Here is a 72089-nt window from a genome sequence, read left to right as displayed (position 1 = left end):
CCAAGAGTTCAGTGTTATTCCTGAAAAGAATGACTCAGAGCCACACACTTGTTTGTTTCTGTTTTAAAGACTCTGGCACTTGTTCAGCTTCTGACAGAGATGTGTAGATCTCGCTAAAATCAAAGAACAAAATTGTATTCCTTGAAGATAACTCATCACATTTTTAGACACCACAGGGGTATTTTCTTTGTAACTGGTAAGATATTGAACATCACCCAAAAACAAGCTTGCTTGGTTATAGACACTGACTGGAGGCGAAGCCTGGATGTTTTTGTTTTCCACATGGCATTTTCCCATTTACAGTGTATAGGCGTGCGTGTGTGTGTGCGCACACGCAATTGTGCACGTGTGTGTATGTTCCTGGCAAACACCTTTGGGCAAGTTTTGCTCTTATCAAAATAACATAATTATCAGACTTTAGTCATCTAATCAGGCTGATTTCCCCAGGAGATAGAGTAAATTGCTCCCAGACCCGGAAAATAGAAGGGGAGGGAATCTTCTAACTAACTGAAGACTTTGCCTCACTGCGTGTGTTTCTTCTTGTCTTTGAATGAACTTTTCTCTGAGTTGTAGATCAGAAAGTCAAACCCATTACATACTAAATGAGGAAGGCGCTGTTATATAGAGAGTGGGCTCCTAAGTCTGTAAGGGCTGAATTCAGCTTGATTGACCCACTAACTTCCAGGCTGAGTGGCCATTATTACTTTATTATTTTTTTAATCAATCATACATTTCTCCGGAAAACAGTTACTGCCTTTTATGTTTCTAGACCTTGTTTTCATTCCAGGTCCACAATATAGAACAAAGACAGATAAGTTTTTGAGCCTTACTTGCTTCATCTGTAAATTGGGAATGTATAGGATTGGCAGTGAGAATTAAATGAAAATGGGTATATAAAGTATCTAATACAGTGCCTGGCACTCAAAAGGGGATTAACAAATCATAATGATCATAAAACCAAGGATGATAATAATTCTTACTGGTCTGAAGATTTCATACAATCATGGATATTCCTTGCATAGGAGGAAAAAAAGCAGTTGCTTAAATGTGTTTTTTTTCCCCCTGGTAAATAGCTATAATTTCCAAAGTCTTTACTCCTTGAAGTCTAAATAATACAGGTTGTTTTACAGAAAAAATGCTATCTTAGAGGGGTATCATTTTAAGCCACATTTACTACGAATGCTCTAACTCATACTGATTTATCAGATTAGTTTACAAATTACCTGGCAAGACCTAAAAGAGTAGGAAGTTGAAAGGTACATTTTATTAAGAGAGATATAAAAGATCTTAGGCAAAGGAACTATCATGAGAGCTACAATAGTAGAAGATTCTAAAAAAACAGGGGAATAGAAGCTCTAAGAGAGGAAAGGGAGAAGACAGCTACTAAAACTCTGCAGTGGGTTCCCATCAGATTGAAAAGAGTTTCTATTAAATTTCTAGAATCTGCATAAGCAAGAAACCCCTGTCTGGCTCTCTTGCCTTATACCGTTCTCTCTTTATTCATTACATTCTAGTCACACAAATCTTCTTCCTGTCCATCAAAGTCCAAGTACGCCCCCAGTCTCAGTTTTATGGCTTTGGGATTTTTGCATTTGCCAGAATCCTTCTGTTTGTAATGGTGTACCCCAACATTGTCCCATGGTTGGCTCAAAGGTGTCAGCTCATTAGAGGGGTCTTTCATGACCACCTGACTTAAGGTAACCCTGGATACTCTCTAACATACCACTCTATTTTATTATTTATATATAATATAATCATCATTGTATTTACTATAATCTATTTTTTTCTTTTTTGTTAACTTATTCAGTTTTTTAATTATCTGACTCCACCCTTATTTCTATAGTGCAAGCTCTATATACACAGGGTGGCTGACTGTCTTTTTCACTGCTGTACCTCTAGCACTGAGGATTGTGCCTGCCATCTAGTAGGCTCTCAATAAAAAATTATTGAATGAATAAATGATTGAATACCAGCATTGAAGAAAAATCCTTCAAAGGGATGTTGAGAAATGGCAAAGAATAACTTTACCAAATTGACAATTTTGCCTAGGGCCAAAGCTGAACATAACATTAATAATGTTCACTGATATTTTCTGGACTAATTTTGACATCTCTAATGAAAGAATTGCTCCTTCATGCATGCAATTCTGGGAAACCAGTTATTATTCTAATCAATGTCTTACTAATTTGAGCAGTGGTTATTTTAAATCACCATAAAGGTGTGTTTGACCATGTGTCACGAACAGAATTTTTACATTTCTGTGTATTATAAGGGAGAGGTGATTTTTAAATTTATGTATGGAGGATTATAATTATGTAGATACATGTTGTATATTACATACTATCAGGAAGAACAACAACAGCTTTTATTTAAATGGATGCTGGGCAAAATATCATTACCTTTATTCTATCCCTCAAAAATATATAACCAATTACTTAACTTGTTTCATTTTCTTAGTGACAAATTTCAATAGTTTAAGACATTTTTTAAATCCCACAATTTCCCTATTTGCTATCACATTACTTCTAAGAATGTTAAACTCCTGCTAATCCACAAATAAGATATTCGATGCCAGTATGTCAAATACAAGTTCTTATCCAGAGCTCAAAAACATCTTGTGCTACAAACAGAATGGCAATTACTGATGCAAAAAACGTATTGCTCCCTCAAGGCTTTTCAGAAATCTTGATTATTTAATCAGTGTTCTTGATTTGTAAGGCTAGGTAGTTGATGGCTCCCAAAATGTGTCACATTGGACATTATCCAGATGGAGTGCCAGTTTTCATTTGAGATTAAAGAGGTAAAACCCAACAAAAAAGGTTTTCCACCATCTCGGACTATAGCTCAACTTATATCAGATGACAAATAAAACCTGGCAGTCTGCTTTGCCCATGATTTTAAAACAGAAACTTCATTGAACTGCCAGTTACCAAATGAGGTGATTAACTATGATGTTGATTAAAGTTTTATACCATGTTTTTATTACTGACAAGTTTCTTTCTTCTCTCTTTTTGGGGGTCTAGTTCTTTCAGTGTAATTCTCACATCGTGTCTAAGATTTCATTATGTCATTTACGTTTTGATATATATACTTACTGGTGCTATTTTCAAGGACTTTCTATTGTATGCTTGCAAAATTAATGTATAATACGCACTGCATAGGAGGAATCTAAATCATGCATATTCCTTTCAAAGTTATACATAGGAGTACCATAGTGATGTTCAACTTAACTCTTCCCAGATATGCTTCCCTCTCTTATTTAGTCCTTTCATTTAATGTGTACAAAGTTCCAATTTTTAAAAACTTGGCTCTTGCTTTACACCAGTGTCATCCCTGAGGCTGACAGCTCTACTAAAGAATAAGCAATAGCTACAAGGAAAGTTAGACAGGGATGGGGGAATAGCAAGTAGACAGACAAAATAATAATATAATAATAATAATAATAATAATAATAATAAATATATATATAAATAATGTTCATTAGTACTGATACTAAGAAACTCACAAGAGGTTAAAGGCCCAGGAGACTGAAGTCCAAGAGTTGAGGAAGCAATCACTTCAGATGTTTAGGCTGGAGAGGAGTCAGTATCCCAGACTGTGAGGTGCGTTAAATGAAAGCACCGATGGTCAGGTCGAGAAGCTAGCCTGATAAAAAGATGGGATTAGATGGTGTTGGATGTATCCTTTTATATAACATTTCCCCTTTCTTTAGCTTCAATACTATGAAAGTGCTTTCAATCTCCTTAACAGATCTTGCTCACTCTCATTGTGGTCATTGATAATAATTTGCCTTCTTCCTAGAACATTCTTTCCTTTTTCTCTCCCCTTTCCCTTCAACTTCCTTGGCTATAATGTTGCCTCTCTCTCAGTTTTCATTTCCATATCACTTCTAGCAGAAAGATTTTGCTGACTGTGCACATGCATATTGTGTATCCCTAGGGCCCTGTATTTCTTCCATCAGAGCACTGGGGCTGTAACAGGACTGCTGGCTACCGGTCTGGGTCAGTCACCAGGTACTAAATACCTTGAAGATAAGTGCCATATTGATTTTTATGCATCCCTGTATCTCTAGTATCCAGCACAGCATCTTCCAACTCTTCGATAAATATTTGTTAAAGGAACAAACATTGCTTATGGGTGTGGGTGGCTATCGACACTTGGGTATAAGCAGGAAATTGATTGCTCCTTGTTGAACAGTGAGCATTAATAGTGGTAGAAAAACTGATATTTGCAGGGGCAGGGCTAAAGGAACTGAGATTCTTGACAATGATATAGGATGAGGGTATAACTCTGTGGTACTCCATTCAGCAGTCCCTGGTATGCTGGTTTAGATATTAAGAAAGCAGCTAATAGTAATAATGCTTTCCAATCTCACTGCACTTCATACCCAAAGGATTTATTGAGTTTTATAAACACTGATTAATCATCCTTGCCCTAGTGAGGTGGGTAAGAGTTATTATGCTCATATTATGAAGAGGAAAACCAAGGCAGAGAGAGATTAAGTGGTTAACCCAAGGTCAGGCAGTGAGTCGTGGAGAGCTGGCACTTAGACATGGAGTTTTAAACTTGCAGCTCTCTGCTTAGTCTATTAAGCACAGAACGAGAAGTTGGATGCCTTCCTGAACCCCCTCAAAGGATGAGTAGCTCCCTTTTCCATGCTTTCCCATTGCCATTGGCATCACCAATGCCATTGTCTTAATGTATACCAGGCATCATGCCTAGCACTTTCTATATATGAAGCCACTGAATCCTGCAACAATAAAAAAAAACCTTGAAATAACTTTCATTTTTTACCACTTTAAAGATGAGAAAACTGAGTTTCGGAAATATAAATTAACTATTATGTAGGAGACTTGGAATTCAGACCCCCTAACTATCAGAAGTGAAAGTTTATGCTACTTTCCAACATCCTTAACTTAAATGCTTGTGTACATGTTATTAGTATATGATGGGGTCAGATGTATAGTATGGGTAAGCGATATAATTCACAAAGGATAGCAGAGTACTAGAATATAATTGATTCCCAATAAATGTTTGTGGAATAAATAACAGAGTGAAGCTAAAATTCCTCCCAAGATCACAGGAAACTGAAACTAGGGTCCAGCATTTGAATGGTTCAGAGTCACAGAGGATGAGCTGATATCAAGTTCATTGCTCTGACTCCTGGATGCAGACACTATTAGGGATGTCTAGGTGTCCGCTCATAAAAGGAAGTGGAAGCATAATCAAGAGCCACCTCAACCATACCTTCACATCTTTTCCATTCCAGCAAGACATAATAATCTACCTTTATCTTTTCCCATTTAAGCATTTATAAAAAGTATAGGCAAAGATAAATATATCAAGAAATTCATTACAATTCTGTTTAAATCAAGGAAAAAATCTAGATACTACTTAAATATCCAACAAATGAGTATTAATTTAATTTACCAATATCTTATAACACCTTACAAGTTATACCATTAAACACAAAGCTTAGTTAGAAGTGATCTTTTAATATGTCAGAGTACCAGTGCATGGTTATATAAAAAGAGCAGGTTCCAGAGTAATAAACAGTTATGGTCTTGTTTTTTGAAAGAAAATATATGTATAAATACATAAGACTCTGGAAGGACACACCCAGATAGTTAGCAGCAGTTATCTCCAGAAAGCAGGATTATGGGCATCTTTCTTTCGTTTATCTATACTTTCTGAATCTTCTGAAACGATTATGTACTGTTCTTGTAATGAGAACAACAAAAGTTGTTTTTAAATAACTTTAATTTTGAAAAAAAATTAAAACAGATGTCTCAGGGAAGAATGGGTTTTGAACCACTGGAATCATAAACCAGGCACCAGCTGCCACCTGAAAATCTCGGCTTTAAAATAAGCCAGACTCCTGAACACACCCAAGCATGTGTTCTCCCTCCCATGCCACACATACTGTTGTTCTCTGATAGAAGAAATCAAATGATTCCTTCTGTTCCCTTCCACCTTACCCTGACATAGCAAAGATGGAATGTGCACTATTTCCAAATCAAAACAGGCACAGTGCAGCAAGAGGCACTTCCAAATGATGAAATTAGATTAGAAGTTAAGGCAAAATATGTTTAACTGGCTTTTAAAGAAATTTGGTGGAACACATTACTATAAACAGTACATTTGGGTAGCCAAACAAACTTTGCCCAGAGAAAATCAATTTTGCTCCCCAAACAATGAGAAAAATTACTTTAGATTCAACATTAAATATTGTTGTAAGTATTTTTTAAGAAGCATTTCTATAACTCTGTGTAGAAATAGGAGTCAAAGGATGCCTTGGTTACTATGGTAACAGTCTCCCTCGGAAGAGCCAAGGATGAAGTAGCATACATTCGCCCTGCATATATTTGGCCAATCAATAAACAAAAGACTTAATCTGCATGCATCACATTAGGAAAGTGGTCAAGGTGTACATGATTAGTAAAAGGGTAGGGGGTATTCAGGTATTCTGGGTTCAATCATCCAGCCTAATTTTTTAGCTGAGCTTTGTTAACACTTTCTTCATTTAGAAACCCATTATGAAAATAAATTATTGCTAAAATGCCTGTAGATACTTGAAAAATGGAAATCTTCATTACACAATTTTAACATAACAGTATAACATGCAAGGTGGTAAACTATGATTAGGAGTATAGAAAAAATGTGTGCACACACCCAGGAGCCCCAGTAGTAATGGTAACAATAATACAGCTAATGTTTCCTGAACATTTACTATGGGCCACACATGAGCTACGTGTTTTCCATGAATTTTTTACTGACTCTTTTAAACAACCTTAACAGTTACGACTATGAGTTTTCATTACCATTTTTCAAATTATGTGAGAACTATTTTTATTCCTGTTTTACTGATGAGGGAACTCACAGTATGAGATTCAAATAAGTAGCCCAACAGCTTCCATCTTGGGAGTGCGGGAGCCCAGGGTTCACACCAGAGCAGTGTGCTGTGGCGGTGTACTCTATCCACCACGCCTAACTTCCAGCTTTGCCAGTGACCAACGGCATGGCTTGATGAAAGCAACTTCACTTTCCTGAGTCTCAGACTCAGGCTTTTGTGAGGTTACAATGACATAAAGTATGTTAAGAGAAAGCACATAATAGGCCCTCACTACATGTTCCTCCCTTCCTCTCGAAAACCTTCAGGTCCAGGGCACCTGGGTGGCTCAGTGGTTAAGCATCTGCCTTCGGCTCAGGTCATGATCCCAGGGTTCTGGGATAGAGTCCCACATCAGGCTCCTTGCTCAGCGGGGAGCCTGCTTCTCCCTCTGCCTGCCGCTCCCCCTGCTTGTGCTCTCTCTCTCGCTCTCTCTCACTCTCTCTCTGTCAAATAAATAAACAAAATCTTAAAAAAAAAAAGAAAACCTTCAGTTCCTCAGAACCAACATAGGTTATTGTACATATTAACCAATCTTGACTTATGTAGCATTAAAGAGAGTTGAGAATTATTAAAATACTAAAATTTCATTTTACCTCCTGGGTATAGCCTCCTCCTCCTTGAACATATGAACAGAATCAGCAACAAAAGCATACACATACACACACCCATGGGTTTCAGCTCACATTTTTTTACTTCTATCATATGATATGGTCCCAAGAAATATGGCAGCAGGGATGGTGGCAGAAGGAAATACAGTAAAGAGAACAGTCATCAGAAAACTAGCTCTGTGACTTTGAGAGCTTCTGTAACATCACCTTTCTAAGCCTCAATATCCTCTGCTATAGCAGGAAAAAGCTGAAAGTTTATTTCTTCTAAAGAAATTTCAGGAGTAACTATCCATAATATGATTGTTGCTGTGAACTGAATGGCCCTTGCTCTTTGAACCCTCTCTATTCCTCTTACACCTTTTTCTTGGAATTTCATACCTGGCTACAGGAAATGGGTCATCTTCAATCCTCATGCACATTGCCTACCTGCCAGGTAGTTCTCCCTGTCCCCTCCCAGGCTCATCTTCATAACGGAGATTCCACAGTTTGGCCTTCTGTTGAAACTTTGATGCTCTTTGTATTCATCAAAAAGTTTATTCTCAATTCTGTCATGATATAAGTTATTACTCTGGGATAAAGACCCTAAATTGAGAATGGGACAGCAAATACTTGCTTAAGTGATCCAAATGTCCTTCAATATTAAAAAAAAAAAGAAAAAAATGACCGAGGTATCAATAAAAAGAAAAAGAGGGAGGCACTTTAGAGGATCAATTGTTTTGGAACAGAATTATGGAATCATTTCTTTTCCAGACTTTAACATTAAGTGAAATGTTTGTGTCACCTTTAGAGAGGTTCATTTTTAGTTGTTTCATGAAGCATTTTCATTAGTAGCATCTACATAGAAAAGAGTATTTAGCATCTGTTTTTCACTTGATACATTTCCTTAGGTAAGATCATAAATATAGTCCCTGAATTTCATACCTACCTGAGCATAACATGAAGCTCATATTTAAGCCACCTATAGGAAATGTTTTCTTGCAAACTCGACATGTGAGTACATGGAGGCTCTCTGTCTTTGGTCACGTGGAGATAGGAGCTTTATGCCTTAAAAGACACAACCAAAAGTGTCAATTGTCTGGCTCCTTAAGAGGCAGGCTCATTGTTGTCTCAAATACCAGCTGCAGTTTGAATTCACCTGGAATGGTGTTTCAGAGAAATCCTTTTTAGTGGCAGGAGAGGAGGCCTGTAGTCTAAGAAATAATTCCGTGTTGGAACTGAGAATCAAGACATTCCTCTCCCTATCCTTTTAAAGCAGAATTTGCAAACTGCTGGCCCACGGGTTATCCCCAGAAGGGATTATATAGGCTGCAGTGGGGGCTGAATAGTGTTTTACATTTGAATTAATTGTCAATGTTTAAAAATCATTAGATTTCACTGCTTCTCTTGAAAAAGCTGGCAACTCTGGCCCTGCATTCCCACATGGCGACCATCTGCTGAATCTGAGTAGGGGCTGCTCAGATTTACAGTGGCATGTGCTATCCAGTGCCCCACTGTCCCCACCACTCCTGAGTGTTTACTCTTCAGTGAGGCTCAATGTCATCCTCCCCATAACATCTTACACCTGGACCACTTCACCGTTTACTTTATCTAGACAGATAAATATTGAACAGCAGGTATAGCTCCGGCCCCAACCAACTGGAATTACTGCAGGCCCCGAAGCAGTGTCTGGGGCTCCCTGCAATGCTGTGAGTTAACCCTTTTGTTGCGGGACTGCGTGCACAGTGGTGAGAGGTGGCCTAGGAAAGAACCCAGGGCACTTGGGTGGGGCAGCTTGTGGGGTCTCGCAGAGTTTTCAGTGGAGCTGCTTTCCACCTGCTGTGGATGTGACAGTACCCGGTGGGCTTGGTGCTGAATATCAGCCTCGCTTTAAGCATTTAAATGTGTGGCCCTAGCTTTAAGTGAAATTCACTTTTGTGAGCAGATAGGTAGAAATGGACCACACAAGGCATCACTCCCAAGTGGAATACTATGCCAATGTCTGTGCTCCATTTTCCCTGGTATTACAACTTCAACCTGGATTTTTTTAAAGCAGCTTCCCAAGGAAAATGCTAAATGCCATGTTAACGACTTCAAATAGAATCGGTCTTATAAGCAGGGAAAAACATGCTTACTGATAGAGAATATGAGGTTAACGCAAACTTTATATTCCTAACTTCCATTTGAGTGTCACTGAGTGCTTCATCCATGAACTGTCCCCCACTTGGTTATGTTTTAAGTTAAAAAATTAAACAATTTTCTTTAAGTTATGACAGCACTTCTCAAGCACACCTAAGAAGCTTCATACATGGTATATGTCAGAATTTCTGAACCCCAGCAGTGCTGACATGTTGAACTAGATCATTTTTTGGTGGTGGTGGGGGAGGGACTGTCCTGTGCATTGTAACATTTTGGCAGCATCCTTGGTCTCTATCTACTAGATGCCAGCAACAATCCCTAGTCATGACAACCAAAACCTACAAGGCAAATGATTCTTGTTTGAGAGCCAAATGTTTCCTACAAGGCAAATGATTCTTGTTTGAGAGCCACTGGTCTATGGTCCCACAACCCAAAAGGGTCATGTGGCTGATAACTGCCTTTAACCCCAAGTGTAATATCATAACATATTGTTAGGAACATAATGATGACCTATTTCTATATTACTACAAACAGAGATTTGCCAGTTTGTGATGTTGCTTAACATGACCTTTTAATTGCCCTTTCTTTTGGGAAGATATGAAAAAGGATAGTTTTAGATAGTCCTTTGGTATCTCCAAACTTTTTAGTTGGAGTGAGGAAAAGCACAGATATCTTTGTTTTATGTTCCCTAACTCATTAAAATTCTAACTAACTTTTAGATTTTCTGGAACATTTGGGATGATTTCAAGGTCTTTCCTCTACAATACTTACTGTGACTGATTTTTTTTTTTTTTTTCCAGTAGGCTCCACACCCAGCATGGAGCCCAACAGGGGGCTTGAACTCACAACACTGAACTCAAGATCTGAGCTGAAATCAAGAGTCGGACACTTAACCTACTGCACCATCCAGGCGCCCTGCTGTGCCTGATTTTTAAAGTGCATATGTGCTTAATTACTATTTTTTCCTATAAATACTGGACTGTAAAGAAGGGTCAGACTTAGGGAGGTTAAGTGACTTCTCCATAGCCAAAAACTGCTTAGACATCTGACGCTTGCACTCGTGCTTGATCTCTTCAGAGTAAAGAATTCTGTGGGTCATTTGCCAAGATGGTATATTAAATAGTTCTTCTTATTCGCTGTTGAGGTATTTTCCACAACATTATAATAAACTACTGCTCAAATAATTGACAGGGAATATTACCTAATACTGAAAGTGCTTTTGAAACTAGCAAAATGATTAAATTAAGTTCAGGGTAGTCTTAATATTTAATAATACCAGCATTCACCTGATTAGAGGTTTTAGAGCTGTACTTGATATCCTGATATCTCCCTTTCATTGCCTACCTTTAACAAGCCCTATGAAAACTGCCTTAGAAATGGTTTTGAAATCTTTTCTTCTCTCACATCTACCACTCTGAGTTTGCTTGGACCCTCACTGTCTTCACCCTCAACTAGTACAATGGCCTACAATTAAGAGTCGTGCTTTCTCAAATCACCCACCATTTTGATGCCATAATTACTGTTTGTAAAATTCAAATCTGATTTTATGTCTTTATTTAAAAGCTTCCCATTGCTTAGAAATCAAAGGCCAAATTCTTTATGAGACACACATACACACATATATATCTTTCTACCCTCCGATATGCTGCTACTTCCTACTACGTGATAATTATTAAGCTCACAGGCTATTAAAAAAACAAAAGTCTACTGTGTGCTCTCCCATTTCTGTGTCCCCTTGGTTTGTGACATTCATACCTGGAAAAGTTCCACTTCTTTTAAACTCACCTAGAATGCTACCTTCCCCATATTTTTTACTATCCCCTGAAAGACTTAACCTTCCTTGCTGTTCCAAACCTTCTAGAGAAGCATTTTATAATGTGGTCTTGGAATCATTTGTACGTCTGCTTCATGCACTAAAAAGTAAGCTCCTATAAGGTGGAAAACTGTTTGACTCTATTTTAACATGTATATTTTTCACTTGGTAAAGAGTGCGGCATATAGAAAGATGGCTTTTTAGTTTTCAAATATCTATTTTATTCACTTTAAAATGGGTCTCTCACATGGAAAACACTCAGTAGATATTCCCAAATAACCGCCTTATTTAGAAACTTATAATATATTTAAACAATTTCAACAGATACTTACTGAATGCTTTGTGTTCTAGTTCCTGTTCTAAGTAATTTAAATCAATAATATGCATTCAATCACATTCACATAGAAAATAAAGGGATTTATAAAGTTTCTTAGTGTTCATAAAGAGGAGAGGTTACTTAGATGCAGAATCAGAGAGGTTACTTGGTGCTTAGTTTTTTAATCCATACAGATCCAAGTCAGATTTTATTCTATAAAATCCATAATCCTGTTAGCATAGTACCTAGCACTTAGTAAACACTAAATATACTTTGGTTAATGTTATTATTATTACTACTGTCATTATTACTCTCTATTAGAGGAAATACCTCAAAATGAAAAAAATCCAAATAATGTGAGATGACAAAGAAGTTGTAAAAATAAAATCTACAATCTCTTAACAAAATATTTTTACACTTCAATTTATTTTTTAACACAATAAGTATTTATTGAATCCAGTGAAAAAATGGGATCAGCTAAAGTAGAAAATGCTATGAAAAGATGGATATGTCACTAACCTTAAAATTCAATGACTTCCATTTAAAATATTAATGAAGTTAAGAAATAAAGGACTCATTTTAAATGGTAAATTTCTATAGAGAATAGTTAGTATCCTTCTATTGATTAGAATATCTGACCCATTAGATTGTCTATATCACGAACCATGTAGTTGAGGGTCTTGTAAGTGAAGAGTACAAACTTTGTATCATTTACAGTGGGGAAGGTTTTGTTTCCACACTTGCTTGGGTCTTCTCATTTTATGACACACTGTGGCACATGGATTTGTTTAATACTGTTTGTTCCCCTTATAAGAAATTATATTCACTCAGAGAAATTCTATTGCCCACGGACAATCCAAGTTTTGTTATTTATTTTTTGGATAATTATCTTGGGTATACTTGTATTTGTTCTTGTATTTGTTAACATTTGAATTATACTCTCCAATATGGCAGCTGCTAACCATATGTAGGTTTTGAATGAGTCCGAATTTAAGTGTGCTCTAAAATCTCAAAAAATTAGTACAGACAATAATATAAAATAGATCATATATATATATATATATATAATAGGTCATATAACTTATGTGTGTATATATCTGTGCAAATAAATACATATGTTGAAATAGTATTTTATGTACTAGGTTAAATAAAATATGAAAATTCCATTTTTTCCCCCTTTTTAACATGTGGATATTAGAGAATTTGAAATTGCATCTACAGATCACCTCATATTGTTTTTGCACAGTGCTGGTTTTGACACTTTGTTCTTAGAATGAATCATATCTTTGTTTTCCTTTATCCTGTGTTAAATATCACTGAAAGAGAATTATAGGACCAATTCCTCCAGTAATCAAGTTTTACAGATAAGGAAATGGAGGTTCAAAAACACTCGCCTGATCTACATTCATAAGGCTAACTAGAGACATAAAAGAAGTAAAACATGTATCTCCAGACTTCCAAGACTAAGCTAAGTTACAGCAAAGTAGCAGATAACAGTGAATAGCTGTTGGAAGAACAAATGGATAGATACTGTTTCCATGCTGTGTTGCATTCATCTATAAGATTCTGACATGAATCTTCCTTGTGTGCAATGGGGAAAAAGGCAAAGCAATTGTGTTCAATAATAATAATGATAAAGTTAGCTTTGTAAAGGAAAAAAAAAAACTAATAAATTCCAAAATGGGATCTTTAAATAGTAAGAGATATAACTGAGGAAATGAACCTGTTAAAATATCTCTGACCACCTCCATGCTTTGTTGACTTTGTTTACGAAGTAGTAAGAATGAGATTGTGTCAATGAATGAAAAATAAAACCCACATTTCTTGGGAAGGAGGCATCCGTCTTTTTCTATTTGTAAATGCTGACGAGCAGAGTTTAAGGAGGGCTAATGTCACCCATTCATCTTAATTAAAGAGTTAATTGCTCGTGTATCCTGATTTAGTTAACCGAACCTGGTAGCGTGGGAAGCCCTTCCCTCTATGTATTTTATTGACCAGTGTAATGACATCATCAGTAAGTCTCAGGATTTATTCATGCTTCAGCCTATCCTCATAATGTTAATAGCCTTGTACATGATAAAACTTTCAAGAGGAATGGAGTCCTTGCGCCTGGCACAGAATACAAAAAGGACAGTGGCTGCTAATGTCTCGCTTCAGCTGTCATTGAAGGATTCCTTCAAAGTCTAGGGTCATGAAAATAGTAAAAAGTAATTTTAAATGCTAGTTTTCAGAAAATGTTTACATGTAGAATCATGCAGTTTTTACAACTGCACATTAAATATCTGAAAGTTAACAATATTCATTCAATATTACCAAACCACAGGCAAGTAAGCGTGCATTACTGGGAGAGAAGATTCTGTTGGCAAAGAATATCTTTGTAAAACATACATGCTCACATACATTCAGAAAAAAAACCGAGACCAAATAATTACCCATGAATGGGATGAGGGGATTCCTAAAAACAAGGTTTTTCAACCTTTAAAATACAATTTTCCTCAAAATTCTCTACCATTTCCCCAGAAATGATGTGTTTAGATGAACTAAAAAGCTACAGCGGAACATGACTAATTTTAGACTCACACCCTTTGCTAATACATTTTAAAAAAATGGAAAAAGAGGCAAAAATCAAAGAACAGCAGGGAAAAAGTACTATCTTGAGGGCATACAGAGGCAAAAACATGGAAATGATGTTCAGAGTTAATGGGCCTTTTTGTGTCTCTTCTCACATGCAGCTATGAGCAGTCTTAGTTAAAGTTAATTAAAGTTAGCGCCTTGCTTCTACAAACAAAACTGGTTCAAGAATCATTCCCCGTTTTTGAGCTACTGATTACATATTAAATGCCATGTTATGGCCGAAGTAAGTACACTGTGGTTATATTAAGAAAAAAATATATATAAAAGCAGAAGGTTAGACGTAGAAGTATTATATATGTTCATATATAAATTTATTTATAAATTATATATATATACATATATATGTACACATTGTACACACACACACACATATATACATACATACACACAGTATAATGCTCTTTTATAGGCTGAGGCATCATAATAGTCTTAGGTTGATCATTTAACTCACCTGTTTCAGTATGCGCATCTGTAAAACGGTGACCATTACAGTACTTCTCCCATGGAGTTAATGTGAGTGTGAATGAATTAATGTTTATCACACTTAGAACACTGCCTAGTATGTGGTAATAAGCCCCACACAGGTGTGAACCATAATTATTACTCTTATGACTAAATCTGCCCTTTTAAGATAATGATTCATAGAGTCTCCTTCATATAAAGTTTCACTTTTAGTCTTAGAAATGCCATTTTTCTATTTTTCTCTTAAACTTTTTTTACATATGTCAGAAAAAACAATGTGTTGTGATTACATATAGCAGCATATATGTCCATAGTGGCAGCATCACGTTGTAGTTAAGATCCAAGCCTTGTGAAGTGAAGCAAATGTTGGCTCATACCCACTTTCTACCTCTTTGTAGCTTTGTGACCTTGGGAGAGTGGCCTAACAATTCTGTTTGGGGTTTCTTTTCTAACAAATGAGGATAAAAATAAGATACTCCTATAGTAGTTGTGAAGATTGTGGAATCAGTGGTTCTAAAAGGTTAAAATAGTATTCTGACACATAATAAAGTAAGGATAGAATTTCTACTTTTCTCCTTTTAATTATGAGAAGCATGATGAGGTATAAAAAGGAGAAAAAAGCAAGAAAAGTCTATTATTAAGTATTAATAGTTGTCATCTGAGGGGGTGAGATAATGAGTCTTTTTTTTTTTTCTTTTCTTTCTTGATTTTCTGCATTGTTCATGTTTCACAGTGAGCATGGTGGATACAAGGGGTGAAAGTGTGCTAGAAACCTAGGGTCATAGTTCAGAGGAAGGAAACCCTATTTCCAGCAGTGGATGATTAAGTGAAAGTTATTAGACAGGTAGGAATTCTCTAGGTGGACATGGAGGGAGATTATTACACATAAAGGAGACTAGGCCAAGTTTTCAAAGCAGAAGCACAGTCTGTAATAGGGGAAACTGAGCAAGCCTGATGGGATGCTCTTAAGGGTCTGTGGAAGAATAAAAGCAGAAGTTGAAGAATTAAGTAAGAGATTTAAAAACTTGAAATTTATTCTGTAGTAAGTAAATAGCCACCTAAGTAGGTAAGAAATGGGACTGTGGAATACCAAATTAACATTCCTTGTATTTTAAAGGAGGATGTAAGGCAAAAATCTGATAGGGAAAATTAGCCCTGAAAATCCTTTAAATCTCTCAGTACCTATAGCATGAGGGAGATGCATCTCATGTGACAGTCGTGTATAAACCATAAAGAATAAATTCCTTACCAGACAAAATTTTTAGAATTATAGTTAGACTGAGGGAGGAACAAAAGAAAGTTTATGTGTAGGGGTCTGTGGCTTCCAAAATATTTCACCTTTAGGAGTAATATTTAGTGAGTCCCTAGTAGTAAATGGAAGGGGGGAAATGTTATGTTTCGGTACACGTGCTGGCCTTATGCCATTCTATGCTAATATTAAGCAGCATTTTAATAATATTTATAATTTAGAATACAACAAAATATTAATGGCATTTTTATACATGCTAATAGATTTGTTTGTGATTCTGATCATTAGACCAGATACTTTATCTGGAAGCATTTACCAGACTCTTTTTTTTTTAAGCATGAAAACAAGTAGAGTATCAAATGCCTGTGACAGACTGTCAGTTACAGGTCTAAAGTAGAAATCAAGGGAATTAAAATACAAGGTCAGAGAGACTGAACGATAGAATTAAGGATGATTTAAAGGACTCACTGAAATTATGTGACCATTGGCACACATTAGCAAATGTAGGACTGCTCTGGTAGGTGGGTGGCCAGAAAGCACAGAGATGTTTTGACTTGTGGAAGTTGAGGGGAGAGGATACATTAAATTTCAGTCAACCAGTAGAACAGCAACTCTCAAGAAGGAGGTCAGGCTAGATGAGAAAGGTTTTGGATATAGATGGACTTGACCCAGAAGGCAAACACTTTCACAGTCAGAATTTAATTCTCTACACAAAACCTTGACTTAAGAGAATGGGACTCTTACTTGTGTATACTCTTAACTAGCTAATTTTAACTGAAGTTCTTGAGGATGCCATCTGCATCTAGTTCTTCCTAGAAGAACTAAGGAAATGTGTCTTATCTTCATCATTAAAAACTCCATGGGGGCGCCTGGGTGGCTCAGTCGTTAAGCGTCTGCCTTTGGCTCGGGTCATGATCCCGGGGTCCTGGGATTGAGCCCCACGTCGGGCTCCCTGCTCTGGGGAAGCCTGCTTCTCCCTCTCCTGCTCCCCCTGCTTGTGTTCCCTCTCTTGCTGTGTGTCTCTCTCTCTCTGTCAAATAAATAAATAAAATCTTAAAAAAAAAAAAAAAACTCCATGAGGTTACATAACCTCCTGCTTCATTAGATTTCTTCTATCAGTTCTTAAGGCACCTTAATTCTAAAGGATTTACTCAGACTTCCCTCAATTATAATTTTCCTACTTTGTGATGATATAATCCAGAAATATTTAACCATTTTTAAGGTGTTTTTTTTTTCTTCCTATGCAAAATCTACTTCATACTTACAGCTATCAAATCTTCTCTAGGTTGCCATGTATATTTTTTCCTATCAGGACAAGTATGTATTCAAATTATAATTATAAAATAATGAATACTTAATAGTAAGAAGGCAAATGTTCTCAAACTAAAGAGATGAAAGAAAGGTCATGGCTACTTTCGGAAATAATCTCACATTTTAAAAAAAGATCAGAAATGTTGATATTTTATATAAAATAATAATGTCTACAAGTTCAAGCACTTACAATATTTTAGCCCCTGAATTAAAACATTTAAAAATGGTATCATGGTGACTCTTCTAACTATCCATAGAGCAGATACAATTACCCCAATATTAAGAAAAGAGAAACTTGAGGCTGAGAAAATTCAGCTTGCTGAAGGCCACACACTGGAAGGAGGTGAAACAAGGATTCAAACTCAAATCTGTTTAACTCCAAAGCTCAACTCTGTCCACTAGGCCCAAGTGCTGCCCCAACTTTATCAACTCTGTTCAACACACTTAAATATAAACTATAAGATCTTTCTTATATGCAGGTATTGTACTTTTTATTTTCAAAAATATTAATCAAAACTTAAAATAACTAAATATGAATAATTCAGAAAAATATTTGTTGTGGATTGCCAAGACTACTTGAATAACAGTAAGTTTTTACAAAACTGAATCTTATTTTGAGATACACTTTCTTTTAAGATTGAAGTACTTTTTTTTAATAAATATAACTCTGGACAAGCCTAGTATAAGAATGGAAGCTCTTCCAATACTATCTACTCACTAATAAACATGTGCAGAGAGCGGAACAGAGCAGAGGACTTATAATTCTTTGACCGTACCTAGTAGCAGAGATTTCTGATATCATCATGTGAAAAATTGAAGAATAAAACCTCCCAAGAAGCTGATGTAAGAAAACAGACCAAACTAAAAGATAGGTGGAAAACAGGCCATGAAGAACTTTAACAACACAGAACCAAAGAGACAGGAAGGAAAATAAAAATGACTCAGAGAAAATGTTCAAGAGACTTCGGAGCCAAAAAATAAAGATGTTAATCTCATGATAAACATAACATGTTGAGGGAGAAAAAGCAAGCAAAATCTCATTCTGCTGAACTGAAGTGATTCAGTTGGGAGAAATAAATTTTTAAAAGAGTCAAAAGGAAAGAGACCAGTGAAATAAAGTGAAAGACAATCCAATACAAAAATAAATGACAAAGCAGGCAGAGAAATATTGTATTGATGAAAGAGATTGATTCTCTACATCAGAATGACAGAACCTGAGGAAGGAAAAGAGGACTCCTTATTTCCAAACAAGAGTGGTTGGGGAAGGGGGAAGCAATTAATAATTGAAAAAAAAAAAAAGTGAAAGGTGAAAATGATCAGAATCCAGAGCAATTCTGTGATAGAGGAAAATACTATCACAATTAGGACTGAAGTTAAGCAGAAATGCATAAAGAGGTACCATTAGAATATCAAAATGAAATCCAATTTCATAATCAATAAATATAGGACTTTAGTACATTCACATATATTTATGACTGAAGGCAATCAATAGCTTGTAAAAACTTTTGCAAAAGGATAGAGATATTTTTATTAGGATCATCATTAGTCTTGCTAGTTCTGAGTGATGTTGAGAAAGTTCAGACTCACATTTAGTGGACTGGGAGACAAATCTCAGGTTGGCTTCTATAGGTTATCAAGCTGGGCGAGATCATTTAGCTCCAGTTTTCCTTTCTATTAAATAGGAATAAACCATCAGCCCAGGCTACCTCACAGTGTCTGAAAAGAATTTGCAGCTTTTTCTGAATTGCTGTACCTACTTGTTACTTTAAAAGGACAGTCTGGTAAAATGGGGAAAGTGTTTTTGGAATGAGACAAATCCGGATCGGAATCCAGACTCTGGTGCTCAATCAATTAACATCTCTGACCCTCAGTTTCTTCATCCATCAAGTGAGAATAACAGTGAACATTTCACAAAAGTGCTGTGAGGATTAAATGATCTCAAGATCTGCAACACGGCAGACATTTTCGAAAAGGATTCCCGCTTCCTTGATATCATTATTACCATCACCATTCTTACTCTGTTGCTAAAGTTGACATATTGATAATGTTTTTTTAATGGTTGTGTAATTATAGGCCTTATTTCTGCTTATGTAGCATTCAAGCCTGGTTCTTTAATTCTCAAAAAAAAAAAAAATATGTGAGTGTTCCAATACCTTTCAGGTAAATTCCCATTTTGCCGTTGTTCTTTTTTAAAATAACTAGGCAATTTCTCTTGTTCAACTAAAAACCTAGACCTACACAAAGAGTAAGAAACACAATGGCTCTGATGTCAGACAAACTAGTTTCTTCTCATTTCACCTCTGTTGCACACATCCATTCTTTCATATACAGGTAATTTTAAATTATCAACTATAATCAATATCTGCCAGGCCCTCACTAACCCCATGGAGATTTCATCCAGTCCCATGACTTTGGATACAATCTTTATAGTGATGACACTGTATTCATATCCCAAGCCCTGAACTTTCCTATGGACTCAGATGACTTGGATATCCAATCGCCAGACTAATATCTCAGGTAAGATGTTTAATAAACATCTCAAATTTAGCATGTCCAAAACTGAGCTCCAAACCCTTCCCCCAAAACATACTGTCTTGCAATAGACTAGCTGTCTGTTATTAGTGCCTCCATCTTTCTAGTTGCTCAGCCCAAAACCCCTTAGGTGACCCTTGACTTGTATCTATATCTATGCGTCAGATTTACCCACATCCCATATCTATGCTGTCAGATTTACCTTCAACAAATACATATCCGTAATCACACTACTCACCACCTTCCCTGCCACCCACCCTCAGTTTAAGCCATATGTGATTATGCTTCCCCGAATTATTTTAATACTTTCTAAACATTCTCCCTGCTTCCATTTTTGACCTCTTTCAGTCTGTTCTCAACACAGCAATCTGTGATCATCTGAGGAAGAGGTAAATCAGGTCACACCAAGCCCATCACTCAAATATGCCTTGTCTTCCCATCTCACTCACAGTAAATTGCCTAGAAGGGCCTGGAAGTTTTCACCCTCCTCTACCCTACCTGTCTGACTTGATATTGTGCTATTCTCCCTCTCATTCCCTCCTCTCTAGCCATACTGATCTCCTTGCTGCATACAGACATGTCAGGCTCATTTCTGCCCCATACCAAGGAACTGTTATCTCTGCCTGGGACACTCTTCCTTTTGATCTGACTTCATGGCTCCCTCCTTTGCATCCTTAGTTCTTAGTTCAAATGCCACTTTCTCTGGAAAGACATCCCTGACCACTCCCTCTCTAGTCCTCTGCCCTGCTTTATTATTTTTCACAATGCCTTTCTCCATTTCACATTCTATATATTTTGCATAATTTTTATGCTTATCTGTATCCCTCTACACTAGAATGTAAGCTCTTTGAGGACAGGGAGTGTTGTTTATTTTTATTAATTTCATGGAGCTTAAATTTGAAGGGTCGGGGAGGGGAAGACAGTAAACAGGGATACCTGTCTCCAATTGTGATGGGGAAAGAAAGGCTTCCTAGAAGTAAAATGCATTGGCAAGTCACTGAATCCCTTGGAATTTGTTTCCTTATCTGGAAACTGTAGATAACCAATCTACTCCACCTAAGGAGGAAAACTAAATGAGATCAGGGATATAACACATCTGCCAGAGGAACTGACACCTCAAAGACACACAAAATGTGTTCAGCTCCATTGCCATCCTCTCTCTGATTTTATATCTTTCTTTTGTTCTATTCCTGCTATTTTCTACCTCTCAATCTTTATGTTGAATATTGAAGGCAGTAAACAGTAGAATTCTACTGGTTACTACAGGTCCAAATAAACAATCATATTTTGTAGAATCTGTTGAAGAGTTACTGCTTGTATATTTGTCTTAATGATCTGATTACTGAAAAGCAATCAGAATTAATGCAAAATGCTCAAGTAGTTAACAATTTGGGTGTCTCAAAAAATGTTATTAAAAGGATGTTAGCAGGACTCTCTCATTGCTCTAAAACTCTTGATTGTGATGGGCTCCAAAAATCCCCTTCTGAGGAACTCTTAGTAGAGGCCAGTGGCCATCTAACTTTTGGAATTATTATTAGCTTTGCACTCATATGATATCAAAGTCCAGGAAGTCCAGCTGAGGTGTGGTTACTGACGATACTGGGAGTATTAACTTGGGTATTTTTTTCTCTGCCCTACACATATTCTCATAAAAGATTAGAGCTAAGCTATCAGTGCTGCCTGATGCAATGAGCATTTGTACACACACAGACAACATTTAGAAAATAGCAAGACACACATAGACTCACATAGAGCAAACAGAACACACACACACACACACACTCTACAACTAAGATAGATCTTTTTATCAATCATATTACCTATCATAACTGGATAATTGTACATAGTTACATAAATATATAAATATGTGATAATGTTTTGATCAAGTAAGTTATTTTATGCTAGCTTATATATGTATAAATGCAAATTTAAGTTCTCTATATATATTACTTATATAGTATAAATTGGTTATTTACGAGAAAAATGTATATACAACTTTTAAGCTGTTCTATGAACATGTACTTAGAAGTTTGCATTGTAAAAGGCTTAAAAATGTAACATCACACTATTTTCCATGGAAAATGTTCTGAGAAACAAAATAATAAAAGCATGAGTTAAAATTTCCTCCAAATGCTTCCTTACTAGCCATCTTCTCCTTCGACACTGAACTGTACCCTTAAGGAGACAACATGGGACTGTTTCTGTTTCTTGAAAAGCATTAAATTAATTTCGCTTATACTTGAAAAAGAGTTATTGAGTGCTTTTATGAATGTCCAACAAATTGAGAAAATAAGAAAGAGTAGGAAATAATCTCTTTAAGGAGATCAATCAACTAAGACTACATAGACTAAAACTCACACCAGGTAAGATTAAAAACCATAAGAAATATACATGATCATAAAGAATAAGAAGGGAAAATATAGGCAAAACTTAGTGAGGCATATTCTTAAACACTGAGGTAATTTAATTAAGGAAACTTTTCATTTACTTATACTCATGTATGCATTTAAATGCTCTGTGAACTAAAGCATTACATTAAGACCCCAAATTTAATTTTTGGAAGTTCTCGATAGTATAGCACTGTAATACTAGAATCAAATATAGGACTCTTTGAAATTGATGAAGAAAGAAAAACAGAACCCTAGACCCTCCTTGAGCTGAAACAGATGGTATGTGCTCAAAAGGTCTCAAAGGGAAAAATTAGGCTTTCTCTTCACATGTTTGACATGTGACAAAAAACACTGAATGAAATCGTACAAAATAATTATCACTCAAGGACTCCTTTTACTTCTAGAGGCATGGGCTACTTTGATAATACTTCATTTTTAGATCAGTGAGGCTAATTTCTAAGAATTCTCCTTTTTTTCACAACAGTCAAATTGATATTAAAGGGTCATAGTCTTTTGCAAAAAATATTAATGTAGAAAAGAAACTCCATTAAGGTAAGGAAACGAACAAGAAAGAATCTCATGCTTGGGGACAAGAATAATTTATTTGTGGATGTGGGACAATGAGTTATTTGGTCTTTCTTCACAAATGAGATAACTGTCATATCCCATCATATCCCACTACCATGAATTATATATTACAATATTTGGTGAAATATGAAATTCTAAAAATACACTGAAAGGCTGGAGTCATCTTAATGGTTTATTATGATAGGTGTTCCTGGTTTTGAAATATCTTCTTTCATAGAAGACAAATGGGGGCGACATTATTTTAGAAAGTCCACATCTTTTAAAAAGATGGATTAAAAGCTCTTTGAGACAGTTGTGCTGTGTTTTTAGAAGAACAACATTTTCTTCCTAAATAGTCCTTGAGGGCAATTGCATGAAATAATCAAGGGATGCTTTGGGCCCCATTCAAAATTAAAGCTCAAGGAAATGTTACATAGGAGATGGCAGAATAATCACTTTTGCTGTGAATGTAAACATGTGAGTAAGGACAATAAAGGAAATCAGACTTCAATCAAAGTGCTGATGTTATGCTTTCACATCCAGAAGACCTATCGTTTCTGTAGCACCACCACACACCTGGGCTTTGAAATCAGAGAAAAGTGTATTTGAGCACCTTCTCTGTTCTGTAAAGTCATATGACCTTTGTCAAGTTGATCAAATTCTTAGAGTATCTTTATCTTCCTCTGTGAAACCAGGACAGTCTTTTATACCTCTCTTGGTTGTGAGGATTAAATGAGATAATACAGGTAATGGGCTTATCACAGTGTGCTTTGGAGAACTGAACAGACCTTCTATTTTGGAAACAATATGGCTTAGTAGGTAAGCTCATGAGCTCTCATGTTAGATACTCAAGGCTACTCTCTCACTTCCTGTGTAACTATGAGAGATTGATTCCATCTCTGAGAATGGCAGTTGACTCATCTAAAAAAGCAGAGACGATAGAAGTACCCACCTGTAAAACTGTGAAGGTTAATCACAAAATGTAAAGTGCTTAGTACAGGGCTTGGCACATAATTATAACACCAGCTAACAGTGACAGGCTCAAATGTAACCTTAAATAACAACACGGTTAATATACACAAATATAATATTCACAACTTCCAAGGGTTTTTTTTTTCCTTCTATTTTAAAGGTCTTTTGGTTTCATTCCTTGTCTATTTTCATATCTCTGAAGTGCCTCAGGGGAAAAAATCCTAAATATATCACAGATACACAAGGGCAGTGTGGAACATGGGCACTGCACCTGTCATCATGTCACTCATAATCACTTTTCTCTGCTCAAATGTGCACACCTGGGGAAGGTTGAAAACTCAGTCTCCTACATTATCCCCCATTTACAGTTGGGTAGGGAACATCTGGCCAATTAATTTTCAGTAGTATAGAAGGCTGGATCACCAATTACAGCATTCAGGGTTCTTGTGTTTATTACCTTCCTATCATCAACACACACTGGACCTGGGTAAGCTGCTTGCTACAAGAGCTTATATTGCTAGCTAACGTTCTAGAGAAGGATACAAACAGGGAGCCACAAATCACACAAGGCAGAATTGTAATTGGATATGACATTCAGTTCAGATTTTTTTTACGAATATACAAAGTGCCAATACTAAGCCAAGTTAGCCAAGTTATGAATCTAATTACTTTGCCAAAGATAGTAATGCATTCCCATTTGGATTAACCATGAGGTCAGGCAATAATCTTCAAATCATCCTCACATATTCTGTTTCCCAATAAAGAAAAAAAAATACTTACCTACCTCGACTTATGATGGGGTTACATCCCTATAAACGAATCCTAAGTTGAAAATATCCTAGGTCAAAAATGCATTTAATACACCTAGCCTACCATAGATCAGAGCTTGGCCTAGCCTCCTTAAACGTGCTCAGAACGCCTGCACTGGCCTACTCTTGGGCAAAATCATCTAACACAAAGGCCATTTAATAACAAAGTATTGACTGTCTTATGTAATTTATTAAATGCTATACTGAAAGTAATAAACACAATGTTTGTATGGGTACAGAACTGTAAGTGTATTAGTTGTTTACCCTCGTGACTGTGTAGCTGACTGGGAGCTGTAGCTTGCTGCCACCGCCCAGCATCATAATAAAGTACTGTATGCACATCGCCAACCCAGGGAAAGATCAAAATTCAAAATTCAAAGTACGGTTTCTACTAAATGTGTATTACTTTCACGCCATGGTAAAGTCAAAAAATTGTAAGTTGGAGACCGTGTAGTCTTTAGGATAAATTTCAAGAGTCCCCAAAATTTATCCTGAATAGAGTGGTTCATTCATAAATAATGAACTATCCCTTCCTATTATGAACAAATAATTATTTTCTATTGTAGTAATACTCGCTAAAAATCTCGGTTTGGGACTCTCATTAAAGCAGAAATTTAGGAGTAGGAGGTATGTATGTAGCCAGCTTCTCTTCTAGGACTCTGTGTTCTTTGTAATTATCATATGGCCCATAAATACAAGTCTCTGACAGTTCTATAGTGAACTCAGCAGGGATCAGGCTATTATTTAAGTTTTTTCTTAAGAATAAATATCAAGTAATCTGAAAAGGCATCTTAAAGGGTGAAAGTGTGGCCATTTTTTTTTTTATAGTTGCTGACTGCAGGGAATCAAAGGGAATTTTCTTCCTCTGGAAGGCAGACTTCCACTCTGGCTAATGGAGAACATGCACTTTAACAATGTCTGATGTGGGACAGAGTTTCAACATGCCTGCTCAACACCTATAATCATCCTGAAGCAGGCAGGGAATACTGGTACTGGAATATTGGGGAAAAAATGGGGTAATTACCATTTTGTAACAATATATGTCTCCATATGCATGTAGAGATTATACGTTACATGTGTATCCATACACATAAAGTTTTGGAGTAGGTCAAAAGTTGTATCAGCATCTAGAATTTTTTTACTTGATGAACTATTTCTCTCTCACTACAGATAATGCTGGTAGAACTGAAGTATCTCACCTCCCTGTCAGTGGGTGGGCATATGAAGTCAAGCTTCACTGATCATTTCCTCTTTCCAGAGTCCTTAAAGAGGTAGATCCTTGAAGGGACCCTCCACTACTTTCTACTACCTAAATTTCAGAGCTTCTCTAGTTTCTTTTTGTGAGGCTTGATTGTTGAGCCATTCATTCGATTCTGTGAGAAAGCCAGTATGATTTCAATTTATTCTTTTGTTTTGTCTCCTTACATCAGTTAGTATTGGTCTCTGTTGCATGCAACCAATGGTCTCTGATTCATGATGTATATGCCTTCCCACTTCCTGCAACCTCCCACTTTAGAAAATTGGACACAGGATAAGTATCCTCTCTTGCCCCCATAAATAACAAGACCACTTTGAATTTAACTTTTAAAACATCCTCACATTCAGTTACATTAATAAAATACTCCTTTAAGAGCAATGAAAGTGATTTAAATATGTATTTTGTTTTATTTTTTTACTTTCCTGCAGACTAAAAACTTAAAAAAAAATAACTTCATTGATTCTGAAACATTAATCTTTTCTCTGCACATGGACAGAACCTGACTAAATGCAAATAGGTTAGTTTCTGTATTTGGACATCAGTAGCAATATTTTTCCAAGTTTTACACCATCCACATAGCATGTTAAATTATAGTGCCTCTCTTTCTTCTCTGACACATTCCAACCTTTTGATTCTCTGCCTTCTTTCTTTGCTACAGTAAATTGATCCTTTAAAACATCCAGGTGCAAATGAATTAATGGTCTTCTATTGTGAGTGAGAGTGATTGGAGTCCCTCCCCCTCCTTCTCTACATTGAGGTCCTTTCCCCTTCTGAGAAACCCACATATCAATTAAACTCACCTGCTAATTAAAAGCTTGTTTGGAAAAATCCTTGCTAGTTAGAAGCAAAAGAAAGTGTAAAGGTGTCTAAAAATAGAGGCGTTGAATGTCAATTACTTCCTTCCTCCTCAGTTTCTGGTTCCTTGGGTTGAATTGAACACTGATAAAGAGCTAGGAAAGGGAAAAAAAGAAAAAAAAAATAGTAAGCATCTTTCTCACCTATATTTTCCTGGGAGTATCTCATTGGTTTAGTAACTTCAGCTCTTTGTCAGCAACATCAAGATACACAGTTTTTATTCATGAGACGGAAACACCATCTCTCACTCCTTCTTATATAGCCACACTGATTTCCTGTATAAAGGCAGTAGAAACCCCAGTTCTTACACATTGACTGTCAACAATCAAGCCAGAGCTTTTGTGAGCTGAAATATCAGAGGAATAAAAGTGAATGTGGAAATGATGCCCTGTTCTCTTTCTTAATGACACATGCCTGCTCTTAGATCCTCAACCACTGTTCACTCTTGTCTGCTTTTCCTGAGAAATGGGTCCTAAGGGCAGATTTATACCAATACTAGATTGTCTTTTCTTTCTTTTCTACCTCAGACATAAAAGCTATATTGCTCTAAAGTAACATGCTAAGTATCAAACTATACAAAATAAAATTATAAAAATAGAACTCAGGAGACTGGAAAAGTCACAGTATGAACAAAGCCTTTTTTTTTTTAATGTACCAATGAGAACAAATTAAATTGTGATCTGTGTTAGAAAATCACAGCTAACTTATCCATTTATTCATTCACTTAATAGACTTTTGTTAAAAGTCCACTATTTGGTAGTCACTGGATTAGGAAGTGGAAATGAGAAATGTAATTAAGATCTGGTCCCAGCCCTCGGGAAGTTTACAGTCTAGGAAAATAAACCAGGAGTAAATAGAAATTACAATAGCATGTGATAAAGCTGGCAATAGGAGAAACCCAAGTAGATAACCCAGATGTGGAAGATCAAACAAAGACTTTCAGAAATGGTCAAAGTTAAGGTAAGTTCCAGAGATTGAAAATAAGTTACACAGGAAGGAAAACGAGAAGAGAGAAAGACATTCCAATGTTGTTGAATAGGCAGCATGAAAGAGAATAGGACACTTTTGGGGGACCATCTGTTCATAGTTCACAGAAAGTAAAGGGAAAGCCCAAAAGAAAGATCAAAATACAATGGCATTTTAAACTGACTTCTTTAACAATCAGAAACTAGTGAGTTGTTCTTTGTGGTTTTTTTTTTATAATAGGATGTATAGATGGAAATAGGAAAGGACAAAGGTTCTCTGTTTCATTACTTCCTTTATGATGTGTGAAAACAAACAATGTTAAGGTGGCTATGAAAAAACTTATTTACGAAAAAATTTGGGGGTTAACTGACTTCACATAATTTAAGTCCAAAATAGATATATCCCATATAGATTTAAATTCACAGGATTAAGGTAGACTGCATTGCACAGAATGAGGATAAAATAGTGACTAATACAGCAAAACCCTGTAAAAAGACAAAGCCTTCTTGGAAAAAAGAAATGATTTCCCAATATGTTTATGTTCAAAAATAGGACATGGTTCTGAAAAAAAAAAGAAAATACTTTCACACAATGGAATACTGCATCAATGAGATTAAAGCTAACGTGATAATCTTCAATTCAGTTCAATTAAGGATACTGAGTACCTACTATGCGCTAAGCTTGTTAATAGGTTCTAGATCAGTCATAATTGATCAATAATGCAGTCAAGTCCTGAAACTGAAAAACTAACAAGGAAGATAGATTATTAGAAAGAACTGTCAGTAAGTACTCAGTATTACGAGTACTCCATAAGAATATAAGGCAAAAAAAACCACTTTTCTTATTCACAGCCATGTCCCTGGTACCTAAAATAGTGCCTGACACTGTGATTAAGTTAAATGTATAAATTGTATCTCAATGAATGGTCTCTGGATATGAGGGCTTAAGCTCTGGTTTCAATACAGCACTATGGCTATAGCCCTCTTAATCTTTTTCCATATCTTATTTTTGTTTGAGGCTGACAGAAATGGTACTCCTAACTATAAAATCCAAAGTTCTTAGATAAATCATATAGCCCCAAATTAATCCTCTGAACTGTAAATCACCCTCCGATGATTTCTTATTGCAATAAAATAAAATCTCAATTCTTACCAAAGCCCACTTCATCTCAACATTCATCTGACATTTTCCATACTATAGACACACTGGCTTACTTTCTGTTCCTCAAACACACCAGATGTGTTTTCATTTTAGGGCTTTTGCCCCTTTTTCTCTGCCTGGAATGCTCTTCCCCAGAACTTTTCATGGCTCACTCTTACAAAGTTCTCAGATTGAATGTCGTATCTTCAATGAGGTCTTCTCTGACCACTTTTTTTTAAATACCACATTCACCCATCAGTATTATTTTATGATGTCATCTGCTTTATTGTCTCCATAGTACTTATTATTTGAAATTTTCTTTTTGTTTGTATTTCCTCCCATCCTCCACAACTAGACTGTTAGCTCCATAAAGAGAAGGAAATTATATTGTTTATCACTAAAGGAGTGCCTTAATATAGCAAGTACTCAGTAAATATTTGTTTACCGCATAAATGAATAAATTATCCAATGAGTCCCTCATTTAAATTTAGGGTAAAAAGTAGTAAACTACTTTTCCAAAGTTTAAAGTCATATATTATTATGAGTGAGCAATACATTATGAGTGACTACAATCCTTTTTAAGTGTGATTCATATAAGCAGATTTTAGTCAGCTGTTCATTTCCATGGAAAAGGTACAATTTAAATTAAGGAAATAGCATAGGGTAGCAACTAAAAATATGGGTGTTAGAGCCAGAAACCCCTAGATTCAAAACTCACCCTCTTACTATATGTGAGTTCTTGGGCCAATTTACAGGAGTTTGTGAATCACAGTCTCCTCATCCGTAAGATACAGACAGTAATTCTTACTTTCCTGGAATCATGAGGTCCAATGGGGTAATGAATGTGTATTTAACATTGTGTATGACACATAGTGAAAGCTCAAGAAATGTTAGCTTTTATTATTAGCCTCATTATTTTTAGGAAAAAGTTAAAAAGTGAAGTGATATATTGTGAAAAGTGTGAAATTAACCCCTGAATTGAAACATTTTAATTGAATCTTGAAAGTTAGATATTTGACAACACAGGATTTTTGTTATATTTTCCCTGTGTTAATATTTCTTTAATTTTTAAAGAAACCACTTGCCTGCTTCATGTCTCAGCTTTTGTATTTGCCCACACTGCACAGTGACTGCCAAAGCTTCTCTTGTGCAAAAGTAAAATCATATTTCAATTTATTTTTCATTTTATGAGCAGAGACTATAATCCCAAAATTTCTCTAGTATTTCTACAGTGCCCTCTCATATCTTGTCTCTGTTAAAAGTTTCCCAACATGTTTTGCAGCTATTTATCAAGTTGAAGTAATTTTTTTTAAAGACTTTATTTATTTATTTATTTGAGAAATGAGCAGGGGAGGGGCAGAGGGAGAAGCAGACTCCCCACTGAGCAGGGAGTCTGATGCAGGGCTGGATTCGGGGACTTCGGGATCATGACCTAACTGAAGGTAGATACTTAACCAACTGAGCCACCCAGGCACCCGAGGAGTTTAAGTAATTTTTGCTGATGTAATTATTCTCTTTATTTAGCAAATCTGAGGTTCATCCAGGGTGCACGCCAGCGTGTTAACTTAAACTTGGTGGGGAATGGCTACTCTACATCTTCAGAAAACAATCAGTGAGGCAGAGTTAGTTCTATAACTTGCATATAATATTGTTTTCATCTTAACTCCCAGTTTTTTCTTTCATCTGGTACAGTCATCAGGACATAGGTAGCATTTAACAAACAGAATGCAAAACTTCTTTTGTCCCTCACTAGGTTAATACTGTATTCTCTTTGAAAAACAGAATCCACCTTATATTCTCCTGTAGAGTAAGAATATTTCTGTTTTTGCAGAAATCTGTAATTTTTTTTCACCCTTGAAGCCTGTATATGGAAAACCAACCAGAACAGGATTTTGATGTTGTTGTTGTCGTTGTTGTTCGATTTGTATGTTATACATTTTTTTTTTTTTTAAATCCACAATCAGCTGGAGTTCTAGAGATCTGAATTATGTGCTAACTACTCTGGTTAATTAGAGTGCTATTTAATTTTTGTAATTCAGCCGGAGCCTGAATAGTGCAAAATCCATTTGACCTGTGTCTTACAGTTATCCATTTGCCACAAGTCTCAGACCTTTTTAATGATGAACTGCTCTGACTGGTAATCACCTTTGGGCCTCCTGTTCTTTCTTTTTACAAATTAAAAAGAAGCCTGAAAAAAACACCCTGGTGCAAGGTGCACAGGCAATACGGTGAGGTTACAAGAGTAGAAAACTAACAGCATTCCTGAATACTGATTACTAAAAAATGTAGTGAAACCATCTCCAGTCTTCCTCCCCACTATTTGACAAAGCAGCACATTGAGCTAAGCAGAGATTAGCAGGAAACAAGCTGGAGAAAATGTGGGTCACACCCTATATGGGATGTGTTTATGAAGGAGAGGGGGATGAATAATCAGACTGCAGTTTTAAAAGATTCTAGGTATAGAGTCAATTACAAGGGGTGGCTATTAAAGAGATATAAATTATAAGCTAGCTTATTGTATTCCAAGCAAGAAAGGATAGTGAGTGGGATATAGAGGGGCACCAGGGTGGTGCAGTCGATTATGCATCCTCCTCTTGGTTTCAGCTCAGGTCATGATCTCAGGGTCCTGGGATCGTGTCCTCTGTCAAGCACCTTTCTCAGTGTGGAGTCTGCTTAAGATTCTCTTCTCCCTCTGCCCCTCTCCCCCCCCCTTGCTCTCATTCTCTCTCTCAAAAAAAATTTAAAAAAAAAATGGTGGTATTAGAGACTTATTCATTTAAACACTATTTATTGTGCAGCTACCATGTGTTAGACCCTATTTTAGATGTTAGGAAAAGCATTTTAAATACAAATGATAAGCCTGCTGCTCTAGTAAAGGTTACTTTTTAGTTGGAGGGAGCTGAGAGGAAGAATGAATAAATAAATAATAGACAAAAGAAGTCAGGTTACTGTAGGTAATGGGATTCAGGGGGAGTTAGAGGGGATTTCAGATTGGGAGATTAGGAAAGAAGTATTCTCTGAAGAGAGGACATCAAAAAAGCATTGACTGATTTAGAAAAAGCAGTCATAAAGTATAATAAGCAGAAACAAGCTTGTTCAAGGGAAAGAGAGGTGGTACGTCTGGAGTAGAATGGGAGAGAGGAGAATAATGATGAATTCAGAGAAATAGGACTTCTTAAGCTGAGTAAGAGATGGGATGTTAAGTAAAGTCTTTTATAAAAGAAAACAGCATGACTGAAATTAAGATTTTTTAAAAATCTTATTTATTTATTTGACAGAGAGAGACACTGTGAGAGAGGGAACACAAGCAGGGGGAGTGGGGGAGAGAGAAGCAGGCTCTCTGCTGAGCAGGGAGCCCGATGCAGGGCTCGATCCCAGGACCCTGGGATCATGACCTGAGCTGAAGGCAGACGGTTAACGACTGAGCCACCCAGGCACCCCTGAAATTAAGATTTTTAACAGATCATTCTGGCTCCTGAGTAGGTCATGGATTATAGAGGTCAAAAAGAGATAGAGTTAGATCAGTTCATAAATTTTTACTCTAGCACAAGTTACAGTGATGAATCCAAGGTGAGAATAAGTAGAGATGGAGAACAGAGGCAAGACTTGGGAGATTTCGGAGGTAATGTTGACAGCCCCTACTGATAAACCGAATATGGAGCCTGGCCAAAAGAAACAAATCAAAGAAAAATTTTAGATCTTGGGCTCCAGCAATTAGGTGGATGTGGTGCCATTTATAAGACAGAGAATCTCAGAGAAGAGCAAGTTCAAAGAGGATGTTAATCTGTTACAGCATCCATGGGGTAAGTCAGATTAGAAGTTATGGGCATGAAGTTTGGAATATGTTCAACAAGAGGGAGCTATTAGGAAATAGGTTGTGTTTTGAAGCATGAAATTAGATGACTGTATAGATAGAAAGGGCCAAGGTTGGAGCCTTTTGTGGTCAAAAAGAATAGCAGACATCTGGAAGAGTAAGAAGGAGAATCCAGGGGTTGGAGGAAAACCAGAGTGTGTCATGAGAGTCAAAAGCAGAAAGAAGTTCAAGAAGCAGAGGGGGGTCCAATTTGAGAAATGCTGCTAAAGGTTCAGATGAGGTAAGAGGAAGAAAAGTGGGTGAGTTCCAAGATTTATGTTGAAGGAATATTCAATCACAGAACTTGATTCGATGTGGTACCTAGATCAAGAGCGGACCATAGCCCTTCCCCATGCCACTGCCGCCTCCTTCCTATCCCCCTGCCTCCCTCATACTTTTGGTCTATAATTTCACAAAAACAATCAACAAAAAGTAACCATTCCATTTTGCTATCCTTTCCATGCCTCTACTTTTTATATTGTATTTCTTATATATCTCTACTTTTTGACTTTTTCACATTGTTGCCAGAGCTAACTTCCTAAAACACAGGTTGGATTCTCCCTTCAAAAATCTTCAGCAGCACTCCTTTGTCTGGAATTTAATTAAAAAATCTACCTTCAAACCATGGCTTTAATGTATCTGACCCATCAAATGGTCTCTGATTGCCCCTGCAGAATTATTCTTTCTTCTGTTCTTTCCATAGTACAGTGTTTGTACCTATACATAGAACTTTTCAAATTTGACCTTGGGGTGTTTATATTTCTGAATGAATGAGTGAAATACCTTAAGAGGAATTACTAAAAATTTGGATTGAGGCAACAACAACAACAAAACAACAGTAGCAGAAGCACCAGCTCAAAGATAATCATTAATATTTGAGTATTTACTATGTGCCAGGTACAACAGCACTTAAAATGGATCACTTTAATATTTCTTCACTTTTGGGGGCAAGTACTAGTATTATTCTAATGTTACAGATGAGGAACTTGAGGCAGAGAAAGATAAGTCACATGTCTAATATCAAATGACAATCATGTAAGAGTATATGCACATAGAATAGGATCTGAAGTTTATCTTCTTCCCAAGTTTACGGGGTCTTCCCCATCATAATGCATAGAAATGATCACTGGACTAAGAACCAAAAAGCCTCATTTCAGAAAGACAAGAGTCATTTAACTTCACTACCATAAATTTCTGGTTAGGGGATTAATCTTTAGTTTCCCAATCAATCAAACGCTATACCTCTAGTCTGTATTCTAGAGAGTATGCATGTGGGTGGGGGGTAGGGGGGTTTCTTCAACTTGTCATGACCCACATAAACGTTTAACTGAGGTCTGCTTATGAGGATGGTTCATTTAATTACTAGGATCCAACCTACATGTGTGCCCAGGGCATGGTGAATGAGCCTAAAGCTGGCAGCCTGAAAATGAGGGACAAAATAAAAGCCACCAGACCATCGAGCAACTAGAGAAAGAATTTAGGGAACATTTGCCTTAAAGAATCCTTAACACAGCATAGTATGAAAAGCTGCTGGGTTTGGCCAATTTCCTATTGCTCAATGAAAGGAGATTTCATTTCTAATTATGGGTGAGCTATTTTTGTCCTATTCCCCTACAGGGTCACTACTTCCAATACTTATAGGTGAGATTAAGACTGATGGGTGCTACTTTAAGCTATACCAAAGAGAGGTGCTGAAATAAGCAAGTGAGTGCATCCTTTGGTAAGTTGACAGGTGGTGAATTGTAGTAAAAGGAATTAAGTTCCAGGCCAAAATTAAGTCCTATAAACATAGCTTTATAATCATTTCTATGGCTGCAAAACCTAGTTCTGTTAGCACAAGAATGTTTAGTTTCTAGAGAAATTTTGTTTGAATGCCTCTGAATTAGGTTACCATTCAAGGAAGAGCTATTACAGCTTGTCTGTTTTCATAAAAACATTTAGACTTGTATTTCCCTTTCCTTGGTCTGGGTGTTCATCACCTCATACCTAAGTTACAACAGTCTTTGAACTAGCCTTTTTGATAATCACTCCTAGATCTATCCCATTCTGCAAGCTTTAACCAATCAATAATTTCTAAAATATCACTTGTACCATGTCACTCATTATCCTCTGTTGCTTAAGAATCTAAAATGTCTCCCTGCTGTCCACTGAGTAAACTCCATATAATTCAACTTGGCATTCAACCGGCCCCACCCTATATATTCATTCTGAAAGTAAATCCCCTCAGTTCTGCTGATTCCAAATTCCTCTTCATCACATAGACATACATAGCCTTTCCTTGTACTTATTCTTTCTCAATCCATACTTTTTGTTTTTCAATGTCTAGCACAAAATCACTTCCTTAATGAACTTCTTGCAGATAACTTCCTACTCCTTTATTTAGCTATCAATTAATTCAACACCTGTTTTCAAAGCAGCCCAGAATACATGTTTCTAACAACCTTAACTAATTGCCTTACAATTGCACTCGATTTTGTTCAAGTACATGTATTGTCTTCTCAATTAAATAATAAATTCCATGAGGGAACAACATGGATTTTCATTGTTGTTGTTGTTGTTACATGCTTCCCTACATCCTAACACGGTGTTAAGCAAGCAGAAGGACCTTAATAAGAATATGTTAGAGGAAGTGAAACATTTTCTACATGGCAGAGTGGAAAGTGCACCAGATTAAGAAGCTGTAAAACAGGCTCTGCTCTGGACTCTAAGTAGCAGTTATCAACTGTATGGTGTTGAGCAAATCACTTAACTCCTCTAAGACCCAGTTTACAAATCTGCAATCTAAGGGTAATAATAGTATTTTCCTTGCCTATTACAAAAGCATAATGTGAAGAAGGAATTAAATAAGAGTGTTTTCTTTTCCAAAAAAGACATTTCCATATTTTAATATATTTTCACATACAGTGTGGAAACCTATCTTCCTCCATCATGGAGATATTTTTAATGTTAATTTTTAGTTGGCTGATACAGTGAGCAAGTGCAAACAAATGATGGAAAACAGTATGAAAAGTGAATTATAGTATGACCAAACAAAAGACTATAGGCAATAGTTCATAGTAGTTTTATTCATAATATCTCAAAGCTGAAAATAAACCAAACATCTACCAACAGGTTAATCATAAGCAACTTGCAGCATATTCATCCAATGAAGAACTACTAGTAGTAAAACAAGAATGAGTTAGGAGGAATGAATCACAAAACTATCATACCAAGCAGAAGATGCCAGACCCCCCAAAAATACATGTTGTATGCTTCCATTTAGATAAAATTCTAGAAAGAACAAATTTAACTAGACTGTCAGATGAGCAGATTGGTAGTACTTTGTACCAATGGTGGAAGTAGAGATTGACTGGGATGGGGCATGAGCACCTTTTTGAAGTGACTGAAATATTCTATACCTTGATTGTCATGGTGATACCATGGGTGTATATACTTGTCAAAAGTCATTGATATACGTCTTAAATAGGTGCATTTCATTGTATGTAGATTTTACCTTAATAAAATTTTAAAAGCTGCATTTGAAATTGATGTGTGACTTCACTATAGTTCCTGCAGAGAGACAGAGATCGATAGGATTATTAAGCAGGCCCCACACCCAGTGTGGAGCCCAATGTGGGGCTTGAACTCATGATCCCGAGATCAAGACCTGAGCTCAGATCAAGGGTCAGACGTTTAACCGAATGAGCTACTTAGATGCTCCAATTGACATGAGTATTAAATATAACCTTATTTTACAAATGGGAGAAAGAATGAATTACTGCCTCTTTTGAGCAGCACTGAGGATTTTAGCCAATAGGTCACTACTTTGGCAGCAAAGAAAGCACAATGCAATGGAATTTGTTCATGGGACTTTGAGATCTTATACATCTGCCAAAATTAGATACATTACTTTCTTTCTTATTGGTGATCTAAAATTCCCCTTTTCAGGATTAAAAGAGGAATATTATCTCATGGAAAAAAGGAGTATCTAAGGTCAGATTTCAATAGGCCACAAAATGACCAACCATCACACTGCAGAATTTACATTTCTAGACTCTCAAAAAATCAGCAAAAGCTGATAACTGTACAGCTCTGTACTCTCCAATTATCTCCTTTCAGAGCCAGAACACACAAACAGTTTTTTTGCATTTAATTAAGTATTGCAATTCCAGATTATCTTTGATTAATGAAGAGCAATACTGCGTATAGCTAGAATTATGTGATTATTTCACAATTGATCTTTAATTATTCCATCTGATAATAATTTCACTAATTTTTCATAATGTTCTCATCTAGCTTCTTATAAATGAGCTATAACAATTAATAATTTTCATTAATTTCCTTGAAAATGATGTGAAGTTTTAGATAGAACTCTTAACCTTCAAAAACTGTTTTTAAATTTTTAATTAAAGGATAAGCTGAACTATCATATGGAAAAACTGCATGATTTCTTCATATACAGCTAGTCAAGTAAACACTCAAACATTTCCTCTTTTTGTTAAGTTTGGCAGTTGGTACTTGAGTGATTGGTACTAAATCATCTGTTTTTTATTCTCTCCTTCCTGCAATTTTCATAACTTGGATTTCAGTTTCAGACAATTTGACCCTTCCTATATGACTTGGGCCAGTTTATTTAACCCTTCTAAATTACTTCAACAGACCATCAGGTGGGAAGTTAGAGCTTTCATTGGGAATGAGGTGGAGTTTTAAGACATGGGATTGTATGAGATCACCTAGGGTGAGTGTGTAGAGGGAAAGACCAAGGTCAGAATGTTTAGGCACTCCCAGTCAAGCAGAGCAGGAAGATTAGAAGGAGCAGACTGTGGGGTTAGAGGTAAAACTGAAGAATGTCATGAGAGGCAAGGAAGGAAGAGGCTCAAGAAGAAGCCTACACAGTGTACTAAATACCCATAACATTCATTATTCCATTTGACCCTCACACAGCCCTCTGAAGTACATTGTCAACCACATTTTAAAAAATGAGGAAAAGAAATCATACCAAGGTCATCCAGCCAATGAGGGCAGAGCTAAGACCTCAACCCATAGCTATCTGATTTAGAAGCCATTATTACACCATGCTAATGAAATCATGTGTTCATAACATTCATCCTAATGCCTGATTCATAGTATGCATTCATTAAATGCAGACTTTCTATTGCTTATTCACTGTTATAAACACATTAAGCTCTTCCCACTGCCATCTCTGGCTATATAGATTGAGACTGTGTGTACCACTCTGACATGGCTTAGGCAGGGAACAATAAAGTGACCTGGAGACCATTTGACAACAGAATCTGACCTTCTAGCAGTTGGGATTTTTGGTACTGTTTGAACTCCTGGAGCTCATGAAAGGACATAGCAGGACTAATGACTATTGAAGAACCTATAGTTTTGTGCTGAGAATTTCATCCTAATTATATTTTGAGGGTATGACTGCCAAGTCGTTGGAAAATATATTGCCATTAATTAATGTATAGAAACCCATGCATTGCTTCCAAATACGTGTAACGTAAAATATTTAAAGTAAAAATAGCTGCCATTTATTAAGAATATCTAATGCTGAGGCATCTGAGTGGCTCAGTCAGTTAAGCGTCTGCCTTTGGCGTGGGTCATGGTTTCAGGGTCCTGGGATCAAGACACCCTCCTCGCGCCCCCCCCCCCACATTTGGCTCCCTGCTCAGCGGGGAGTCTGCTTCTCTCTCTGCCCCTCCCCTCACTCATGCTCTCTCTAAGAAAAAAAAAAAGGATATCAAACGTGCCAGGCACTGTACTGAATATTCAATGCACATTCCTCAACACTGTGAGATAAAGCATCACTAACCCCATTTTCTACATGAGAAAACTGAGATTTCAAGAGTTTGACTAACTTGCTGATGGTCACAACTTGGGAATGGCAAAACCAGGACCGAAACTCTGAAACTTACTTCAGATTTAATTCTATGCAGTATGTCCAAAATTGATTATTTGGTTAAAAAGAAATAGATTGGCTTATTGGGCATTGAAAGTTCTTGTAGATTAAGTGAATTTTCCCAAGTAGTTAATATAATACTTCAGGGAACCAAATTTTAAAATTGCTAATTGTTGGGAAATAGAATTCTTTCTAAAATTGTTGCATGCCTTTCTGCAATCTTTAATACGGAACACTAGATAAGGGTTTATATTTTCTTGATAGCATACACCATTCATTATAATCATCAGTCATGGTACTATTTCACAGGTGTGAGACTCAGTGGGTTGCAGAGTTAAATGAATGACACCCCAATACCAAGAATTTATTTTCTTCAAAAGATCCTTTAGTGGTAGCTATCTTTATTTAGGACATTTGCATCTTTCTTTAAAAAAATAGAAAAAAAAGGTATTCACATATCAGACCTCTGGAAAGACATAACACAGCCAACTCTGTACAAACTATATTAGCGAATCAAAACTCAAAATATCAATCTCCCAAGCAATTTCCTCCTCCTCTAGAAAAAGATCTTGTTTCACGGTGCTCTACTTTTCCTTTTTCTTGTCAACAAGAGTCAGAATGTAATAAAAGATCTTGCATTAGCAACACAAGGAATAAAATCCTCTTCTTATAAGTCTACACCTACAGGTCTTTCTGACTGACTCATAGTGAACCCACTGATGGGGATGGAGTGTCAAAAATCCAGCACCACTGGGGCACCCGGGTGGTCAGTTGGTTAAGCGTCTGCCCTCGGCTCAGGTCATGATCACATGGTTCTGGAATCAAGCCCCACTTCAGGGAGTCTGCTTCTCCTTCTCCCTCCGTCCCTCCTCACCCCCGACTTGTGCTCTCCTTCTCTCTCTTAAAAAAAAAAAATCCAGCACCATTAAAGAAGAGTTTTAAAGAGAGGATACTTCAAAATTTGCAAATTGTTTATAACTACAAGGTGATAACACAGAGCTAGACTGCAAGTTCAAAATTAAAAAAAAAAAAAAGACTCTTGACTATTCAAAGAGATTAGGGTATAAAAAACGTAATCATTTGACCTTTAAAGTTACAATGGGCTTCAACAGTCTTTCAATACAGTACTTCAATATTCTGATTAAGATCAGATCGAGTGAATAGCAATATCAATACCTATAAAGAAGGTTAAAAAAAAAGTACAGGACACCATCTCTTCTCCCTCACAGTAAACTACTTTGTGTGACAGCAGATTAGTTTTATGACCATTTTGAAAAGATCATTCATTGAATGTACCAAAAGATCAATGAATTGGCCAGAAAAGTATATTCTTACTTTGTTAAATGTTTGGCATATTCGAAAGCTCCGGGATAATGGTAATTCCCAATTACTTCTCATTTTTATAGAAATCTAGGGTTTATGGAAGATTACCTGAGGTTCAATTTGACTAGTTTAAAATAAAATAGATAGGTTTAGTCTGTTCAAAAAATTTAAAAAATAAAATTGCTCAACTGTTGGTTTTATTCAGGTCTTTGCTCTGAAATACCCATTAAGCGTTTTTTGGCTGTATACGTTGTTGGTTTATTTCTACTGGTTGTATTTAGCTTTCTGTCATGTCTCACTTAAAAGAAACAAAGTTATAGGAACACAATGTTTTTATACACATATCCTTCTTTCCTCTCCCCACCTCTTCCTTCCTTGCTCTCTCTCTCTCCACTTTCTGTTCCTCATATTTTCTCCTTCTTTGTTTCTCTCACCTACTGAGAGTCAATTACAAAGCAGGCACTCTGCCTGGGCTTGCTCAAAGAAACAATTAAAATTAATTTCCTTAGAGGGGTACTCTATGATTTTCCTTCAGGTTTAGACTACATGCTTTGGAATGTATTTTAAACTACATATTTTATGTTATATGCCAAAAGTTCTAACTTGTATGCTCTGCTATAACATAGCTTAGCTTTCCAGCGCAGTAAAATGAATGACTTAATGTCATTCTCAATTAATCCTTCCCATCATCTGTCCTGATTAGCACGAAGTTAGATTAGGTGAAAACAATGATTCATACTCTCAGAAGCTATGGCAGAAAGCAAGACCTGACTGATCCTTTTAATAAGTGCCCCAATGCCTGCTCCCACTGCAAAGCTGTCAGTGATGGACATGTCTCTAATGCAGCACCCCAGGGCCCTAAGCGGGTATGGAGATGCGGCCTATTAAAGAGCTATCCATCCTATCTTCTCTTTCCTTGTAGCTAGCATTCTCCTCTGCTCTTCAGACTGGCAAGCTCTTTGCTTCTCCATGGCTGCTTCTGTTACCTGTGGCTTCTCTTTTCTATTCCTCTTTAGCTTTCTCCATTTTGTGGTCTTTTTCTTGCTTCTCCCATGACTCTCAACTTTCTGGTTGAGCAACTTGATTTTCATAGCAGCTGAAAGGTGCCTTCATGCTTTCCTCTTCATCATGTAAGCAATAGCATTTTACTTCTAACAGCTGGATATTTGGACCTCTGACCTATTGGTTCATCCATCAGGAAGCCATGTCAGACAATGATAAAGAACTCAGTCTATGGAATCAGATTAAATCTTCACTCCACCATCTGTAGCTGGATGACCTAGGATGAGTTGCTTAATATCTCAGAGGCTTCGTTTTTTATTTGAGAAATGGGAATAGAAATAACAGTACCTATTTCACACAGTTACCATGTTGATTAAATGAAATAATATCACCTAAAGCATTTTAAACAGTGACATGATAAGGACTCAATCAGTCTTAATTATTTAAAAAGCTATGTTGTATGTTGCTCAAGATTTGTGACCCCCTTTTTATCTGTGCAAGGAATTATTTTAAAAAGACAACCTTTTGTAGGTTTTGATTTCCTGATGATGTCTGATATCACATTTTCAGATACTCTCAATATCTATTATAACGATACACAACGATATACAATCAAAATGATTTTTGATAGCATGTGTTATTTTTAATCTGTAGATGCCCTTGAAGAACAATAAGCTTTCACATACACATACACTTGTTTGTTGTTCCAGGTCAGCAGACACTCCCTTTTTACTTTCAGTTAGAATGGGCACATGCATCTATAAAAATAATAAGTGGGTTGATATAATAAGAAAGAGATCCATTCAGATTAATCTTTAGAAGCACAGTGAATTTCATTTTTTCTTTCCTGTGCCAAAAAAACTTTCATCTGTCATTTATTAATATTGAAGAATTTGATCACAACTTACACTTGGTACAGATGAATGCTAATAAAAAACATACAATCCTTTATAAGTGCTAAAAATGAACTAAGGGCAAAGACATATCAGGAAAAGAAAGCAGCATGGGGGTAATTCTGTTAAGAGTGGCTTAAAAGCCTGTATTGTACTACTGCCATGTAAGAAGGGAGAGGCTGCTGCCAAACACATTGCTGAAATGAGAATTGTTTAAACTACAAAAAGCACGACAGCTCCATGTGAATATCTTAAAGTCCCAAGGACACTTACAAAGGAGAACCAGGTGGTGAAACATTGGAGAGGCAAAAATTACAGCCATAGCTTGACTCCAGTTACCTTGTTTCAAAACCTGAGATTTTCTTCTGCATCCAGATTAATGCAAAAATTTAAAAAACAGAAGGTTAAGAATGTTTTGTTGGTTACTATGCCTCTTTCTTCCCTGATTATCTTTTTGGTGCCTTGCATCAGAATAACCTCTGCAATGGAATAATTCATATTTCAAGATTCCAAATAAATAAATATTACAAAATTGGGATCTTCATATGACTGGGTCTAGCCTTGTTCAGTTTCAAGATGTTCCTCAGGTTTTTCTAACAGGCACCTCTGTGAAGAGTCACTGGTCTAATCAAATCAATTATACAGATGAAGTAAATAAAGGACTAGAAAATTGGGGCAAGGAGAATTAAAATTCTTTGGTCACCTACATATTATATGGAGACCCAAAATGGAGTAATGATTAAAAGCACAGGAGCAAGTCCCACTGCCACAAATTACTCCCTTTGTTTGCTTGGTAAAGTTAAACTTTTTCTCCCTTAGTTTTCCCGTCTGAGCGGGGGGGGTGGGGGTGGTATAATATTAGCAGGTAAAGTTGTTATGACAATTAACTGAGTTAGGACATATCAAGTGCAAAAAACAGAATCTAGCAAAGAGAGAGTACTCAATACACAATAGCTGAGTTTATCAGGTGACAACTCTTTCCTAAGATTTTACATATTATATTGTTTAATCCTCATGTAACCCCTGATTATAGGGCCATATTATTCCCATTTAAACTCAGAAATGTTAAATATAGGGCCATATTATTCCCATTTAGACCAAAGACCACCCATCAGTGAGCAATTGTGTAGCCATTTAAAACTATTTTTGCATAACCCTAAAAAGCCAATCCCATGACACAACAGTCAGTTACCTCCTGGATCCCGGGAAAAGTACAATAAATTTAAATTTTTTTGGCAATTGAAGACATGAAAATGAACCAAAGCCTTTAAAAAGTTACAGTGTAACCTACCTTTTCTGCAAATTGGAATGATCCATTTCATACATTTGCATTCTGTTTTTAAAGTAATAATACTGAAATGAATGTACCTGAAAGGACTGTACTCTCTTGGGCATATATAAATGTCCATGGCATGAACTGCATGTGTAACTGTGATTGTTTTGGAGAAGAAAAAGGGGAGAAAAAACCCCACAGGTGTAAAGAAGTGTTACTATCTGCCTTTAGGTAAAATTCTGTAAGATTATTTTGAGCTTCCAATGGACGCTGGTTTCTGTATGTACTTAGAAAATTGCCAGACCACCTGTCACCCATCCAAACTAGAATGGGCCATGATGGCTGGTGAAGCTTTGTTCTTTTGCATCAGTGCTACTTGACTAGGTTTCCACCATGTTACTTTCTTCTTACCCATCAAAAACTCCAAAGGCAATAGTCTACAGGTGAAACAGTGTTAGAATTTTATCAAAAGAAAGTAAAGACTAGTAGCGCATGAAATTCTCAAATCCAAACTGGAGTCCAAAGGAAGAGTTCATCCAGTGGAAACAAGCCACCCATGCAAACCATCTGTAGAATAACCACACGACAGACCCAGTGGTGATTTCATAGTGCCAATAAAACAAGCCTAGAAGCCTCCCAAGGAGACAAATGTTTTTAAAAAATATCTTCTACCACTTAGCATATGGATCTGTGATTGCTGCCCAAACAAAAGGATAAAGCAAGGTAGGACAGAACTGTAACTGAAAAATATTATTTCTTCTTGCTTTTGTTATAATAAAGAGATGCTTGCCTTTTCAATTCTTTTTCCTTTTCAGAGCTCCCAGAAAGAGGGCCAGTCTTTCTGACCAATGTTGGGGTTTAATACCATTCTCTCTGGTGCTCAGGGGAATGGGATTTATTAAGAAGATGCAGGTTTTGATTTTCCTATCATTTTAAATTTCAGCAGCTTGAAATCTTCTCCTGCTGAAGGAGATAAGAGGCCAATAGAGGAGCTGGCAAATATTTTCATTTAAGTCTCTTCCCATTCTCTCTACTCTACAACTCGATACCAAGGCAGCTTTCCCTCTGCTCTTTGCATGGGGCTTTGGAATTGTGAAACCAGAAGGTCTAGTCTGCAGGGCAGAGAAGCATCATGCATTACCCTGCCATGCATCCTGTGGCTGATGGGGTAGAGGAAATCACAAGTTTGGAAGGGCATTTGACTGGAACCTCCTTGGCTGGAGGAACTGAAAAGAAGGGATGCCTCACTGGCAGAAAATAACAATGTCATTATGTTCTTACCCTTCTTCCAGGCCCCACCCTTTGTTTTTTTTTCTTCTCCTTAAAGAAAGAAAAAATGCATATACAATATTTGAGAAAAAAGGCAAGGCGAGGAAAAGAAAATTTACTTCTCCCTAATCTCAAATGCAACAAAAGACAATGTGTTCAGAAGTGCAAAATCTTTGTTTGAATGACCTCATCTAGTCTTGCCAAATGCTACCCAATGAATCACAATTAACTGGGTGCCTAATTAACTCCAGTGAAAAAAATCAGGCATCATATGTTGAATAATTCAGAATCCACAGGAAATACTCAGAAGGGAACGCATTTTTAAAAGGATACATTTTTACTTAGGTGTAATGTTAAAAATTTGCTTAAAATTTTGAACAAATAAACTGATATTAAGAGTAAAATGTGTCTCTGTCACCAGAAGCAGCAGGAAAGCAGAACTCAAGCAGTGTGATATTACAGGTAAGTAAGCAATAGGGAAAATAGGCAGTGTATTACAACCTCCAGCCAACAGGGAGTATTCCATCAAATGGAGGTCTTTACTAGAGGGTCAGGATCAGTATAGGATCCAGGATCAGGAATAATACAGATTACTCTACTTAAGTGACCCCATCAGTCAGCAGATAGGTGTTCAAAGTGACAGGATATTTTAGGGAGAAGAGGGACACAGAACAAGTAGATCTCACCATTCCTTCCTTTACAGGAGATCACAACCTGGTTCCTGTAAGACTTCTGAGATAATAAGAAAATGAAACAAATATATACAACCAGGTGTGAAATTATATTAGACACTATAAACGTGTTCCTGGTATTAAAAGTGAAGGAAAAATCAGTGAGGTCTACAGTTCTTAGGGAAGACCCAACAGAAGTAGAAATTGAGAAGAACCTAGAAGTTCTGACAGCATATCTTTGAGGAAAAGTTGGGGCAAAGATTTTCACATAAGAGAAAGTTCATGAGCAAAGACATTTAAGTGGGAATGAGCAAGTTATGAGTAGGATGAGGGAAAACAGGCAGAAGAAAAGTACGTGGCACACAGCAAGAATTCTGAAATATTAGGATAAGTCAGTTGATCAGACAGTTGGAATAAAGTTGTGTAATTTGGACTTTATCCAGTGGGTTCTCTGAAGCCATTTAATAATATTAGTAGTAGTATTATTACTGATAACTTTTTATTTATTGAGTAATCCTTAAAACATAGTAGGCACTGTCTAAGCATTTTATATGCATTACTTCCTAAAAATTTCCCAACAACTTATATGGCAGGAAACATTATTGTTTCCATATTAATATGAATTATTAAAAAGTCAGAGAATTTCAGAAATTTATCCAGATCCATGCTGGAGGATCAAAGATGTTTCACCTCACAACTTAAGAGAGGAGAAAGATGAAATCTAGTGTTTTCCACATCAGCAGTAATTCCTGAGTGCATATTAGATGCTACTGCTCTTAAGGTTACATATGAGAGACATGTTATCTGCTTTCCCAGAGTAGGGGTATGTCATAATTCATGATTCCCTACAATATTAAGACCATGCTAGTTGTTTTACTTATGATAACTCATCAAACACTGCAGACCCCTGCAAGTAGATCCCTCTCCAACACACATAATTCAATAATTAAATTAATACACAGAAAAGCTAGATACCCTGTATGTTCATGTACATGGCAGAGCTCAGAGTCATATCTAAATCAATCTCTTTCCTAAACCAGGGGTTGGCAAACTATAGCCGTGCAAGCTAAATATGGCCCACAGCCTGCATGTGTATGGCTCATGAGCGAAGAATGATTTTTTAAATTTTTATTTTTTTAAGATTTTATTTATTTATTTGAGAGAGAGAGAGCAAGCACAAGCAGGGGAAGAGCAGGCAGAAGGAGAAGCAGACTCCCCTCTGAGCAAGGAGCCCAATGCAGGGCTCGATTACAGGACCCTGAGATCATGACCTGAGCCGAAGACAGATGCTTAACTGACTGAGCCACCCAGGTGCCCCAATTTTTACATTTTTTAAATGGTCAAAAAAAAAAATCAAAAGAAGAATATCTCATGAGATGTGAAAATTATTTGAAATTCTAATTACTGTGTCCATAAATAGAATTTTACTGGAACACTATGCACATTTGTTTAGGTAGTGTCTACGGCTGCTTTCGTACGACAATAGCAGAGTTGAGTAGTTGCGACAGAGACTCTCTGGCCTGCAGAGCCTAAAATATCTACTATGTGCTCTATACAGATCAATTTTTCTGACCCTGTCCTGAATCATGATCTTTCTACTCTGTCTCTTTGCCTTTCAGTGTGTTATTCTATCCCTAAAATGTACACATCTGACAGAGCAAACAAGAACACCACAAAAAATAGGGGACATCTCTCCATCACTTTTGATTTCAGACTTGTAGTAACTGGCATGTTGAAAGCTATTTATTTTCTCCCAGGCTGTAGAACTAAAATGCGAATGCAGAGTGGCAGAAAAAAATATGTGCTACAGGAGTATTTTATGAAGATTTTTCTGGGAGAAAAAAGTAAAGTGGATCTGAGATAAGAAGACAACTTGGAGGATACTTTCAGTGATTCAGGCATCAGGTGTCGAAGTCTCAAGCTGCTGGGATATTTGTGGAATGATCATTATACTCCAAACCTGAGTCATGAAGCCAACTGCTTCTCTAGAAGGATATTTGAGAAAAATAAAAATAAGCGGCCCTGTTATTGTAAGTGTTCATTACATATTTGCCTACCCAGGTTTCAAACAACTGGCCACTTACAAAGATATTTTAACCAGAATATGTCAGTTCTTCAGCTATTTACATTAAGCTGAACATTGAGAGGACCATTCTCTGAAATTCTTCAACTTCATGTACTACATCTCTTACGATAAACTTGACTCATAACTATGCACTACAAAACTCTTCATTCAAGTAGTTTATGCCTTGGTGTTTAGAGACAACCTCTGCCAAGATTTCAGTTATTAGTAATGTGGAGACATTGGATAAATTTATCAGTTTTATATCCACTGTGTCTCATGTTCTCAAAAATTAAGGCAGAGATTGGAAAAAGTGTGTATCTCACTGTTACATGGGGATCAAAAAGCAAGGTTTGACATCTCAGGCACTAATTACCAACTGGCAGTCATAGAGTGTCAGACTATAGCCCACGACCTTTTATAGGCAGCAACTCCTAAGAACAATGGCAACAAAGTGTTTAAAGAAAAACACTGCTGCCTGGTATTTGAGGATCTGATTCTGAAAAATCTGTTTGTTTGAGCTAATGTGTCACACTGTCAAGTTTGTGCCAACCATAAAGGTGATATGCCAAAATGACAATCAGTTTACTAAGGTAAAAATAAATAGGTTTTCCCCTAAACTGCAGTTTGCTTAACCTCATTTTAAAAATAAACCACCTAAAGCAGACAGGGAAACTTTGGGCATCATCAGTGGTCCACATTTGAGCACCACTATCTAAAAAATCACACACCAAAAGCTTTTAAGAAGGTGCTCTGTAGTGCTTTTTTCATTAGGGTCAGTCTGTCTGGTAATTACCGCCTGAGAGTTTGGGGACTGTAGTCTCACTTTCTTTCTGTGCTGGGGAAAGCCAAGGGAACTGCCCCATACCCAACCCCACCTTCTGGTTCTAAGTGAAGTTTTTCTGGTGTCAGTTTATGCCCCAGTATCTTTGTGGGTTTGAGAGCCCAAATGTTCTTCCCCATCAGGAGGTCATCACTTTTCATTTCAAGACTTCTATTGAGCAGAGTCAAAAGAGCAACCTCCTTAGAGGTTGACAGGAAGAAGTGAAAGGGATTTCAGAAGAAAGGGACCATGGGTCTTGCATTTGTTTGAAAAGCGCCAGGGATAAAATGTTAGGCATCATCAAACAAATACACTTTAACAGGACTTTGCCATCTGCCCCACTTATGCTTGGGGGCAGATTGAAAGGAATTGGGAAGTCATCTTTACCTAGATTTATACACAGATTGAATAAGTAATATTTCCTATATGTAGATAGGATACTTTGTCAAATATTTACAGATGCTATGATTAATAAAACAGAATTTCATTTAAAACATTCATAATTTTTGCCTTCATATATGTTTTAAATAAACAGTAACTAATGAAGTACAACCAGAAGAATCTGAAGGTCTGAGATAAGTTTTGGTATTTTATTTTATTTTATTTTTTTTATTTTTTTAAAGATTTTATTTATTTGAGAGAGAGAGAATGAGAGAGAGAGCATGAGAGGGGGTACGGTCAGAGGGAGAAGCAGACTCCCTGACGAGCAGGGAGCCTGATGCGGGACTCGATCCCGGGACTCCAGGATCATGACCTGAGCCGAAGGCAGTCGCTTAACCAACTGAGCCATCCAGGTGCCCCAAGTTTTGGTATTTTAAAAAGATACTCATGTCAAAAACCTTGGGAATAATGTGCCTGAGACTTTAGAAAAAACATCCAAAAGATCAGAGGAAAAAATATATATATTATTCCATGGTTAGTGATGCAAAGAGCATATGGAATTTATCTTCTAAACTAGTTAAGTTTCTACAGTGGATTATTAACCAGATGGTTTCAGAAAAGAGATGATCAGTGTGAACCAGCATAAATTTACTACAAACAAACAAATCTAATTTTCCTTGACAAAAGGGTTACTACATTGATTGGCCAAAAAAGTACTATAGATATTCTTTATCTAGATTTCAATAAAACAGATGACAAAGACTCCCATGATATTCTTGCGGGCAAAAAGAAAATATGGACTAGATAATAATATGGGGTATCAGTTGGAACACTTGGCAAATGACAGAAACCTATCGCCAACTGGCTAAAGCTGAAGAGTTCATGTTATGGCTTATGCAACAGAAAAATCTAGACCTGGCTTTGAATCTAGAACAGCTGGGTGAGGGTTTGGTCTCTTTCTCTTTATCTCTTGGCTCCACTTTCATATGTCACTTGAATGCTTAGCTAGGCCCTCTCCATATGGTGACTCCCAGCAATTCCAATCTTAAGTCCTCCCAGTTTCAATTTCAGCAAGAATCTCTCTTCCCAGCAATTCCACAAAAGGTCAAGAATTTAATCTCACTAGAATGACTTAGATTATGTGCCCAATTCTGTAGCCAGCAGTAGTCAATATTCTCATTGACCAAGTTAGGTCATATGACACTCTGTGAACCAGGGATAGACTGAGTTCAACATTTATATCAAATTTATATGAAGTGATAATGGCAGAAGAACATTTCCTCAAGAAAAATGTATTTCCAGAGGAAGGAGAAATGGATATTAGAAAGCACAAACAACATATGTCTATACTTATGGTTAGGTATTGAAAGATTTTATACATGTATCAGTGTATCAACTTAGAGAAGTCTTTGATGCATACCTTGGGGCTTTATATTTGGTCTTGCTCTTTAATGAAGTCACTGAATAAATGCTTATGAATTTCTCAGCTGATACAAAAGTTTACTTAAGATGTTGGACACCTTAATTATGATTCAAAAATGACCTTGACATGTTAGACCCATGGGCTAAAACCAAGATGATGGAATTTTACATTCATAAGTGTAAGGTTTTGTGTTGATGTTCAAAAATCAATTATTTAAGTAGAAGGTACAGAAAGTTGATGTGATAAAAGTTGATTTGAAAACAAAACAAAACAAAACAAAATAAAACGCAAGTTACCACAAGCTCAAACTGAGCCAGCTAAAGCAACCTTTTGGCTGCAGTATTATGTAGTATTCAGATCAAGGTCAGTAATAGTTTCTCTTTTTGTGCAGGTCCTATCAGATCCAAAATTTACATAGAATGCTGGATATTCCATTTTGATTTGGGGTGATCTCCTTTACATGCTTAACACAGTTCACAATTATGTATTTTTGTTGTACTTTGATTCATGTTTACCTCCCTCTTCTTTAAATTTTCTTGAGGGCAGGGTCCAGTGATATGTATGTGTGTGGGTTTGTGTCTCCCCACTGGATCACCATATGGTAGCATCCATAAATATGTTTTCTAGAAAAAAAAGAAACTTGAAAGTATCCCGAAGAAGATGAGGAAAGTGGAAGATAATTTGGGAACTCTCTCATGAAAAAAAAGATAAAGGAACAGACATGCTCAGCTTGGAGAAGGATACTGAAATATTATGGTACCTGTGTTTAAATTTTTGAAAGGCCTGTGGATGAGCAACTGGCGTGCACAGAATAATGCCCCCTCTTTTTCTTTAACCATTCAAATTGAACTTAGATGAACATCTCTTCAGATTATTGTACAAGGAGTTTCAATTGGGTAGGAGGAGAGATGACTAGCTCGTAAGGTTCCTTGCAATTTTGATAGGATAAGATAATCTAATTCTGCAAATACTACCGAACTCCTAGGAACCTCATTCAGTGTCTTGTCCAGTCATGTCAAATCAGTACCATTCTTGGGAGACAGGATTATACTGAGCCACACAAAAGTCAGAAACTCTTCTCTGACTATGCCAAAGATTTTAAATTATGGCAGGTTTGCCTGCAGTGATATGTGACAGAGACTCACTCTCTTAAATATGCAGAAATGAGGCAATCACAACTTGGGTCTATATGGAAAAGAAGCATCAGGCTGATACACAGCACATACAAGTCAAATTCCTGCTTCATTTTTCTTCCTCCTTCCCTTCCTTCCCAAGAATAGAGTTTTGAAACACATTTTGAAATAAATGAGCTATTGTCTGGCATTTGGAGAACTTTTTATGAATCTATAGATTTTTTATTTTATAATTTTTTTTATTATGTTATGTTAGTCACCATACAGTACATCATTAGTTTTTGATGTAGCATTCCATGACTCATTGTTTGCGTATAACACCCAGTGCTCCATGAATCTATATATTTTTTAAAATTGCATATGGCTTCAAGTAATTATTTATATAACTAGTTTTATATTTGCATATGGACTGAAGTATATATAAGTATATATGTAAATTTCAATTTTAAATTATTTATGTTGTGGGCACCTGGGTGGTTCAGTCAGTTAAGCATCTGCCTTTGGCTCAGGTCATGATCCCAGGGTCCTGGAATCGAGTCCCGCATCAGGCTCCCTGCTCAGCAGGGAGCCTGCTTCTCCCTCTGCCTCTGCTGTTCCCCCTGCTTGTGCTCTCTCACTCTCTGTCAAATAAATGAATAAAATCTTTTTAAAAAGATAAATTATTTATATTGTGAACAGAACCAGACTTTGGTATGTTCTATATATTCTAAAGAAGACAACCGATCTTTCATTCAAATTTCTCTCCTATTTGAAGGGCTACATCCTCTCTTCTTTAAAAATCTAGATTAGATCCCTCCTACTCAAGTCAAAACCCACCATATTTATATCCAGTTTTACTGTCTCATATCCAGTTTTACTGTCTCATATTTCTACTTTTTTGACAACATAAATCCAGTTTCCTGGGTAGCAATATGTGCCCAACACTGTGCTATAACTGTAACTGATGATAGGAATTTCCATTTGACTGTAAGCAATGACAGGCAACTGGTGTGCTGTCCTCCTGTGTAAAGCCGTGAAGAGCCCAACACAGACCTGAGCACATAATGATTGTTTAATCCTTAAAATCACACTAGCTTTTGGGGAAAAAAAAATGATCCTCTTTTCCTGATAATTTTCATCATTTCTTCAAATGCATCTGTGAGAACCCCTGGGGTTTCAAGTCAGTGCTTAGATTTTTTTAAAAGTGTTTTTACAAAGGAATTCATCTATAATCAAAGCAGCAATAATGAGTCAACCTGGGAAACATGATAATTTCTCCTAAGGGTTAAATTGTTTCAAATCAGAAGTCAAAATTATATTTATACTAATGACAACCTTAAAAATGTAACACAGCATCCAGTTTTTGCATAAAAATTACACATTTTAAATACCAAAAGCTTGATGTGAATTTTACACTCTGTTTATGTTAAACCAAAAAAGTGAACTTAAAAGTAATCATGTAAATTGAATGATAATAAGAGTTCCTTTATATTTTTAGACTACTTCAAATGAATAATTTAAAAGGCATCAAGCAAAATATTTTATTAACATAAAGTTAATGGTATATTTTTATAGTACCTGATTTTCAAAAATTTGCACTAAGACATTATCATAATCAGCTCATGTCAGTTGTGTGCCATTTTACATACACTATTTTTGAATAAAGTTAATGCACTCATTGGCACAGAAGATCAGTTTAAATCTCATTCCTGAACTATCACTGCTAGCCTTATTAAAATACTTTTAATTTGCCAACTTCTATGTAAATCTGAGGTGAAGATGGCTTTACTCGTTGAAATGTAATTTCTATCAGCAGTGTTTCTGACTGTAAAACAAGGTCACATAAAAAAATTGCGTCGTTTTTGTTAAAATAGGAGGGAAATCATAAGAATCGGCAGGTTACCCACCATGAAATGGAGCAGAAAGTATTTTTACTCAGAAATTACATCATGATACAAATAAAACTTTATGGCGGTTACTCTCCTATAAATTAGATATTTATTCCTTTCCCATTAACGTGCTTTTTCTCAATATGTTGGATTGAATTGTAATATAAATCTGTAAATTACATGTGCCAAGGAAAACTGGCCTATCTTCAAATTTGAATTTTCATATATAACAATTTTATAGTAGATTATATTTTTGATATAAATAGGCAATTATTCAGTAATTTCTCTTTTATATATTAAGAAGAGTGGAATACATAGCTTTTGACCTGCAAACTATTCTGCCCTCCTAATTGACATCTGGCATATAATACTAAAATTTTACTGATCTTATAGTAGGAGATAAAGATACTTAAGTTACAAAGTCAGTTTGGAATGTAATTTATGACATCAGTCCCTTTCTCTTTAAATTAGTTAGCTTGGCAAGTTTCACCATCCAACAATTCATTTCCTAAATGTATCTCACATTCTGCATATTTCACTGGACAAGCATCAGGTCCATTTGAGTATCCCAGTGAAAAAGGACTGTCCTACTGGAGAATTCAAAACATTCTTGGGGTCAACTGGTACCTCAGTTATTTATATATATATATATATATATATATATATATATTTTTTTTTTTTTTTTTTTTTTGCTTTCTTTTTTGTCTTATATCCGGAGTGCTAGAATAAGTGTCATATCCCATCCTTGATTTACCACAGCAAATCTCAATGGTATTTTGTATCTGAATCAAAGGCCTAGACTAGTCCTTTAGAAGCTTTTAAATAAATAAACAGACTTGGAGAAAGGATATATTTTTTTTAATTGCTCCTGAAAATTTCCTTCAAGTCCTATTGGTTGCCCACGAACAAAGAACATTTTTTTCTATTTCTCTCAATGTTTTAAAACTTTCTGTTTTCTTAGCTTCTAGTGTTTTTTTTTTTTTCTCCTCCAGTGTATGTGTTTTAGTCTAATGGTGCTTTTGAGTGCCCAGGTACTGCTGTGATAAGTGGCACAGAAATACTTATGTAGAAAGATAGATTACTCTGGACTGGCTTCCATTCTTCTTTTTCCAAACAAAACTTCTAGTGATGGGGAAAAAAATGTCACTAGTTTATAAAAATCAATGGTGTTTTTGTCTGCATAAGGAGTAAAGGATTATGTCAAAAGGAGTGATATAATCAATACCTGAGTCCTAAAAGATGGAGTCTTTTCTTTAGAAGATAAACATTTTTTTAAAAAATGCCTCAGAAGCATGGTATGTCTTTGGGAATTTCACCTACGTAGGTTGTAAGAGATTGGGTCCTTTTTCTCTAGGTTTAGAGCTAAGCTTCCAAGGAATTAAAAGTGAATACATTTCTCAAACACTATACAAATAATACATAGAAAGCCGTAAATGGAATATAGGAACATAACCAGTGGATGAGTGACTGAAGACTCAGGGCTGTAGCAACAAACTTGGCATGTTTAATTACCCTTATCAAAAGACTTGGAACTTAGATAATATACTATGCAAAATTGCTGTAACATTTAAAAATAGTCTGAATTAAAAATTCCAATTGATGGGGTGCCTGGGTGGCTCAGTTGGTTAAGCAACTGCCTTCAGCTCAGGTCATGATCCTGGAGTCTCAGGATCGAGTCCCGCATGGGGATCCCTGCTTAGCAGGGAGTCTGCTTCTCCCTCCGACCCTCCCACCTCTCATGTGCTCTCTCTCTCATTCTCTCTCTCTCAAATAAATAAAATCTTAAAAAAAAAATTCCAATTGATGATGTGTCAAAATAAAATCTAAAACACTGATGAGGGTGAATACGGCGTCCTGGGAGCTTTCCTTCAGTACTTCAATGTGTTTATAATCACCCAGTAAACATTTGAAGCCCCAACATATTCAAATGATTAATTTAAAAAAAGAAACAAAGCAAGGGGGATGTAGTATGTGCAGTCCAGTGACCTACTTCAAAGACTCCATGACAAGGGAACACTTTGTGATGGAAATTCTTTTCCTCCGGGATTTCCCATTGACACTCGATATTCAAGGTGCTTTTCTCATATTTTTCCTGGCATAGTACATAGTACAGCTTTCTCTTCTAAGAGACCAGACAATTGTTGAAGAAAGAGAAGAGAAGAGATGATAGAAATCATTACAGAGTTTTAGTTTTGCAGGAACCATATCACCTTGGGAAGCAAATGCTATGTCTATGCTTTGGCGATCCACATAGTAGTAAGTTGCTTTGCATAATATTTGTAGGCTTTGAACCAAAGAGGAGCATTTTAATTAATTTCAGGTTCTATCTTGCTCATTCCTATTAACCACAGACTATTTATGAAACTGCTTAAAATTTAAGCCAGCTTATCCCAGGAATACATCTAGTCTTCCCAGCTGGATTTTAACTTGACCCCTGATTCTCAAGCTTACCTCCAAAACTCTCTGTGTGTTTTGTCACTTCATTATTATGCTGATGTATTCAGACCTTGTGACAGTTGTTTATTACCTATCCTTACTCTTCTATTAGACTGTGAGCTTTGAATAACTGGAATCTTCTCCCCTTGTAAACTTTGGGTCCAGAGAAGGTACCTAACCCAAGCTGGAACAATGAGAATTTCTTTACTAAAAATAAGGATGGGAAGGAGAAATTAGAAGTTTCCATTGAGATTCTGCCTTTGGGTGACTGGACTTGTAGCACATAACTCCGATCTGCCAACAATTATATTCAATCAGGCAGACTGAAGAGAATAAGGGAGCCAGTTTAGAGAGATATTTAGAGAGGAAGAGAAAGGAAATGTAAAGGGAAAAGTCTAGACAGTCTTCCTGCTCATGGTTCTGGACCTATTTTAAGGGATTGGCAACACTGATTTCCTTGGGTGTTGTGAGATATCACTGTACCCTTATATAGAACTCTCTCTGTTCTGTCTAGCTCAGTGTGGTTTACTACTTATGACAAAAATATTATTAATTGTTTCAGGAGAAAAAGGTGTTCTTGGGCATACAGAGTATCTCAGGGAAGATGCTTGTCAGTGTAATCCTTGTTATACCTCTCACTGCCTTTTTTTTTTTTTTTTTCTCTCACTGCCTGTCTTAACTATCGTTGCTGTAACAAATTATGTCAGATGTAGTGGTTTAAAACAAGATTCATTATCTTACAGTTCTGGAGGTCAGAAATCTGACACAGTTCTCAGTGGGCTAAAATCATGGTATTAGAGATTCCAGGGGAAGAATGCATTTCCTTATCTTTTACAGTTCCTAAGGCTGCCCACATTCCTTGGCTGATAGTTTCCTTCCTCCATCTTCAAAGACAGCAACAGTGGGAGTGGGTTGAGTCCTTGTCACATCACATCACTATGACTTTCTCTTCTGCCCCCATCTTCCATTTTTAAAGACTATGTGATAACATTGGGCCAACCCAGAAAACCCAGAATAATCTCCCTATCTCAAAGTCCTTTACTTAAAAACATCTGCAAAGTTGCTTTTGCTGTGTAAAGGAACACATTCATAGGTTCTGAGGATTAGGATATGGACTTTGTTTTTTTGTTTTTTTTTTTAAAGGGAAAGACATTATTCTACCTACCACACTGCCTCTTAATCCCCAAAGTATATTATGTTTATACTTGCATTGCTGAATACCCCAAATCTTCCCCTCGCCCCTCCCCAAATCCAAACAGAATATACATTCCCTAAAAGCTTGAAATTTGTCTGTCTTGTTTACTGCCATTTCCCCCAGTGCCTACAACAAGGCCTGGTACTGTGTAGGTATTCTACAGATATCTGATACAAAATGAATTTAATCAGCCTCTCCATAAACCCTGGTACTTTTTCCATCTTTTATTATGAAATATAACAGTAGAACATCAGTATATGATTTCTGCTACTTAAGACTGCACCTTGTCAGTTTATAATGCCTATGTGCATGGGTTTTGGGCCAGGCAGACCTAGGCTTAATATCTGTCTCTGTGCACTATTTCCTTGCATGAGGAAGAAAATGAAAAATCCCCAGCAGTTTCCCAAGAGCCAAACACTGTTCTAACCACTTCACATGCCTGTTCTCATTTTATTCTCATAAAGGAGCAGAGTATATCTACAAGGTGGAATCATGGAAAGCTTCCCACAGGAGCTGAATTAGGATATGAGCATGTCTTTTTTCCTACTCTGTGGCAGACAGAATAATGCCTGACTCCAAAGATGCCCATGTCCTAAATCCCCAACTATGTCCCTAGAAACTGAAAATGCTAGGTTACATGGCAAAAAGGAACTAAGGTTGCAGATGGAACTAAGGGTCTTAATCAGCTGACCTTCAGATAAGGAGATTATTCAGGATTACCCACGTGGGGCCAATGTAATCACAGAAGTCCTCAAAAGTAGAAGAGGAAAGCAGAAAAGAGAGTCACAGGGAGATGTCTCAGTAAAAGAAAGTAAGAGAAATACAACATTGCTGACTTTGAAGATGGAGGAAGAAGACCACAAACCAAGAGATGTCAACAGGCTCTAGAATATGGGAAAGGCAAGGCTCTACCCTCTAGAGACTCCAGAAAGGAAAGCAGCCTTGTCAACACCTGATTTTATCCAAGTGAGACCCACACTGGGACTTCTCACCTACAGAACTGTTAGACAATAAAATATACTGTAAGCCACTATGTTTGTGGTAACTTGTTACAGTAGAAAATAGAAAACTAATACTAACCATTTCTAATTTCCCCTTGAGAGTATTTCACTACATTATGAACCTTTAAAAAGTTATCCCCTTTTATATTAAGTGAAACCAAATTCTAATATAATTTTCTTTGGAACAATCATTGCTGGACTCCCCTTCTCTCTTTTCTTTTGATTCACGAGACAAAGAGTAGTAGAATGCACCTTTCTCATCACCAGCCTCTCCCTCTTGAACCAAAAATCTACTCTTCTAACACTGGCCTCACAGTCTCTCAAAATTCATAATATACATGTATTCCAATTCCTTTCTCTTCCAGGAACAAATACCAAGGTCTGAATTTGAGCTCAGAATCTTAACTACAGTGTAGCAGAAGGTGGGGTGAGGGTAGCTAGAACTTTGATTGCATGAAGGTAATGCTACCTGTATGCCCTCCCCTTATCATGTTTCTCTCCTGGGAAAATGAGGTAAAATGTCTCCCTTCTCCCTAAAAATTCCTTAATAATAATATATTAATATCTATAATAGTAGTCTTTGACAGTTTATTTCCTCTTATTTATCTCAATCTCTCTCTCTCTTTCTTCCCCCCCCGGCCCCCACCATTGCTTTTTCCCTCTTCCCACTCCAGATCTCTGTACCCTCCATGGTATAGGGAAGAACAACCTTGCCTGAAAATTCACTGATGTTTTAGGACTATGGACAGTGTTATTCTTTGCTCAGGAAACCACAACTAAGTTACACTATTATTTTTATTTATTTTTTTTCAGTTAATGTTTTTTTTTTATTATGTTATGTTAATAAACATACATTATATCATTAGTTTTTGATGTGCACTACATCAAAAACTAATGATGTAATTTATGATTTTAAAAAACTATTTCATTTTGAGATTAATTTCTAAATTTTACTTCTTTTCTTCAAACCTCCTTTCTTTACCTGTGTCCTTATCCTTCAAGGTAGCCCATCTCTGGCTTCAAATACCTCATTACTAATTGATCAATTATTTGAAGGCCTTCATTAGCATAACATTATTTAATCCTTAATATTTGGATTTGTCCTCCTGTTAGACTTGTTTCCTGGTTTCTTTTTTCTGCTCTTGTTCACTGTTTTGTCCTCAAATAATTACAGAGAATATGTGTGGAGTGCAAATTCATGCTATTCGGCCTCAGTTGGGCCACATCTATGAGACATTTATATCAATATATTAAAGTATATGAAATTTATACATGTCAAAATGCATACACACACACACACACGATGGTCAAATTACAAGCCATTTTACAAAGTTTGACAAAACTGATTTTTTAATTGTAAGTAATATTTCCATTATTTTTTAAAAAATCTTTTCACTGTCCTCAAATTAGCAATCTGATACCTGTATTTCCTCCTTGCATAAGTTAGTTGACTTCTATCCACTGGATAAGGTGAGTGAAAGAACTCACTCAATTTTTCTTCTTACTTCTTCATGGTTTCTCATATCCACTTTGTGTGTGTGTGTGTGTGTGTGAGCTCAGAAAAGTTTTATTGGCCTCAAATCCAACAAGACCTACCCACATCTTTGATTCTCAAGCTCTGAAATCTCATCTGAAATGTTGGTCTTAATTATTCTTTATATCCACCTTCACTACTTGACTATGTCCTTGGTTTCTGCCTTCAAAACTACTCAGATCTTCCTTTTTTTTTAATAAAGTTGCTCTTAACACTGCTAATGCTTACTAAGCTATCTGCCAATGTAAGAGGGAAAAATTCTTCTCTTTTCTACCTTCTCTTTTCTTAATCCTACCAAAGAGGATTTCAGCCCTCATAACTTAAAAATAACAACAACAACAAAACATTATCTGAAAGTTTTGATTTGATGGCATTTTTCCTTTCAGAGTCATCCTTGCCATATCCACAACAGTTTTCAATGTATATTCATTCCCCAATGCTATTGATTTTCTCTTTTCTCTCTGTACTCTTTGACTCCTCCAGCTGAGGAGGCATTCAGCTTGATCTCCCAGCTGAGATGGTATCCACATCTTTGTTCTTCTATTATTACACTGCTTTCTTCATGTCTATTCCTAGCCTTTCTTCATATTTCCATACTCTCATTTTCACTCTTAAATTTATGTATTTTCTCAGTGGGGAGTTGAAAATTTAGAATTTACTTTTGTCTGTAAGGTCATTTATCCATTATATTTCATCTCTCTAATGTTTCTTATGTCTCTTCTTTCCTTTTAAAAAATTAAAATAGTGGGTGTAATAGGCCTGTCAAAAGTGTATTCGAGGAATGATACTCTTACACCACACTCTGTGTGTGTATTGGGTATGGATTTGGGTTCAGCAATTAAATATTCATGGCCAATATCTATCCTATGACATCTTTTTGGAGTTCTACTTTGCATATTAGCATATTAAAGGCTCTAAGAAGCCCTTCAGTTAATAAACCTGTTTAAAACAGTTTATCCCAATGTTCCCAAATTGATTTGACCTTCTAAACATTTCATTCACTATTTTTAATAACATCCTGTAGAACACACAGGCAAATGTCATAACAGAATAGGCATTTTCTTCAGAGTCTGACAAATACGTTCAAATCCTGATTTTGCTACCTATTAGCTCTGTGAGCAAGCTACTTACCCTCTAGGAGCTTCAACTTCTTCAGAATTATTAACTACCTTAAAACCATATTCTGAGGATTAGAGAGTACATATAATACATTTGACATTATATCTAGCACTCCGTAAGTGCACCATAAATGTTAGTATCATCAATGCCATTATTATCATTGTACTATAGTTGTTTATGTATGAGCCCTATATGTGCTGCATTGTAGCATATTCTGAAGTTTCAATGACTCATATGCCTGGTAGAATGCCTCGTACCTTGTTTTGCTCTATAAATACTGAGATGAATGTATGAGGTATATATGTGTGTGTGTATATATATATATATATATATATACACACACTTATGTATTTATATATATATACACACATAAATAAGAAAGGTGAAATATAGGAAAGCAACAAGTTATTTAAATTATTCTCTCCATGTCATGTCATATAATGACCTAATTTGAGTTAAGAAGGTGAAATTTCTCTGCCAATAAATTAAAATTCAGTCCTGTATATAAAAACAACACTGAGGGGCACCTGGGTGGCTCTGTTGTTAAGCGTCTGCCTTCAGCTCTGGCCAGGATCCGAGGGTCCTGGGATCTAGCCCAGCATTTGGCTCCCTGCTCAGCAGGAAGCCTGCTTCTCCCTCTCACACTCCCCCTGCTTGTGTTCCCTCTCCTGCTGTCTCTCTGTCAAATAAATAAATAAAATATTTTAAAGTAAATAAATAAAATAAATAAAAATAAAATAAAAACAACACTGATTTTTCAGTGGAAGAACTCCCATGGTTAATAGATGGTTTATAACCAGTTGGAGGAAAAAACTCAGAAATTAAATATTTCATTTTTTTCTTTTCATCATTAATTGCTGTTTTCAAAATAGATATTTAAATTAATTAATTGTCTTATCTTCTATTGTATGTCTCTTTTATTTAATGTATGCTTGGTATTCTTATTAAACTGGTGTGCATCCATGATCACAGAAGAATGGAGTTCCTGCTATGCCTTCCAGTAACACTTAAGACATTTCAAAAGGTTGTCTGTCATGCAATTGTTCTGACACTGCAATGATTCAAACATCTTCAACACACACAGATTCTAGGATATCTTTGGTTCTTGTGTTGGTTTGGCTAATAGAACCTCTGTGGTTTAGTTACCTATAATATAAACTAAAGGCAGGAAAAGAATACCACATTCTAGAAGCAAGTACAGTACAATGAATAACATAGTAAAGATAACAACATACTAAAATCAATAAGCTACAGAAAACATCATCATATCTAAGTCTATATTCAAATGGTCAAATTTGTTTGAACAAAAATGGTCAAACCAGTTTTTCTGAGGATAATTAAAAATAATAGTTTGCACTAATACATCATTTTTCAGTGTGCTGGTATATCAGTCCCTAATTTTTATCTTTTTTTTTAACTTATAAAAAGTTTATTGATTGAGTGGGTTGACCACGCTGACCTGCTGGTTATGATGACAGTCCAGCCAGCTTCCTCTTCTTAATGAAACTCCCTCACCAACAGTCTCTAGCTCAAGGAAGCAATAATCAGGCCATTACCTGTGCCCCAGCAAGACTGCCTCAAAAAAACAGACCTTACATTTACCTGTTCTTTCTGCTTATAATGTTGTATTCTCAGGGACATTATCATGTTTTGATTAAAGGCTAAGATTTAGGTTCAAATTCTGCTTCTGACATTTACAAACTCTGACCTTGAACAAATTACTTAATCTCTATGTGTTTCAGATTCCTATCTTATAAAACTAACTAATAATACTACCTACCTCACAAGGTGACTTTAAGGATTACGTGAGTAGATATATGTAATGCATTTAGAGCAATGCCTACACAGGGCAGCACCATATGTGTTTGCTTCTATCATCATATTTAGCTCTTTCATATATTGCAGGTCTTGGTTCAGATTTTTCTTCCCCTAGACACCTGCACTGACCAACCTATCTAAAAAAGTCCCCAAACTATTTTCTCTCTAGTACTTATCACTTTTTCATTTTTTCCTTCTCCTCTCTTCATGGAGCAGGGTCTTACTGCTTTGTCCAATGTTACATTTTCAGTGCCTAATGGAGAACCTTGCATATTACAGGTACCAAATAAATATTGAACAAGGCCCCATGGTATGGCCTTGTGTAAAGGTCTCTACCTAATAGTGTCTAAACCAGTACAAATGACTTTTTTAAGATTTGATCTAAATAATATATAGGTACTGGTTGGTTGTGAGAGAAAAATTCATCAGACACTATGCCAAAATCAAGATGTGATGAACTAGATCCTCAGAAAGTATAAGCTTTGGAGTTACAGGAACCCTCCAAGTACACCCACACAATAAATTCCCATTTAGGATTGGGTCCCTGTTCCTACTAAAGATGCTTAAATAACAGAAGTAGAAGTTCTTTGTTCCAGAAATCTATTTCAACACAGACTGAATTATTTTATGCTGAGAGAAAATAAATAAGATAAAATAAATAAAATATATATGTTCTATTCAGCCAAACATGAAACTCAATTTAGACCACTGAAATTTGTAACCAGCATGGGTAAACAACTAAAAATGGAAGAGTCAACAAGTATCCATGGTCTCATGGGGCCTTGTATTTGTCAGTTAATTAAAATGACCTGAAGTGTTGAACTTTCTTTCTCTAGAGGATATTAAAAAATTCATATATTTCCCAAAGGAAGAGCCATATTGTTTTACTCTCATTTTTGATGGGAAAATAAAGACACAAGTAAGCCAATTAGCATTTCTGGGTTCAAAGCCTTTAGAATTTTAGAGCAGACTGGCCTTCCACCAACTTCATTTTAAAGGTGAAGAAAATGAGATCCAGAAAGAAAAATGCCTTGCCCAAATTTACAACAACTAGTTTAGGTCTTTCTCCTGTAACAAACTATATCATCTTTCACTACAAGTTCAAAAAGTAAGCTCATGATAAGACTCAGCTCAAAATCATTAACTTAGAATGTTGTTACACCAGTTGATAAAAACAAAAACTAGCATGGTCCAGGCATTCTGATTAATCCTTTGTGCATATTAAACTAAGGACACCTCATGAAGAAGTTATTATCACCACTTTGCAAAGAGGGAAAGAGAAGCTTTAGAGGGGTTGTGTTGAAAGTGATCACTCATTCCTAACTGTGAGGCAAACCATAATAGCCCCAAGAGCCAATTCTGGCCCACTGCCTACTTTGTATAACCAGTGTTAAGAAAAGTTTTTACATTTTAAATTGGAAAATATATATATATCATTTCATGACACTTGAAATTATATGAAATTCAAATTTCAGTGTCCATAAGTAAAGTTTATTGGAACAAAGCCACACTCCTTTGTTTAGATTTTTCTGTGGCTGCTTTCATGCTACCATAGCAGCATTGAGTTACCACCACAGAGATCACATTGACTACAAAGCCTAAAGTGTTGACAATCTTTCTTTACAGAATTTGCTGGTCCCTGTTCTTAATCATTAGGCTATGTTGCCTGCCAAAATTAATAATTAGGAAGAAAACAACAAAAAGCAACTGGGGTAAAAGACAGTAGCTATATGAAGAAGACAAGCACAAGCCCCTCCAAAACAGGGACAATTCCATTTATGAGTGGAGAATCATGTTCAAGAGCAACAATCTGGCACAAGGGGAACAATCTGGTCCAAAGGAAGCAAACTCTCCACTATATTCTTGCCAAGATAACCATGTTATCCTTAAATAGGTCATAGCCATTCTGTTAGGAAGTATTTTCTCACATAGCTCATCTAACAAAAGCACAAAATATTCACTTCTAATCGACATCAGTGATTTACAAAGTGTGCTCCAAGCCACTCCTGGAAATACCCAAGATGCATTCTGGGGTCTGTGAGATCAAAACTATTTTAATAATGTTATTAAGACATTATTATCCTTTTTCACTCTCATTCTCTCATAAATGTACAGTGAAGTTTTCTGGAGGCTGCATGACAAATGATATCACAACAGACTGAATGCAGAAGCTGATATGAGAATCCAGGTATCTTATATTGAGCCACATATTAAAAGAATTGCAGAAATGTCAAATAGTGACATCCTTTTGCTAATTTTTTGTTGTAGAAAACATTGTGATAAAAAATGTTACTTATGTCAACATATAATAGTTTATTTTTATATATTATTCTTCAAATGTCTTAATTTTAAACTCTAATAAGACAAATATTGATAGATAAAACTGAGATACATATAAGCTCTTAGCCATCTTCCAAGAGGTTGTAAGACCAAAAAGTTTGAGAACTGCTGCTATCCAAATTTACTCCACTCTTTGGTGTTTAACTCAAGACTGACCGTGTATATGTCTTTCCAACTATTCTTGACTACTCTATTAGGAGTTCCCAAACCTGAATCCATATCAAAAACATCCAGAAAGCTTAATAATATCACTGTTTTGTGATCCAACCTCTTTAGGAGTAGGGTCCAGATTGTTTTATTTTTTTTTTTTCCTCAGATGATTCCATTCCAACTAGTCTTGGACCAGTGCTAGGGTACCCTGCAAGACATAATACTGATGATGTCTATTATGGGCTGAATTGTATCCCCCACCCCCAAATTCATCTGCTGAAGTACTAATTTTCTAGTACCTCAGAATATGACTTTTTCACCCAGTCACCCCATCCCTCCCACCCCACCCCCCACTCCAGCAACCCTCAGTTTGTTTCCTTCTGGTAAGCGCTGTGAATTGTGCAGGACTGTTGAATCTCAGATCTGTACCTCTGAAACAAATAATGCAATATATGTTAAGAAAGAAAAAAAGAAGAAGAATGTAGCAGGAGGGGAAGAATGAAGGGGGGGAAATCGGAGGGGGAGAAGAACCATGAGAGACGATGGACTCTGAAAAACAAACTGAGGGTTCTAGAGGGGAGGGGGTTGGGAGGATGGGTTAGCCTGGTGATGGGTATTGAGGAGGGCACGTTCTGCATGGAGCACTGGGTGTTATGCACAAACAATGAATCATGGAACACTATATCTAAAACTAATGATGTAATGTATGGGGATTAACATAACAATAAAAAAATTTAAAAAAAAAAAGGCTCAAAAAAAAAAAAAAAGAATATGACTTTTTTTTTTTACATAGATTTTGGCTATATTTAAAGAGGTAAATGAATTAGAATGAGGTTATAGGATGAGCCTTAATCCAATATAACTGGTATCCTTAGAAAAAGAGGAAAAAATGGGACACAAACAGGAAAGACCCCATCAACAATTCAAGGAGAGAGGCTTCAGATGGATCAACCCTGAGAATACCCTGATCTTGGATTTCTACCCTCCAGAACTATAGGAAATAAATGTCTGTTGTTTAAACCACCAACTCTGGTATTTTCTTATGGCAGCCCTAGAAAAGTAACACAACCTCCTTCTCTGAAATCCTACTTTCCTAGTCTGTACTCTTACTTCCTGCATAGTGGTTTCGACAATCTTTCTTTTTCTTGTTATGTATTTTTTTTTAAATTTCTTCCACTATTATAATATAGGCTCCATAAGGACTGAGAGTACATCTGTTTTATCCATCACAGTACTTCTTATTCTTAATACAGTGCTGGTACATGGTAGACACTCAATACATATTCGGTGACTGAATTTATGAATGAATTTTAACATCTGCACATTTATTTACTTAACTACTTTAGTGTTCCTAGTATGTGTGTCTCCTTTATTCAAAGAGATTATAAACTTCTGGATTGCAGGGATTGTGGCTTATCCTTCTCTATTCCTTCTGTAAACTTTGTAGGTTGTGTTTTAAACAAGAAAACTGCTGAATGAATGGCTTTATATATGGTTGGAAAGCTAACTTTAAAATATCTATTTTCTAGGTTAAGGGAAATAGATAAAATGAATGTTTAATATGTTTACTATAAGTATTTGCATATTTTGGTCTGGCTGAATTTAAAAATAATTTAGATTTATCTGAATAAGTCTACTTATGACTATTTGGTACCTCAAGGATCTGTAAAATCTATTTGCATGTGTTGATTTGCCTAGGGGTTCTTGTTTTTTTGCCTGAGTGCTAAGTGAGAAGGTCTGTGCATATGTACATCCTCTAGAGATCCTAGGAAACCACTGAAGGGAAGGGAAAAACATCTTCATCATGCCCAGATTCTTGAATTGGTTTTAAGCACCAGCAATGTGGCTTAAATGGGTTAGAAAATGGGTTAGGGAGAAAAATCTCAAGGGGCAGTTTTCATAAGACTTTCTGATAATGCTGTCAGGCTGCCCTAAACCTGAAACACCATGTTGGAAGCCAAGCTATGGTAGAGATGCTGACCGTGCTTGAATGGACTCCTGTTTCCTACAGGACTGGTGGCTACAGGAGCAGTTCTAGAGACAATGCACTTGGCAAAATTGGTGGCGTGCTCATGATGATGCCATCAGCTGTACTCACTTGGGGTTTTCCTCAAGGATTTCCATGAATATAGGTCATTGATTAGGAAGTGGTAGAACAAAGAGGAAGAAAGAGGGTGTAGGTATACCTGAATGGGAAGATACATGAAGACTTATGAAACATAACTGGAGAATCCCATAAATACCAATGGAGGAAGGGTGACTTTGTAGAAGGTTGAGAGACTCTGAGTTAGCAGTGAGGGCAAGAACACAGGAAATGTGAACTGTTGATCAGAATGAATCCACAGTCCTCGGAGTTGTGGGGACATTTTGTTTCTTACGATTTATCTAATGTAATTCTCACATCAAGCCTATAGGGGTAGGTATAATAATCTCTTTTTCTGTATTTGTGAAATAGAAAAGTTCAATTGCTTAAGAACTAGCATTTTAACAAAGAGTCAGTGGTTAAACATTGGTATTAGGAGTGAGGACCAGATTCAGTTCCAGCTTTGCTACTTATTAGCTGAACAACTTCTATATTCTCTGCCTTTTTCCTCATTTACAAAATGAGGATGATAACAATAGTCATACTAAAAACACATATCACATAAGAGTTGTTGTAATGATTAAATAAGCTTATGTGGGTAAATCTCTTAAACAGCTCCTGGCACAAAATACGAATTCAGTACAAGGTGCTCGTTCGTTCATTTTAATCGGGCCACATAACAAGAAAGTGGCATATTCAGGATTTAAAACTCGCTCTGTCTGACCCCAAAATCTGTGTTCATAAGAATTATGATACATCGTCAGAAACAACTACAACAATTTCTTCTACCTCTTCTTCCTCTCCTTCTCCTCCTCCTCCAGCTCCTCCTTCTTTTTGTATATATTCTTTTTATATTCGCCTACATAGTGCTTGGCTCTAAGGTCAATGAGGGCTGTGAGGTCATTGCTAAGCCATGTTTGGCTGACTGATGAAAAGCGTTTTCATATATTTCATTCATTTATTCATTTCTCAAAAAATGCAAGACATTGAGCTACCAAAAGACGTTAAGTTGCAATCATTATTTTGGAACACTGCTAGTCTTCGGAAAACTCTTTTTAACATACACATAAAAACAGCACGGGCCCCTCCCTTACCTTCTATATATTCTTTATACCTAATGGGATGAAGCACCTGACAAGACGATTTTCAGGTAATCTCCAGCTCCAATGCAATAAATGTGTAGCTACTGAACTTGAAAGCTTGTGACATTTGACAGAATATCAGTGAAACAGTTATGCACAGCTACGGTTCAGACTGACTATGTAAAATTACATCACAGAAGATGAATGGCAGCATTTCAACAGTTACGAAATGATAACCTTGTTGCCTATGTTTAAGTTTGCAAGACACAGAAAAGTAAAAAATGCCCCTTGGAACCACTCAGAAATGCAGGCAAGTTGTATTTGCAATTGCATGGATGTGACTTCCAATGAAACAATATTAAAATAAAACAGCAAGAGAATGGAATAAAATATGAGATGCAACAACTTCTCAATTTGTTAGCTGTTGCATGATAATCACTTTGTTCCTGCTTTATTAATTGTCATATCATTCATTAGCTGTATAATCACAACTCTTAAAGGTGGTATAGAGAGAGAGAGTGTAAGCATAGAAGTTGACTGATAACATTCCTTTAAATATTTTTAGGTACCCCCAAATTAAAAAATAAATAAACAAAAAATAAAAATGAAAACAAACAAACAAAAAAAAACAAAGCCAGTAAATTTTCATCCTAATTTTCCAAAGTTAGTACTATCAACACAAACTGTTCCTGAAAGCTCTAGAATGCTTCTTTGGATTTTGGTAGATAAGTATACTTGACTAACCATGTGTCTTTTTGCTGCCACAATTTACCACATACAGATATTGGTTCTTTCTGAACAGTGTCAAACCAATAATACTTATTTCTGGAAATGTATGCAAGAAAGCCAACTGTCATGACTTTAGAGCTGGCTCTGCAGCAAATTCTGAATAAGGCAGAGTTGACCACGCATAACTGGCAGGAAGGTCACTCCTAAAGAATATCAACACGTAAAGTGATCATTAGGAAGTAAAAAGGTTACTGGAGGCAGACTGCCCTTGAAACTAGGGAATATGGACCACTGAATCACTGCCTTAGAACAAGACACTCCTCTTCCTATGGAAATGGAGCATATTGATTCAAGTGGGAATGTGAGTGTATTTGTGCATGTCAGCTACTTTGTGAACCAACTGGAAAGATTCACTGAGAAGAGGATCATTCATGATCATCTTGTCTTGGGAAATGCCTATAAAGTTTATTGTAAATAAACATGAGGGAGGAAAATGTTTTTTCTTCTCCAAGTCATCACAGCCTCTGACAGAAACACACCCCCAGCCCTCTTTTGAGAGGGTATTTGTAAGAATCACAAAATGATTGTAGGAAAAATTAAACAGTTTCAAATGGGCAATCAGAAAGGGGAGTAAACAATGAAACTGGATTTGCTTTCTATCACAGAAGAACTTTCATTAATGTGCAATTTACTTTTTTGGTGGGGGACGCAAGAGGATTACATTTCAGGATTCTTTTTATGACAACAGAGCAGAGCTGGGTCACAGGCTATAATGAATTCTGGCCTCTCCATATAGGATAAAAATTCAAGTTACTGGGAATTTGGCAAAAGTCAAATGTTCCTTAAAAAATACGGATACTAAGAAAATAAAATTATGTCATTTCCTAGTTGGTATTAGCCGAGAGAGCTTCAATGAGTCCCTCAGGATGAACGTCTATTTTAGAGTGTTTTGACTGGGTTCTCATTCCCTCTCTCTTTTTGGTTAGTGTTTTGTGGCTGTTGTTTTGAATTTTTTTTTTTTTTGTTGTTGTTGTTGTTTTGAATTTTAGGTGTCTCACTTCACCACTGGCCTGTGAACAGCTCTTGTCATGGACCTCTGAGAGACATTTTTTTTTTTTTCCTCCTGGGATAAGTACTCATAAGTATATCTCTGAGATATGCAGTACATAGAGGCTTACATTCACCAGTTCCTGCCAGTTTATTCCATCTAGAATTTGCTCAAACACATAAAAGATGGGAGATTAAGCTTCCTGTTTGACAGTATCCTCTCTAATACTTGATAATATCAACCTTCTAACTTTTGCCTATCTGATGGATGTAAAATGACAGTTCATTTTTGTTTTAATTCACAACTTCTGATAGTTAATGATGTTGAGAATTTCTCCACAAATTTGACTCATTATGATATCCTCATTTGTGAATTGCTTCTTTATATCCTTTGCTCATTATTTATTGGTTTTATTTTCCTTGTTAGTTCTCAGCAATATTTCTATAGGTACCAAAACAGTTACTAATATAACTACAGATGATCCAAAAGAAATCAAAATTGTAAAATCAGTATTTTTGATATTGAATAAGAATTCAGAGAGCTAAACCTTTGCTATAGAAGTCATACAGAGAATAAAGACAGCTTCCTGGATACTATAGACAAGGAATAACATTTTTTTTTTTTTTCTGTAAACGTCCAGACAGGAAATATTTTAAGCTTTGCAGGCCATGATCTCTACCACTACTCCTCAATTCTGCTGTTTTAACATGAAAGCTGCCATATACAATTTGCAAAGAAATGGGCCTGGCGGTGTTGCAATCAAACTTCATTTACATGACAGTAAGTGGATCAGATTTGTCCTTGGGCTATAGTTTGTCAACACCTGATTTAGAATGAGAGTTTTTGTTTTTGTTTTGTTGAATATGAGTTACATACCTGTATATATAATTCTATATTCTTTCTCTTTTTTAGAGTCATGAAGAATATGCTGATTTATACTATCATAACTGAATTTCAGCACTCATTCTGTTTTATTTGGTAGCTTAAATGGAGTTTACCTGGCCATATAGCTCTTCCCTTTTGTCTGATGGTACCCATGTGGTCACAGTGCTATGAGTAAAACATAATGTTCCTTCTAATTTCTAATTTTATATAGTCTTACCCCAAAGTCAAAAATTGATATATTTAAATCAGTACAACAAATATTCACACATTTTAGAGGACATGCCTAATGACTACAAGCTTAAAATTTTTACTTCCCATGACATAATGACTTGATAGTTATTATACCTTTATTTTTTCAATAATTACTTGTGATAACTGAATTATATCAAGCATTATAATATATTTGTTCAGTATTTCTTTCTTTTTTTTTTTTTTTAAAGATTTTATTTACTTGTTTGACAGAGAGAGATGGAACACAAGCAGGGGGCGTGGGAGAGGGAGAAGCAGGCTTCCCACTGAGCAGGGAACCCGATGCGGGCGGGATCCCAGGACCCTGGAATCATAACCTGAGCCAAAGGCAGACGCTTAACAACTGAGCCACCCAGGCGCCCCTTGTTTAGTATTTCTAAGTTTAAAATTCTGTATGCATTTAAGGGACTCAAAATTTATTAAAAATTTAATATAAATTGCTAAGAAACACATTTATAGACTCTCCTTTTATTGGTGAATAATGTATGAAATTACTTTATCAATAATTATTTCTAATACTATATTACTAGGAATTTCCATTACTCTTATAATTATACATGATAAGGCATAATGAATCATTATCAAATCTCCAAATAAAAGAAAGAAATTCATCCACATTTCCCTCTAGATTCCTAATTTTATGTCACTTGTTCATGTCCCTCCTAAATAGAGTATAAAACCTTGAGGCCAGGAGCTTTAATTGACTAGTAATTAGGAAGTATTCCATAAGAATCTGAAATGACTAAAACAAGCAGTTCTGCAATAGTGTCTATTCATGTGTCTTCATATACTAAAATTAGATGGTCCTATAAAAATAAATAAAGAAGAAATAGGAAGTACTTATATAAGTATCTACTCTGAGAATGTCCAGCTGGGTAAAACTGTTGTATCCTCAACTACCATTCAAAATGTATGTGTTGAAGAAAAAAGACACATGCAACATCTATTTGTCTACATTTCTCTTTACTTCAAAGAGGAATAGGTCTATAACTTTCCTATGTAATTAAACAAAAACAAACAAAAAAAGAGGCTAAAGCCCTCACTCCGGTGAATATTGGCTCTTGTTGGTCGTAAACAAGAGTGCTAATGGATATGACATCTGGGGCTTCTCTTTTCAAACCTAAGTAATGTTTCATTATTAAAAGCTAAAATTGGCTCGCTTATATCCTAACAACTGGGATTTTGTCCAAAATCTACACTTCATAAGCTCATGCATACTTCATATGTGGCATACTTCATATGTCTCATAACATAAGTACTTTCCATGTCAAGCTGGGGTCCTTGACATAAAAGATGAAGGGTGCCTAAAGTTCAGGGAATTGGACCTATTTTACTTAGAAACAGAGGGAGAGCATTTCTGTTCTGTTTCCTGCTCAGAAGATGAAAACAATGTAGAAAAATGTCCCCTTGAGGGAGTTCATTTCATCTTCTCCACCAGAAAGATAGACCTTTAAGCTAGACTAAATTAGGTATTGTCCATTCTAACCCAGACACTATTCATTATCTCCCCCAATTCTTGTATTTCTATGAAAAACAATAAAACAACTGGCAGGGACTTTTTTTTAACTGGTTATTTAAACAATGGGTAATTATTTGTAAACAAGATCATTTTACCAAGGAGTTAATTTTAAAACTATCAGTAGAGTATGGAGTATATCCAGATCTTTAGC

The sequence above is a fragment of the Halichoerus grypus genome, chromosome 2 (assembly GCF_964656455.1).
Source record: "Halichoerus grypus chromosome 2, mHalGry1.hap1.1, whole genome shotgun sequence".
Lineage (NCBI taxonomy): Eukaryota > Metazoa > Chordata > Mammalia > Carnivora > Phocidae > Halichoerus > Halichoerus grypus.
The sequence above is the reverse complement of the archived record's forward strand: the minus strand, read 5'-3'. Positions refer to the sequence as shown.